At 41.8% G+C, this 72,089-nt stretch overlaps 1 protein-coding gene across 2 annotated transcripts; it reads right to left on the minus strand.

Moving 5' to 3' along the window:
• Positions 1 to 516: 516 nt before the first annotated feature.
• PAH (phenylalanine hydroxylase) lies at positions 517 to 29,464 on the minus strand. Of its 2 annotated transcripts, XM_069973502.1 has the most exons (14): positions 29,346 to 29,464; positions 25,285 to 25,389; positions 21,703 to 21,886; positions 16,588 to 16,665; positions 14,909 to 14,997; positions 8,797 to 8,864; positions 7,727 to 7,923; positions 6,188 to 6,323; positions 5,656 to 5,725; positions 5,508 to 5,564; positions 5,092 to 5,187; positions 2,934 to 3,067; positions 2,163 to 2,278; positions 517 to 1,259 (listed from the first exon to the last, which is right to left on the minus strand). In XM_069973502.1, exons 1-14 carry the CDS (start codon positions 29,364 to 29,366, stop codon positions 1,216 to 1,218), a joined length of 1,395 nt encoding a protein of 464 aa, XP_069829603.1. In that variant the 5' UTR covers positions 29,367 to 29,464; the 3' UTR covers positions 517 to 1,215. The 2 variants fall into 2 exon arrangements, with proteins under 2 accessions (XP_069829603.1, XP_069829612.1); XM_069973511.1 differs by lacking the exon at positions 16,588 to 16,665 and having other exon boundaries at positions 29,346 to 29,462.
• Positions 29,465 to 72,089: the final 42,625 nt, after the last annotated feature.

Consider the following 72,089-nt stretch of genomic DNA (forward strand, 5'->3'; position numbering starts at 1 on the left):
ACTTTACAGCATAAGGAACGGTACCTGTATTAACTTGATTCGCCACTTCATTGTTCGGTTTAACTACTTTTAACCAATATGCAAACTACCAGTTAGGTTAACCCTTGATGCACCCTATAACCTCCAACTCCTCTTCCATCTCTCCTTTAGCAATGCCTAAAAGAGAAGACTGAGCCAGCCCCCAGCTGTGACATAAGCAGCAGCCACAAATATATCTTCTGCTTGCACGGGACAGGACAGACATAACAGCTCTAGCATGAAATTTGGGTCCGCCAACTGCATAGTGTGAGGAACAGCTCAGTTCTCTCTGTTAGGTGTGGCTATAGCAGAGGAGGCAAGCGGTGCACTGTTAATGTTTTCAGTGCCGCTAATTGTTAATTTGTACATTGGTTAAAAGAGGTTATACTGCAAAGCAAATTAGTATAAAGTAATAAAGCTACCTTCTTTATTTGTGCTCTATGGATCCAAACCAACTGTATTTTATAGTCACACCTGGTGCTACCCTGTAAAGGGTATTCTGGAGATTTAGTTTTTTCTATTTAACTGTGTTCAGAGGAACCCATGATTTATCCCATCCTCCTCCACCACTATCTCTGTGCTGGTCCTCCACAGCCAGGGGCAGATTAACTTTACCATAGGCCCCCGGGCTGATCACCAAACCCAGGCCCCCCACCCCACTGTAACTATGGCAACACTAGGGTGGTGTTCATAGTACAGGATAGATAATGTCATGATGAATTGATTTTTGTTTTTTAAAAAAATTGCGGTAAAAAAGCAGAGATTTTTTTCAAATTATGGCAGAAATGTAGCCAGGAGACAAAACACCACTGAAAGTATGTCTTTTTGGGTGACCATGGGCCCCCCAGGAGCTCAGGGCCCCGGGCTACCGCCCGTTAAGGACCTATTATAATCTGCTACTATCCACAGCAGTGAACATTTTTGTGTCTATGTAGCACAAGGACCGTCCTGCTCAGCCAACCAGTGCCACCACTGAGGCCAATGATTGGCAAAGTGGAAAGGTCCTTGTGCATCCTTGACATGGAGATAATTGAGATAGCAGTCATGGAGGGTGAGCGACAGGGTTAAGTATATGGCTTAAATAGAAAAACAAAGTCTCTGGAAGACCCCTTTAACCTCCCAGTCTAATTTTATCTTTTCACCGATGTAACATTTTACGATCATTCGGTTTATGGCAGTTGCAGGCAAAGAATGTCATCACTCAAGTTTCCGAAGAGCAGAGCAAAGAATCCCGATTTCACCTGCACAGAAAGCATTATGCATCATTAGAAGCATATAATGTGTGTACAATATCACATTCTGCAATGTTTGAATAGAGTTGTATTTTTGTAGCAGATACTTTTTAGCTCCCATCTAAACTAATGGAACACTGTTGACAAACTGACAGGCACTGGCTATGTTCCTATCATCCTAATAATCTTTATTAGTGGCCGTCTACTGTATATGACAAGACAGTTGCCTTTGCCCGATAATTTCCTGAAGTGGGAACATAGCCATTAAGTGATCTCATCTATCTAACAGGGACATGTAAAAAGTCTCAATTGGTCAGGGTCTCTCTGCTGAGGAGCACACACCAGGAGAAAAGCATTTTACTGACACTTCATTACAAGTCTATGGGGCAGCAGGACTGAAGTGATGTCCTAAAATCAGACCCTCCTCCTCCAGGCTGTGCTGACCTGCTCTGTGGTGATTCTGTCCATAAGATGGAGGAGCATGTGATCATGCCCACCCCAGTGTCCTCTATAAGCATATACAGGCTCAGTGGTGGACACCGAGGGCAGGGCATGGCCATTTGCGCCCCCATGCATGCGATCTTATGGACATAATCACCACAGAGCAGGACAGCACAGCACAGCAAGTCTGATTTTAGCTCCATAATCAACGGAGCGGGTGGGCAGTGCTCCTTACAGTGCTCCTTGCCTAAGTTTACGCCAACTAACAGCACAGGACCGGCGAAGAGGAGGAAGGTAAGATACATACCTTCCTCCTTAGCATCCCAGGCACTATAGGGGGCTATCAGCAGGTTAGAGTTTTCTAACCTGCTGAGAGTTCCTTTTTAATTACAAAAACATGAAAGTCAGAAAGACTGGTATGACTACATTGATAAATCTACTAGTATTGTAATATAGTAATTAAGTACTTACTGTTAATGCAGTCAGCTAGATTCTTCAGCTGCTGTACATTATCTAATACTTCAATGCTTTGTGTGTATGGATTATAACGCACAGAGAACGGGCGAGGAATTGTGGCAGCAAATTTCCTGTAAAATGTCAGAACATTACAACTTATACATAAGATTGCATTCTATACACATTTTATAAAATTATACAATATACATGGGTGACTTAACTGAATATAGACATGGCACAATGGCTCTGAATGACCAGACAATACGATATCTTATGCTTTTAAAGGAGAAAAAAGGTTTTTTGTTTTTTTTTTTGTGGGAAAATATTCAGTATAAATTGAATCATTTTATCTATTATATATCTGTAGGCTCAGGACTCCACAGGAAAATCTTAGTCAGTGTCTGACATCTGTATAGTCACTGCCATTTTGTATATACAGTATATGCTCATCAAGTGCAGGTTGGCAATCAATAAGTGAGACCGCCCACTAGATTTCTAAGCCCAGAATAAACAGGGATTTTAATCAATAACTCTATGTATCCAGTTTTACTCTTCTGGATGGTAATTCCAGCTTCTCCTCGCCTGTATAGGTATATAAATTAACTCGAACATCTTCTCCCATTGACTTTAATAGAGTTCGAGTTCGAATCAAACCTCAAACCGAACACCACTACTGTTCAAAGTTTGACTCGGACATTTTTCTGTTCGATCATCGCTAATGGCGAGATGCATTTTTTGTACTGTGACTCTAAATATAATGCTAAAAAATTCCTGCTGGAACCTCACCTCACTTTTTCCTTTGCATCTTCGAAACTTTCAGCAATAAAATAAACCGGCTGGAACTCAGTTATTGGATATTTCTGCAGAGCCGTCTTCTCAGGTTCAAATGACTTTAGGACTGGTTTGTCTGTCAGACAATACTGTAAAAATAATATACCAAAATATAGCTATTATTTCCACAAAAATATGATTTTGTAATTGTTTATCATGTAATTATTTATCTTGCATTAATAGATGTGTTACTAGAGCTGCATTTACAATTCTGTTAGTTGTTACAGTTAGATTCATTACTTGTGAATCTACATAGCTACAGATTTTATTCTGCACTGCAATTAATGAAATATATGGTGAATCCACAGTATTTAAAGAGGTTTGTGCAGGTCTTTCTAAAGGTAGCATAAACCTGTGAAAGAGAAGCTAAACAGATTGATGTATAACTTGTTCTGTGCAGCTGATTCAGAGATATCCTTCTGAATAACCAGGAGTCTGAGCACTGTACATTAGTCTACTCCATTATATGTGTGTGCTCAGTGGTCCTTGATATTAATGAACATCAGCTTCCTTTGCCCACCGGCTGCTGATTGGCAGTTGTCTATCTATACTATGTACTGTATATACATTGTGTATAGGCAGACAGCTGTCAATCAGCAGCTGGAGGGTGGAGGAGCGTCACGACTGGATGCCCATTCTCCTGCATATCAGGGAAACAGCTGAACAGAATAAGTCAGATAACAACAGATAAGCATGCCATTAATCCAGGGGTGTAGTTGCACCCTAAGGTGGGAAGGAGGGGGGGGGACTTTCATTATTAGATGATCAGTACAGTACTACAAATGAAACAAATCTATATACATGTTTAACTTGTACATTATCTGTACATTTTAAACATATATGTTTGTTACACTTGCCCCTCAGCAATACATAGCATAGGGATCAATGCAGCTTAGGCAGGGGCGTAGCTAATGGCTCATAGACCCCGATGCAAAAGGTCAGCTTGGGGCCCCCCTCCCTAAAGTGATGGCAGGTCATGGGTCAGGATGCCTAGGATTCATAAATCTGGACTCTACAATAGAAGTAAAAAAAGTATCGTCATGAATTAAAAATACACTCAAGTAGCTGTATGCAGTTTAGTCCCAAGCAACTTAGAATTGTAAGGGTATGTTTACACAGGATGAAGATGCAGATTCCCTGCAGGGGATTTGAATGCAGAAAATCTATACCATAATACAGTACCAGCAAAGTGAATGGAATGTATAGAAATCTCACACACATGCTATGTAAAAAAAAAAAAAAAAAATAGAAGAAAATCAGCACCTAAATTGACCTGGAGTGTTAATTTTAAATCCCCAGTCTATCAATTTCTGTTGTGGAAATGCAGTTGATCTACTATGGATCTTAGGGCCCTATTACAAGGGTCGATTATCGTGCATAAAATCGTTAAATCGTTTGAATTTAAATGATTATCGTTCTGTGTAATTGCAGGCAACGATCGGAAAATCGTTCATATGTCGGTGATCGTTGATTTAGATCTGAACCTAAAATTATCGTTAATCGTTTGCTAATCGTTCGCTGTAATTTCACGTTCGTTTGCTCAAGTTCTGTGTTTTTTCACTAATCGTTCAGTGTAATTGCACATTGTTCATTGTTTTTCTGGGATCAGAAGGAATAAACGGTCATAGTAAAGATCGTAATAACGATCATAGTAACGATCGTAACTAACAATTATCGCTCTGTGTAATATGGTGAACCATTCAGGTTAACGATAAACAATCTCGTTTCCGATTGTTTATCTGTAGTCGTTATTCATTAAAAATCACTCAGTGTAATAGGACCCTTACCCATTGACATCAATGGGGAAGTCAAAATCTATTGTGAACCTGTTGTCGCGGCAGAAATTCTGCATAATCAAAGCCTGCAACTGTGGATTTTAAAAGCATTCATTTTTGTTTCTTCTACTACATTAACATAATCACAAAAATCTACAACAGTAAATCTGCAACAAATCCACACTAGAATCTGCAATGCAGACATTCCAGTGCAGAAAAGCTGCAGCCTTTCTGCTGCAAAAAAAATCTGCAGCTTATCTGCAGTAATGGGAAGTTTATTATTACAGTTTAGCAAACTGACAGTAATAAATTATAAATAACAAAAAGCTTATTTAAACCTGTAATTCTCCAAATGACGACAGCAGTCCAGCCCCATAAGCCTTCACTTTGTCACCTTGTTTGCAAAGTCCAAATTCAGCAGTAAACCAGTACACCTTTTGATTAAAATGAGAAGAAAAAGCATTTTAGGGTATGTTGACATCTCGTTTTTGGCCGCCCGTCGGGCTACATGTCAGGAATCAGTGAAAAAAGGATGTTGGTGTGCAGCTCCGGCGTGCGGTGCCACATTGACTTAAATGAGCAGGACAGAGTCATTATGTGACTACGTTCTGCTCATTTGCCAGACGTATACTGCTTTTGTGCCGGTCTCAAAAGCGTGGTCGACCACAGAGGTCACAGTCTGATGGCAAATGGGTTGTGTTTGGATCCATCCTGTTTCTGCCCCCAAATGTTTTAAGAAGAAAAGTGTTTTTACCGTGGCCAACATTTCAATATATGTATCTGGTGCCCCGAGGGATGCCAATCCGATCTCCTAAAAAAACATACTCAGTATAAGATTATTTTGAATTGTGTACTTTGTTCTAAACTATCTACTGCATACTACTGTAGTTTGTAATTCTTACTTGTGAAAACTGGGCAAAGCTTGGATCCGCAAAGAGGGGTGCATGTCCTAAAAGCTCATGACAAATATCCCTGTAGAGCAAAAACAGACTATTATGTGCCAGGTCTCATAAAATGCTCTTCAAAAAGAAAAACAAGTCCCAGCAGTACAAGAAAAAATAGAAATAACTGGGTGCTAGTCTTACCGAACCTGACCCAGGAACGTATATCAATCCAAAGAAGCAATGTGGAGGCAGCACATAAAAAAACCCCTTCGCTTTAATCACACCAGTGCAACATTTCGGCTCATAATGTAGCCTTTCTCAAGTAGTGAGAAGCTACACTACACTATGACCCGAAACATTGCACTGGTGTGATTAAAGCGTGCTTCCTCCACATTGCTTCTTTGGATAAAACTTCTTCCATCTCACAGAAGTCATGTTCTGATAAATTGTGCATTGTAGCCTTGTGAGGGTGTGTCTAAAAACAAATGGATTTTTAAGCATGTGAAAGTAAGTGCCCGAATGAACATAAGACTGAAAACAATGTACTCACGGCTCAGGTGTATACATGGGTTTAGACCAATGGCGAATATACTGAGTTGAGTGAAATACTCTGAATGCCAAGCCAGCCAGAAAATCGCGTGATGACAGCAAACCAGCGACAGGACGTAAACGGAAACCAGTGCAAGCTTTATGAAAAATACATAATGATAAATGGCTGTGTTAATATTTTTAATAAATTACACATAATCTAACTACAGTACATGAAAACAAAATTACTAACCTAACCTGATACAAAATCAGCTGATCATGTCTTTTGGTCCTCACCTAAAATTGTTGGCTGCCGATCGCGCATAGCTACATGTAATAGTAATGCACGGCTGACGATTGTGTAATAAAAAAAAAAACTGTATGCGTTAACTCTCCATGCTCTCAATCTTCTTCTTCCCTCTGCTCACTTCCTGGAGACACCACTGTAGCTTCAGAGCAGGTTTCTGAAACTGACTGGCCGTTCAGCCAATCGCTGGCTGCAGCTACATCAGCGGCACCGGAAAGCGAGCAGAGGGCAGGGGAAGACCGGGAGCGTGGAGAGGTAATGTATGAACAGTTTAGGGCAAGGGCTACACAGACATCGCTAACAATGTCAGTGCAGCCCTTGCTAAAGAATTGTCATGTTATAGGCTCAGGCTCAAGAGTTGTGTTATAGGCTCAGTAAACATTGTAAAAGGCTCATTTACATTCTGGATCAGGCCATCATTAGCCCATCTAATAGGACCCTAAGGCCTTATTCACAATCCGTATTGTAAATTGCAGATCCATAATCACGGTTCAACTTAGAGCACATTGGCTTATATTGGGCTATTTACACAGTCTGTTTTAATTATGATCCGTAATCCGTTCAATAAAAAAAAAGACATGTCCTGGTGTGGATTGTGATTGCGGTGCGGACTACCAATAGAAATCTATAGGATCCATATTTTTTTCGAATGTCAAGGATGTCACATCTGTGACATCTATAAAAAAAAAAGCAAATCTAAGCAAACCAGTACTGTTCACATTTTACTGTTACTGAATCAGATGCAATTATGGATGAAAATAAGGATGATTTTCTATGGATCACGGAGAAAAAATAGTGGGAGTTTTTGAGGCCCAGAAAAATCAATAAACATGTGAACATGCCCTTTTACACAGCCCTGTCTAAACAGGTTATAATTTATATGGCTGCACAGAAGATTTAATCGGCCCATCAAGCTCTCTTGGCTCTCTTGCACAGGGCGGTCATTGGGTAAATGAGCGTTCCCTAGGAACCGATAATAAGCATGTGTGAAAGGGCCCTAATATCTGACCTAAGATATTTTTTTTTAACATTCACTACTTCTAAAGCTTCAAAGGTGAGTTAACACAAAGAAGAAAATAACATGAATAAATCAATGTTATACATACACACATACATTTTTGTCAAGGAGGCTGGGACAGTATGTGCCCTCAAATGCTACATATCCAAGGTAAGCTTCTCCTCTAAAGCGAGGTGAACAACATCTAGCTCCGATTTCCCACAGCTTTAGAGCAATTTACATATTTCAGTACATACTTTGAAGAAAATTGGAGACGTCTTCAAGTTGAGGAATATTATTTTCATTATATCCACAATATTTTTCAAGCAGAGGAAACACATGGTTATGTTCGTAGCAAGCATGTGTGGGGTAGAGTGATTTAAGCTCTTTGAATACTGTTCCCCAGGTCTTCTTCTCCTGCTCTGTGTAAGTTACATGTGGAATAGGTTGACCACTAAAAAGAAGCAGAAAAAGGCAATCATTTCACGTTGTGTTAAAAACCTCTTACTTCAATCTGAATACACAAAGCAAGCTGCAGTCAGCAAGCATTTCTGTGTCTCTACTAAGTACTTTAAAGGGAACCAATCCTATGCGCTCCGGCCGGGATCCCATGCGGCGCCAGAAAAAACTGACATGTCAGTTTTCTGCGGCCGGAATTCAGTGAAAAGCCCTGTCAGTTTACACAGTGAAGCGATGATCCGGGCTGAGACCGGCCATTCCGTGACCCGGCCAGGGTCACGGAACGGCCGGTCTCTTACATTGTGTGAACATAGCCTCATACTGGAGAAAATGAAGTTTAATCCCCTGGCGTGCGGCAGGGAGAGGGGTCACAGGTAGTATCCTGGGAGGCTGCCCGCAGGTGTCTAGTCACCGATCTCTCTGTCAGCGCGCTCACTAGAGATGAGGCAGAGAGGCCATTACTGGCTTCTTGCGGAGAGGTGCAGAGCATATAACAGCGGTCTGCTTCCGCTGCTCCTATTCCACAGAGCGACGGCAGCAGATCGCTACTATATGAGTTGTTTGTCTTTTAACTTGTTAAAGGACAAACGACTACAACGATCAGCCGACGTCGTTCATGTCAGCTGATTGTTGTGTTCTATTACACAGGCCGATAATTGTTCCGTGTAATAGGGCCTTAAGCTTGGCTGTGAACAATTTCTAAGTACCTATAAATTTTTTTACACTGCATATTATACTAATAGCAGAAAAAAAGTATAATCAAATTGCATTGCATAAGGAAATACATCTCTGTTTACTTCTGTAGTAAACTCAAGCACCATAATGAGGGTCTATATTTCCAGACTAGGCACATACAAAGAGCACTCACTGCTTGTAGTTAAATGCAATGTCTGCAAACTCTTTACGTCTGGCTCGATAAACAGGATCAGTGAATCCCTAACAGGAAAAAAAAAACATATGTTAATTACATTTTCTTATTTTTATATTATGCATTTTATATATATATATATATATATATATATATCAGTTTACATTTTCACATACACTGTTAGGGAACTGCATACACAACAATTCCCTCAAATACAGAATTGTTATTATTGCAATCTATTTTGTTCAACGCAGACTAACACAACACACTTTGAGGCTATGTGCCCATTTTGGCACCAAAATGCATTCATTTTATGCAAATGATTGCTGTTATTTGCATAAACCAGCTACCAGACACAGAATGACAGCTGTGCAAAAAAAATAAAAAGATATTTTGGTAACATAGCCTTAGGTTAGAGATGTAGTGATCCAGTGTTGAGAAGCTGGGGGAAATTTCCCAGAAATGGACCCGGCTTTTTCTGACACCCGGGGTGGAGCATCAGGGAGAGGAACAGTTGATAAGTCGCTCGCCGATCAAATGAATCGTTCTGCTTTGTTTAGACGAGCAATTGACTCATCTCTACCTTATAGTGCGTTTACCCAGAGATTTACTGTATCTGTCAGATTTTTGAAGCCAAAGCCAGGAACAGACTATAAGCATAGAACAAGTCATAAAGGATAGACGGAGATTTCTCATCTTCTCAAATTCACTCCTGGCTTTGGCTTCAAAAATCTGTCAGATAAATCTGTCTGTGTAAACGCACCATTAGATGCCAGGGATGTTTTCTTGTATAGTTGCAAAAAGGCTGCAGCTGTGTTCACATGAGCACTACAATTGCTTAAAAAACAAAATATGAGAATGGGGCTTTACATTAGATATCCATAAAGTAGTTACAAATGTTCTAAGTAATGCTTATGTCCCTGATGGCGAACCTATGACACGCGTGTCAGCACTGACACGCGTAGCCATAGATGCTGACACGCGGCCGCCATGCGGCCGCATAGAGAAAAGTGTGCTGAACTGCCTTGGAGCTTGTATGCAGCCACATACAAGCTCCAAGGCAGTTCAGCGTCCTTACAGTGCACCCTGACCCCACGTACTCCCCGCCCCACGTACCGCCCGGACGCAGCTACTGTGACGTCACCCGGCACAATAGATGCGTACGGCCGGCCGGAACGGTGCCGTGCTCCAGCTCCGCCTGCTCCTGCTTCCAGCCCCGCCTGCTCCTGCCTGCAGTGTCGTCTCCTGGTGCCACAGCATGATCCTGGACGGCAGCAGGATTGTAAGTGTGTGTGGGGAGGGATGGGGGTCGGGGATGGGTCAGGTGATAAGTAAAGTTTGTGTTTGCGTGTGGGGGGGATGGGGACAGGTGGGGTATTGTGTGTGTGAGGGAGGGATGGGGCCAGGTGGGGTATTGTGTGTGTGTGGGAAGGGATGGAGCCAGGTGGGGTATTGTGTGTGGGAAGGGATGGAGCCAGGTGGGGTATTGTGTCTGGGAAGGGATGGAGCCAGGTGGGGTATTGTGTGTGGGAAGGGATGGAGCCAGGTGGGGTATTGTGTGTGGGGGGGGGGAGGGATGGGGCCAGGTGAGGTATTGTGTGTGTGTGGGGGGGGAGGGATGGGGCCAGGTGGGGTACTGTGTGTATGAGTGGGGAGGGATGGGGGTCAGGTAGGGTAGTGTATGGGGAGGAATGAGGGTCAGGTGGGGTATTGTGTGTGGGAAGGGATGGAGCCAGGTGGGATATTGTGTGTGTGGGGGGGGGGGAGGGATGGGGCCAGGTGGGGTAGTGTGTGTGTGTGGGGGGGAGGGATGGGGCCAGGTGGGGTACTGTGTGTATGAGTGGGGAGGGTAGGGTAGTGTATGGGGAGGAATGAGGGTCAGGTGGGGTAGTGTATGGCTAGGGATGAGGGTCAGGTGGGGTAGTGTATGGGGAGGAATTAGGGTCAGGTGGGGTATTGTGTGTGGGAAGGGATGGAGCCAGGTGGGGTATTGTGTGTGTGTGTGGGGGGGAGGGATGGGGACAGGTGGGGTATTGTGTGTGGGAAGGGATGGAGCCAGGTGGAATATTGTGTGTGGGAAGGGATGGAGCCAGGTAGGGTATTGTGTGTGTGGGGGAGGGATGGGGCCAGGTGGGGTATTGTGTGTGGGAAGGGATGGAGCCAGGTGGGGTATTGTGTGTGGGAAGGGATGGAGCCAGGTGGTGTATTGTGTGTGGGAAGGGATGGAGCCAGGTGGGGTATTGTGTGTGTGTGGGGGGGGGGGGAGGGATGGGGCCAGGTGGGGTACTGTGTGTATGAGTGGGGAGGGATGGGGGTCAGGTAGGGTAGTGTATGGGGAGGAATGAGGGTCAGGTGGGGTATTGTGTGTGGGAAGGGATGGAGCCAGGTGGGGTATTGTGTGTGTGGGGGGGGGGGGGGGGGAGGGATGGGGCCAGGTGGGGTATTGTGTGTGTGTGGGGGGGAGGGATGGGGCCAGGTGGGGTACTGTGTGTATGAGTGGGGAGGGATGGGGGTCAGGTAGGGTAGTGTATGGGGAGGAATGAGGGTCAGGTGGGGTAGTGTATGGGGAGGGATGAGGGTCAGGTGGGGTAGTGTATGGGGAGGGATGAGGGTCAGGTGGGGTAGTGTATGGGGAGGGATGAGGGTCAGGTGGGGTAGTGTATGGGGAGGGATGGGGGTCAGGTGGGGTAGTATGTGTTTGTGGTTTTTAGTTTACTTCACACAGTAATTATTTTAATAGTTATTAATTATTAATAATAATAGTTATTTAAACTACAAATAACACAAAATTATGGTGTTTTTCCGCGATGTGACACACCAACCGAGTTATACTCGTTTTTTTTGCCGAAAACTGACACACCAAGCTCAAAAGGTTGCCCATCACTGGCTTATGCAGTCCTTTTAAAAAAGACTTGTGAGAGCTTTTAAAGGGTGACTCTCTTGGTTAAGGTTGGATTAACGAAACGTGTTATGGTCCTTTTAGACGGAGCGATAATTCGCCCGATCGCACCATTAACCGATTTTGAATGAACAATGTGTTTTTTTATAACGATCATCGTTTAGACGAAACGATACATCGTACGGAAAAATCGTTTTGTGATCGCTTGAGCCTATCTCACATTTAGGTGAAATCGTTGAAAGACTGTTTACACTGAACGATCAACAACGCTTTGAGAACATATTGAAAGATCAAAATGAACGATTACTCGCTTGTCGCTTGATCGTTCGCTGTGTTAACACAGAACGAATATCGCTCAAATGCGATCGTTATTGTGCAAATTCGAACGATAATCGCTCCGTCTAAAAGGACCATTAGACACCTATGGTCGTCTCTGTGCTGTTGTATCTATCTATTTATCTATCTATCTATCCTGCAATATTTCTTACCTACTTAGAGACCTCATTGTACAAGGTCTATAAAAAAATATTCAAAACTATAAGTCTCTGTTATTGATATTTGTGATATCACCATAATAATAAATTTCAGAGGGAAATATTAATGGTGCTCTAAGCTGGATACAAGCTGAACTGCATGTAGTCATATGAAGGTCTATTAATATTCAGCATGGCAAAGGCTTAGTTCCTAGCACATGTCAATGAATTATAAAAGGCATTGTCAATAGGAGGAAATTACACTTTGGTGTAATAATGTTTATCTCTGCAGCTCTTTTATTTCTCTTTTGAAAATATTAGTCAGATCATCATGAATCAGGGAACACAATGCCTTATGCATATTGGATTTATCTAGAGCACAAGTGACCAATTAACTATAATTACACCTAATCATTTAACGCAATAGAAGCATTTTCAGCATTGAATGTACATGAAAACTTGCCCAAGCAATGAGTATATTGTATAAAGCACACCTGAACCTAGACTATAATAGTGGAGCAGATGAGAGCACTCTGATATATATGAATTGTAAATGGAGAATACTGGGACAGGTGTGTGATAACGTCTTACTTTGGGTTTCCACTGTGATGTACTGGGGGCCCATAGTGTACCTTCATGTATATTCAGTTTCATAGACTCTGTCATATCTTGTGTTTATTAATATATTTAAACCTACAGGTACTACAACTGTATAGCTTTTTTTAATAGTAATAAAAAACAGAGGATTGGACATGATTCCATTGGCTTTAGATGCTCCAGTGAGAACAGATAGAAATGCTTGAATCTCCAGTTGATTTCAGTGGGGTTCATTACTCGAGTTGAGCACTCAAGCATTTAAAAATACCTGACTCCAGTAAGGAGCATACAAGCACTCAAGTGCTAGTACAGTACTGACTCACAAAATACAAATAGTGTGTCCTTTTCTACTGTGAACACAATAAGGCTATTTTGACACTTTTACCTCACACTGTTTAACTACCGGCTGCTGGTTTGCATTCAGGACGTTCCTGAGCCAATACCTCTGTATCAGCAGCAGGAATGTTCTTTTTTTTTTTTTTACAATTGACTTGTGGGCACTGTTGGGTGCGCCGGCAAATCAATTAACTATTCACTTCCATGCAGAGTGCAGCAGTCGCCACACTTTACATTGTGTGAACAGCAATTATTTCCAGTTTGGTGTTTTGGTGCTGTTTGGTGAACAGTATCTGGAAATGATAGGCAGGTACATTATTTTAAAATAACAATGTGTGAACAGAGGACAGCATTGCATTGACTTCATATGGCAAATAATAAGCATGTTCAATATTTGGACGGTCATAATTAATAACAGAAGTTATTCTATACTGTGTGTACACTACCGACCAATTTCCTATTGATCTTAGTGGAGTGCAGTATTAGGCTATGTTCACACAATGTTGTTTCTCACTAAAGAAAAGATGCTGATTGCAATGGAATCATCATCTGTTCTTTACTACAGGAGCGGCATTACAGTGAAGTCAATGCAATGCCGCCCATTGTGTTCACACATCGTCATTTTAACGTCCGTTCTTTAGAACAGGCGTTAAAATAATGTACATGCCTATTATTTTCGGACACTGTCCACTAAACAGCGTCTGGAGGTAACAGCTATTCACACAGTGTAAGGTACGGCCGGAGGCTGCACATTACATTGAGGTAGATGGCTAATTCAATTGCGAGCACATTCAACGGTGTCGCAAGTCAATTGTAAAGACGGAACGTTCCTGCAGCCAATACAAAATTATTGCCATAATGTACCTTTATTTTACGAGTTTGAACCTTGAACTCCAGACTTGTTTTACACCTATTTTACTTTCACATTTTTTAACTGGGTGAACATAGCTGGGGGTGGGGGGGATACAGCTTAAGGCTATGTTCACACAACGTACAACTACGCCCGTAGTTCTCGCCGCAGAACAACGGCCGTAGTTTTGTGGGGTGGAACAATGCCTATTGATGAATGGGATCCCGGGCCGGAGCGTACACACATCGTATACCCTCCGGCCGGGAGCCCATGCAGGGCCGCAAAAAACTGACAAGTCCGTTTTCTGCGGCTGGAATTCAATTAATTCCGGCCACAGAAAGACCTGTCAGTTCACACAGTGAAGCTTCACTGTGTGCTATGGGAAGCTCTGATACGGGCGCACGCTGATGCTCCCGCATCAGAGTTCCGCGGCTGGACGGATCATCCAGCTGGCACTTAAGTACCGGCCGGGATGATTCGGGCAGAGAACGGCCATTTCGTGACCCGGCCAGGGTCACGGAAAGGCCGGTCTCTAACAGGTGTGAACATAGCCTAAAAAAACATGTGAGAAGGCAGCCTAAGAGTATGTTCACACACTGTCATTTTGAAGTCAGTTTCGGGTGAAAAGATGGTCTTATGATTGTAATTATCAAAATACAGCTGCATTTTTGCCCCTAAATGATAGCTTTCTGAAATATGGCCACAAATAAAAGTTGTGTGGACATACTTAAATTTTATTACAGGTAATTGTGCAACTGTTTTACTCATCTGAATGGGACATCCAGAAACCTTTTAGCTTGCCCTCAAAATTCAGATAAACTGAACTGGTTTCTGTCTCAATATTTCAAAAAAATCTGTTATGTGTAAATTCATCATAGCAAATGAAAGGCAAGGACAAAGGAACAAAAAAAAATTTAGCAAACTAATAAAGTAGTGAAGTATTAAACACTTTCTTACAGGATGATCTGCATCAAGTTCTGCTCCATAGCTCAGGATCTGATTTGCAAACTTGTCAAGTTCTTGAATGGTTCTTGGGAACCATGGGACTAAAAGGAAAGATGAAAAAATTAATCATAAAATGACATCATAGATATAGAGTTGTAGTCAGGGCCGGCGTCAGCAAAGCAATTACCCGGGCAAGTGCTGGGGCCCACAGCACCTCCAGGGGCCCAGAGAGGAAGAGGGCCTCTGTGGAGAGGAGTCTGACAGAGAGGAGGAGGGAGAAGACTGAGCTGTAAGCACTGTGTTAAAGGGGTTGTCTAGCGAAAATCTTTTTATTTCAAATCAACTGGTGTCAGAAAGTTATATAGATTTCTAATTTACTTCTATTAAAAAATCCCAAGTCCTCCCATACTTATTAGCTACTATATATATATATAAAAAAAAAAAGCGCTGCGGAATCTGTTGGCGCTATACAAATAAATATTATTATTATTATTATGCAGGAAATGTTTTATTTTCAGTCTGACACAGTGCTCTCTGCTGACATCTCTGGCCAAGACGGGAACTGTCCAGAGCAGGAGAGGTTTTCTATAGGGATTCTTAGAAAACCGAGAGTTCCTGTCTTGGCCAGAGATGTCAGCAGAGAGCACAGTGTCAGACTGAAAATAAAACAACACTTTCTGCATGACATATAGTAGCTAATAACTATGGGAAGACTTTAGATTTTTAATAGAAGTAAATTACAAATTTATATAACTTTCTGATATCAGTTGATTTGAAAGAAAAAGATTTTCGCTGTGCAACCCCTTTAAGGCCCTATTACACAAATGATTATCGGCCGTATTTGGCCAATATTGGCCGATATTGGCTGATACAGACAATAATCGTCTTGTGTAATAGAATAGAACATTCAGTCAACCTGAACAATGTCGGGTGATCAATGCCTTTTGTTGTCTTTCATGTTGATGTTGTGTTCATGTTGAAAGACAAATGACTTATGGCTGCTATCTTCTGTGGGCTGCCCGGACAATCTAGCGATTACCCGCCAGCTTACCAGCTCACTGCTGGCATGTGTAACAGCACCGGCCGCGAGCTGGGAGTGAGGAGTAAGCGAGCGCTTGTTTTCTCCTCTCCATCGCCACATATAATAGGGGCGTCAGTGTGTCAGTGTCAATGAGTCTGTGTCAGTCAGTCAGTGTCAGTCAGTGTCTTTGTCAGTCAGTCAGTGTCTGTGCCAGTCTGTGTCAGTTAGTCAGTCAGTGTCTGTGTCAATAATGTGTGTTTTGGTATGTTAGATTGTGCTTGGTGTGTGAATGATGGGTGCATAGTGGATGGATGTGGGGCCCGCTGAGGCTCTGTCGCCTGAGGGCCCGCAAAAACCTGGAGCCGACCCTGGTTGTAGTGTATTAGCTAAGTCCATGGTGTTTCTATTATCTGGTACATTGCTCTGCTTCACAACTCTTAGCTGTCTGTTGCCTGGATGAGGAGGCCAGTGTGTATACAGCTCTATATGAGGTCACACATGCAGACTGAGCCTCTAGTGGTCAGAAAAGGCAGGTCACATTTTAGCAAGTGTTTGTGTGAAAAGGAGAATTTTGCAATGCACAGAAGAAACAGCAAGAACCTATGGTGTTGGATTCCTAGAAAACAGTATTAGGAAGACTTAGAACAGTTCTTTCCTGTAGAACACTCACTTGAGATGGCATGTTTCTGTTGCAGCACAGATGCTTTGGTGGACAGACTGTCAAGAAGCAAAAAAGCAGAGCTGGCACCTGGAATCAAGTACAGGATGGAGACGAACGCAGACACACAGTGCAGCACAGGTAGAAAGGAAAGCAGAGACATATGATCAGTATCCCATCAATTACCAAATCACAATAAAGCATAAAATGCAAAGATATATGCAATGATATAAGGACAGTAATATATCATATGCATACTGACAAACACACATATATACATAAAACATGTAGGCAGCAATTACAAACAGAACAATGGCACATATAGCTTGTTTGAGAATTGATATACAAAGCTTATGATGCAAACTGGAATAATACTGGGATTCTCACTGGAGCTTTAAACTAACAAATGTCATTGAAAAAAAAATTGATCAACTAATAGTAGTCTGTGGATCCGTTGTAAAATTCTCAATCATTCACAAGTGCAGATCTGTATTATTTCCCTTTTTTTTCTGGAACATTGTTGTATGTTTATAACATATCTTAATTTGTTCTGTAAAATAGATCAAACACTATATATATTCACAAACACAGACCTTACTCCAGCATGGATTTAATTTATTTCTGTTACTTTTGTAACCTTAGCAGCACATATTTTCTGTAGCTGTTATTTCAAAGTAGCCCCACTAGATGGCACTGTGGGACTGTATGTTTACTGGAAAAAAATAACAACTATACTGAACAATCTTTTTTTAACTACTAAGGGGCACATTTATCAAGGTCTAAACCTAGCACAAACTTAAAAAAAATGCCTGAATATGGAGCCTCTGCTATTAACTCACATGTCCTTTGTATACTGTAGTATATTTAAAAATAAGTTACCTAAATCAGACAACATCTTGTATTGTTTAGCCAAAATTGCTGTTATGATAAATGTTGTGATATCATTGGGTTCCCCCTATTTTCTATTTTTGAAATATTTGCTTTTTTATACCATTTTTTATTGTGCAAATGTCTCAGAATATACTGTATATTACATGCTTTGCCATATTTGGCGCTATTATTATTATCCATCACATAATACTTATCATCTGTAATAAATCACTGCTGTTATTAATGTTTTTTAAATCAATATTATCCTACCTGCAAGAATTAGAAAAGCAAGTAACAATGAAAAGCAAGAGAAGAAGGCATGCAACAGCAGAACACACATGGGCAGATTAACTAATCAAAATGCACCAGAATTCTGGCACCCAGTGATTATTGGCTGTTTTAGACAGTCGTTTCACCTTGCTAAACAAGGATTGGGATTTAGAGGGAAGAAGTGTGGCTCAGCTTATGCCCCACATTGAAAACTATTGGCTTAAAAGTATGTTTTTCCCTACAATGCTTTCTGGTGCTCTCCTTAAAAACAAACTTTACCCCTTTAGGCTATGTTCACACAACGTAAGTTAAGTATTAATCATGGCTGTTGATACCGATTTGCAACATGGCCATGAATAATAATTAACTTACATTGTGCTGCAGCTAAAGGGAATCCCAACCAGAGTGTATATACATAGTATACACTCCGGCAGGAATCGCTAGTGGCCGCACAAAAAACTGACATGTCAGTTTCCTGCAGTCGCTATTCATTGAATAGTGGCCACAGAAGACGTGTCATTGCACAAAATGGAGCGTGCAGCTCTGGCCGCACGCTCCATTGTGTGCTATGGTAAATTGGGATGCGGGCACACACTGATGCGCCTGCATCCCAATTCATCAGAAATGAAAATCACCCGGGATGATCTTCTCAAACAGAACGGACAGTGTTTTACAAATTGTCAAGGTGCCTAAGGTGCGTTCACAGGTACAGGATCCACAACAGATCTGCAGCAGATTTGAAGTTGCATAGTTGCTTTGAATCTAATCTGGGCCATCAGATCTGCTGCTGATCCTGTACGTGTGAACAGACCCTTAATCTCATGGTAAAGGCCTGTCTTCTAGCCAGCCAGCGCCCTGCTATTGTTTCTAAAAAGACACCCCCCCCCCCCCCAAAAAAAAACAAAAAAAAAACAGCTGTCTACAGATAACCTTTTGGAGAATTCTGTGTGAATTGACTTTATTTAACAGTGAATTGGCTGTTAAATCTCCACTTATATTTTAAGGCTTTTAGGCAATTGACTTAAAAAGAAACCCTCCCTTTCTGCTTCCCAGGATTTTTAACTTGCAATGATACATCTCCCTTTGTGATTTGCCATTAAAAGTTACAAACTCTTGCTCAAGATTTTTGTGGACATTTGTGATTTTGTTTTATTTTAAAGGCCAGCTAAATCAGTTGTTTAAAAGTTGGCAGGGATTGGCACGTAGGGGACATGACAACCACTACTCTCCAGATTTCCCACAACTTATGCCAGAGAACTGATGTAAGTTGCAGATGAAATCTACATAGCTCCTATCTGGTGTAGGTTTCACTGAGATGCATGGACAGTCATGGATGTGCCTAATTTAATAATACATTTGGAAAAGAAATGTTGCAGATTCTCAGGTAAGCCCCCTTTTTAAGGAGTGGATGAGAGATACCTCCCTGTATATTCTAATCCTCCTAAGAGTAACATGACATAGTTACTTCTTTAGACAAGTTCTAAGCATCTTATCTTCCTATTATTTCCCCCAATTTTTATGACAAAATCCAATTAGCTTTCAGTTGCTATTTCTGTTGCCAGATCCTGCCATTAAACATTATCTCAGTTAATACAATGAAGCCTTTCTCTTTTGTTTCTAAAAACAGCCTGACCTGTAGCTCCAGCATAAAATGAGACATACAGGCCGCTGTGTACTCCCTATATCGTCACTAATTGAATTCCCCAATAAGTTACATTCTGTCAGAGTTTGGCTACATCCTGGATTAACTCTAGACAGACGGGATGTCTTCCTGCTTAAACATAAATCAAGGGCGGGAGCTGGTTTAACACTGACCCCTAGTGAAAACTAAGGACATTTTGTTGTCTCTTGACCAATAAATATTGATTTGATGTTTCAGAATAATAGAGTATTTTATAAGTCATGCTGAACACCCAAGTGGAAACCAAGTTAATGTAGGGGGTCAAAAAAGTATATAATTGGTCATTTGGCTATTCATAAGAAATGTTTAACTACACAAAGGTCCTTGTCATTGGTCAGAGACTCTAAAAAGGTCACAGTTAACCATTACTAAAGTGTCTCTGAGGCGCCTCCAATGTATACCCTCAATACACAGAGAAGTTATTTTGGCCAGCATGGTGATATCACAATGTCTTATTTGTGGTGTTACATCTTAACTTATGATATGATAAGTTATGATATTGTACAAACATTGTAGCTTAGCTAAAAATATACATGTATAGGCTATGTTCCCACATGTGCATCCATCTGCCGGTCTTGATAAATTCCCCTCTATGGGTTTATGCCAGATAGCCCCTTTAAGAAAAAGCCAAAATGCCATTGTAAAATAATAAAAATGTACTTTGAGTTTAATGAACAGGAATGGTAAAGAATTAAAGGGAATATTTTAAATTAAAAAAAATGTAGAAGTGTTTCCTGTGTAACCTAACTTGTAATATATGTATGATAGTTTGCAAACTGAATTATTTTAGCAGGATGAATTATGGGTTCTATCAGTTACTGCCATTGTTAACAGGAGGTAGTAGGTCTTGCCACATAAGTGTAATTTAAAGCATGAAGCACAGTATAACTGATGGGTTTTTTTCCAATTTTTTTATTAGGCAAACCCTTGCCAGCCTTCTGGTACTATTACAGATCATATAGTCAAATGGAATTGACAGCACTCTGTCTTAAGTGTCTTGGTGACACAATAAAGATTATAAATTTAAGAGGAGCCATGCCAACATATGAAGGTAATTATGAAGGTAAGTTTTGGAGTAGTCTTAACCCTTAACGTTTATGGTTTAGACCAATGACCTGCAGATGTGTGGCTTTAAACAGGAGACCTGAGTTAACGACCAGCAGCATACTACAATTACTATTATTGTAGGAAGAGAGAGAAAAGCACACCCATGGTGGGGAATTAATAGAGAAAGGCAAACAAGTTATAGTCACATGTCTATTTTGTAATATGTTAACATACAAGGATTTACCCTTACTTGTTTTACTGTTAACAGCTCTACCATTGGGTATGGTATGTAAAATGCAACTTAACTTTCTAAATGTTCTAAAAATTGAGGTCTCAAAATGGGTCATGGGTAATGGCACCACTTTTCACTCATCAAGTTATAAGGGGCAGTTAAACTTCTTTTGAGTCTGTAGCCCTATTTTGGTGCTGCTTGTTTTCCACTGCCAATTTGGATGGTGTCATGTTGAAAGGGGAATAGTGAGCCCTGTATGGAAACCAGCCCACTTTTCCGGCATACACTATGTTAAGTCTGTTGAAGGTAATGGATCAGGTTGTGCAGTGATATAGCAGGCATACCATAAAATATGCACCGAGCCTAAACAATAATGGGCACATGCTATGTGGTTGCAATGGTGTTTATCCATTACCATATAGACCATTTTATGGTGACTGTGTAGTGGTAGCTCACGCATGGTTTTCCTGAGCACTCTCCCTGCAGCAGTGGAATATGTAAAGTGAGTACAGAATGTTGCACTAAGAAGCTCTGTGCACCATTACATACTGTACATCGTCCAGACACTAGGCAGTGTCCGCACAGCATGTGTGGTAGCTCTGCAGCTTAGAGAGAGAATAACGTATGGTATCAGCCAGGCTATTATACCAATAGGTAATAGCTGAATAAAAAACAATACTGCCAGGCGGTGGCACATCATGGGTTCTTAGCACCCTGAGCAAATCAGTGCACAGAGCTTCTTAGTGCAACGTTCTGTAGCACACAAGCTGAATCTGGTAACATTAGAAAATCACTGGATCTGAACCCATTTCTTTTGCCCACATGAAGAACCTGTTATGTGTCATTTCCCTATACTTCTTAGCCAGGTACCAGCCATCTCCCTTGGGCAGCACTGAAGGGTAGCTTCCAGACATATCAAGTAGCAGGAGATTATGTCCCAATGAACAAAAAGGATGTATATATCTTCAGATACTGCTTGTAAATTTGATCAGTAGCAAATAAAAGAGAAGTAAAACTAAGATCTTACCAGCATCTTTCTTCTTGTCTCGGGATAGTTCATGCACAGTAGCACCAATGTCTTGCCTCAGACCTCTCATAATCTCATCCAGAACTGGAGTACTCTTGTTGTCCAAGTTAATGAAGAATTGGTATTCATCTTTGTTGAGTCGGGAAGGTCTGGACTCTATGTGGGTCAGATTAACACCCCTCTCCTAACACATGAAACATTGGATTCATGTTATTGAATGGAAAGTTCCATATTCTGGCAATTAAATTGTACAAAATACAAGGGGGGTCAAAACTACAAAAACTTGTATGAGCCCATAGTATCTTTCCAATCAGATTTCAACTTATTTTTTAGAATTCCTTTGGAATATATTATTAGTAATCTGAGTCTTCATTATACGCTTGAATTATTACAGATATAAAGACACAGACACCATGAACCAAGCCAGGGAACAGATTGAGGCCAATCTTTCTGGCTACTCTCTGCTTGGACTCATGTATTACATGGTTGCCTGTGACTTCAGTGAGTGCCATGTTATTTTACTCTTCAACAGAAAACATAAATTGTTGTCCGGAGCTTGCCATGGTTTGCTGACTGTTAGGGTAGATTAAATATGATAGTCTCTTTACAATATTGGCTTACCTGATATATAATCATTTATTCCATCTAGGATTATTTTTAATTCATAATTAGTTTAATACTAATCTAAAATATTATACAAATCTCACCCTAGATTACTTTAAAGTATGTTTGGTGATAATGAAACTAGAATGTTAACAGAAGTAAATATTGAATTGAAAAGATCAGGACATGCCTTATCTCTCTATCCAAACAGCAAACACGGATCGCCATGTTGACAAACGTTCAGCTGAGTTTAGGGGGTGGAGAAAGTAAATGACATTTGGAGTTCTTCATTTTACAAAAAAGTGAATTAGGGTGGATAGCCATTCTACACCCTCATAGGCTGCTGTGCAGTGTTTTGTCAGCCTTCATACTAGCATTTTTGGTAAACTAGATGCCTCCCCCTTATGAATTGCCTAAGCTATGGACTGTGTTCAAGAACATCTGAATTGTATTAGCTAAATACATGCTGTATTTTATTCTTCCTATTGATTATAACATCTGGGAAGCACACTTATTACCATGTTGCAATAGCCATGAAAAATCCCAGTTGTTACAAACAAATTAAAAGTCTCATATTGGTCAGTTAATATGGACACATGAAGTCATAACTTACTTAAAGCAAGATAGCAGAGGTGCTGTAATAGCAATCAGTTTCCAACATAGTAAATATGGATTGTTATACATGTATGTGGAACCTTATGATACTTGAATGTTTGACACTGTTCACAGTTCACTGTTCATGATCATTTTCAGTTTAAATATTTTTTAATAAAGTACCATAGTATTTTTTTATTAATTTTATTTCAAATTTCTTTGGACTTTGGTATAAAATGTATTTTTGGATTAATTTTTTTCTGCCATTATGTAATTATAAGAGAATATAAGGCAAAAAGGTTAGTACTAATAGTCATATTGTCTGGTGGGACTTCTAATTCTAAAATCAGCATTCAGCAATTTTAGGGTACCTTCACATGTACCGTATCGCGGCAGATTTCATGTTGTGAGTTCCGCAGAGAAATCTGCTGCGATACTCAGTACTATTAGGGTCTTATTACATGGGACGATTATTGTACAAAAAATCGTTATAATGTTCGGATTTGAACGATAATCGTTATGTGTAATAGCAGGCAACGATTAAACGACCAACGAGAAATCGTTGATCGTTTGATAGAATCTGGACCTATTTTCATTGTTAATCGTTCACAAATCATTCGAACATCGTTCGGTGTAATAACGCGTTGTTTGCTTGTTCCCTATTCTATCAGCCAGGAAAGGACAAGCACAAAAACGACCATAAGTAACGATCATCGTCCAGTGTAATAGTGGAAACGATTAAGATCGTTCCTCACAGCGGTCGTTTGAGATCGTTTATAGTTAATTACCGAAAAATCGTCCTGTGTAATACCACCCTTAGCCATAGCCTACTTAACTCAGCATCTGCTGTGCTAACAAGCAAATACATTAGCTGTCCACACCCCAGCCTGCTTCTTTGGCTCCCTGGTCACTGCTGGGATAGTGCATTGATTGGCCTAGTGGGACACCAGGGAGCCGGGAGCTGGTGAAGCAAGCAGGAGTGCGGGCAGGTAATGTATTTGCTTGTTTGCCCGGCAGATGCTGAGTTTAGTAAGCTTGGGCTACATTCTCGCAGTGAAATAAAAATCTGCTGTGAGAATGTAGAGCCCATAGGCCATAACAGTACACAGTATTGCAGCGGATTTCCCTGCGGAGCCTGAAGCGTGAAATCAGCTGCAATGCGGTACACGCGAAGGGACCTTCAAGCATATTTTCTTTCTGCAACTGAGGCAGAATATTTTCTGGACCTGATTTCCAGTGTGATAGAATCTGCTTTGAAGTTTCCATTTACCATGTACTCAGTAGACTGGAGAGCAGATAGTGAATCACAGCAACTTTTTTTTATATATGCCCTTGAGTTAGAACACAAACATCTACTGAACAGTTTGCCAACAAAATCCAAAGTAGCATATCACTTGTACTGATAAATGTGATCAAAACAATAATATCTTGTCTTATTAATGTATGTATATAGTATTCAGAAATCCTAAATATGATAGCATATTATGCTTAGAGGTGTGATTAGTGTTAGGGTCCCATCCAAACTGGGGCCCATCTCCTTGTGGTGGATGGGGGGGGGGGGGGTGTCACTATTTGATCAACTATGTGTGCTAAGTGCTAAGTTATAGTGGTGTGATAATGTTCTATATTTCTAGTATGTGAGTATGGACCAGAGCTGTTTGCATGTGTATATGTAGCAGAACAGTGTATACATATCATTACTGTGTGTATATGTGCATATGTAGCAGAGCTATGTGTGAGTATATACTGTAAGTGGTAGATCTGTGTGTGTGTGTGTGTGTGTGTGTGTACGTGTACAAGAGCTGTGTGTGAGTAAATTAAGTCCCTGCTGAGTAATGGGCACTGTCTACAAAATGGTTCTGTCTCCAACTTTATTGAAATAAAAACAGCTCTGCTAAATATACCCGCATACACACAGACACACTGCTCTGCTACACTCACACAGCTCTACTACATGAACACAGCTCTGCTACATGTGTGGTTAAAACCTGTTTATCACCACACAGTGATTACTAACATAAGACACAGTTCAGACTTGTGCAAAGGAAACATACAATTCAGACACTGAATTGTGGCTAAAAGTGTAGTCTCAGACATACTTTACTAGCAGAGGAATACACTGAGGTCTGAATAGGCACGGTCATAACAATATGGCTTTATATTTGGCACAGTGGCAAAACACATTTTTCAAGATTTCTACATCTTTCCCAAATTGAATAAACTGGAAAGGAATGAAAACTTTCTCCTATAGTCTGGGAGTGTACAAATCACCCACAATTACTTACCACAGAAGCCAGTAAATCTATGTCAGCTTGCAGCTTGTGGCATTACATAGTAATAGAAACAATATGGACAAGATCAGCAGCATATGTATCTATTCTATACCTCAAATATGCGTAGGACCTTGGCCAATGCTCCTACTTCTTCTTTGAGGGTAAAGATCAAAGAGATCCTGTTGTCTTTAGTGTTTTCTTCAATGTAATTGGACTCCTGTGGAAACAAGACACTTTTTTGAATTACTGGGAAAACCCTGCATAAGGATAGGCTGCTAACATTGTCATCTACAGATGCATTTAATGTTATCAATAAGTCATATGTGCATGCAATTCCCAACCACTGGAGGTAAAAAAAAATATTAACAAGGATAATAATAATCAGATGGTAATGGCTAGTAATTACCTACATTTCTTCAGTGTTTGATGACACAAGATAACCCTATATTTATCCTATGTACTATCCCAACTGTCTATAACTGTTTATACTGTTCCATCACTTACTTATCACAATATCTGACAGCTGCTGTACCAGTAAGGTTTCTGAGTGCACTGATTGGCTGATTGCAGATGAAGGATCTGAAGATAGAAGACACTTTCAGGAGACCAGGAGGGTAAGTATACCCCCTCTCCTAACAAAACGGCACACTCTGGCCCTCAGGGGATGACTGGCAATGCACTTAACCCCCTGGGAGCCAGACTGTAACTTTCTAAGGTGTTCAGGTGAATTAGACACCCTCCCCTTTGTTGAGCAGGAGGAACCTGGTTAAATGCTCAAGTCTCCCATTGACTTTAATGGGGTTCGTTACTCAAGTCAAGCACTTAAGCATTGAAAGAGCACTCAATCATTTTAGTGCTTGCTCAACACTAAAAAACACATCCAAACTGTGGTGCTTTTTCTGGAAGAAAACCTCTTTAACCCCTTAAGGACAGAGCCAACTTGCATTTTTGCACTTCCGTTTTTTTCCTCCTTGTGCTTAAAAGGCCATAGCACTTGCATTTTTTCACCTAGAGACCCACATGAGTCCTTATTTTTTGCGCCACTAATTGTACTTTGCAATGACAGTCTGAATTTTTTCATAAAGTACACTGCAAAACAAAAAAAAAATTCAATGTGTGGAGAAATTGAAAAAAAAAAAACGCATTTTGTTTATTTGGGGGGTATGTGTTTTTACGCCGTTCGCCCTGGGGTAAAACTGACTTGTTATATACCGTATGGTCCTCAAGTCGTTACGATTAAAATGATATATAACATGTATAACATTTATATTATGTGATGGCTTGTAAAAAATTCAAACCATTGTTAACAAAAATATGTTCCTTAAAATTTCTCCATTCCTAGGCTTATAGCCCTTTTATCCTTTGATCTATGGGGCTGTGTGAGGTGTCATTTTTTTGCGCCATGATGTGTTCTTTCTATTGGTACCTTAATTGCGCATATGCAACTTTTTGACCGCTTTTTTTTACAATTTTTCTGGATTTGATGCGACCAAAAAATGCGCAAATTTGCACTTTGGGATTATTTTGCTCTTACGCCGTTTACTGTGCAAGATCAGGAGTGTGATAAATTAATAGTTCCGGCGATTACGCACGTGTCGATACCAAACATTTTTATTTATTTATTTTTATTTATAACATGGGAAAAGGGGGGTGATTCAAACTTTTATTAGGGGAGGTTTGTTTTTTTTACTAATATTAACACTTTTTTACTTTTACACATATACTAGAAGCCCCCCTGATCTCACATTGATCTATGCTGTATATAGTTATACAGCATAGATCAATGAGATAGGCACTCGATTGCTTTCGGCTGCTGCAGCCGGAAGCAACCGAGTGCCGAGCTGGGATCAGCGCCATTATGGCGCAGACCCCGGCCGACAGCAGACAGGGAGATCACTTCTCCGGGACAACGTCCCGGGGGGGGCGATCTCGGCCACTAGACCACCAGGGATCAGGCTGCATAAGTAATCAGATGCAGCTGTCAACTTTGACAGCTGCATCTGATTACTTTATTAGCGGGCACAGCTATCGGACCGTGCCCGCTAATAGCCGCAGTCCTGGGCTACATGCGGCACCCGGGACTGCGGCGGTTCAGAGCGGGGTCGCCGCACGGCCCCCCTCTGAACTCCCTGGGGCGGCCACAGGGCGTAAATATACGCCCTGTGTCGTTAAGGGGTTAAGGGCCTTATTATACCAACAGATTATCTAAAAGATTTTTTTTTAGTAAAAGCTAGGAATAGATTTGAAAAGAGACGAAATCTCAGTCTTTCCTTTTTTACCTGTTCTCTACTTAATGTCCATTCCTGGCTTTGGCTTAAAAAATCTGTCAGATAATCTGTTGGTTTAATAGGGCCCTAAGGGCCTCACAATCTATTCAGTGATTAATCAAGCTGTTTCTAGGCTCAGTAAATGAGCACCATGAGATCATCATTAGAGATGAGCGAACCTCGAGCATGCTCGAGTCGATTCGAACCAGAACTTTCGGCATTTGATTAGCGGTGGCTGCTGAGGTTAGATAATGCCCTAAGGCTATGTGGAAATCATGGATATAGTCATTGGCTGTATCGATGTTTTCCAGACAACCTTAGAGCGTTATCCAAGTTCAGCAGCCGCCACTAATCAAATACCGAACGTTCGGTTCGGATCGACTCGAACCTGAACCCGGTTCACTAATCTCTAATGATTATTTATTATCTTCCCCCATCAGCCTGTCTAAAATAACCTTATCTATGAGGTGAGCTCCAGAAGCAAATCACCACCCTAGTTTTAAGGCCCTATTACAGAGGCTGAATATCATTAACAAACATTCCCAGGAACTCTTCAGGGCTTTCACATGGGCCAATTATAGTGCGAAAAAATGTTAAATCATTTGACTTTAAACAATAATCTGGTGTAATGAACATGTTATGAACAAAAAATCATTTGTATGTCCTTGATTGAATCTTTTGAGCTCAAAATCATTGTTAATTGTTGTGAGGTCTTTCAGTGTATACACTCATCCTTCACAGTGTATAGCTACGAATGCAATTATGAATATTTACAAAATATATACTAGCGCAATTATGATTGCATTAACGACTTTTGTGTGAGTCCATCTGCATTGACAAGGCAGCCTCTTGTCCAGCAAATATACAGAATAAAATCAAATGTTTACATGTATAACAAGTCAATGTATTGATTTTCTTACTGAGTGTTAATGCTCTAATACAAACTTTAGGAGAGTACCCATTGGTGTACCTATCTTTTAGGGCTATAGCAAAATGTGTTTATATGTTTGTGACTGGGCATTCTCCTACACCATATGCAGATACCATGAATTCTCCTCAGAATACCACCTCTTTAAGAAGACTTCTCCCTTATGTAGCCCAAATTTAGCATGACAGAATTTCAGTCCAAAATACACCTTTTTGAGAAGACAACCCTATTGAAGACCACTTTTCAGCACAACTTCAGGTGGTCTTCCCAAATAGTTTTCACTGTATACTGATTGCATAACTTGCTGAAGAAAATAAAGAACATCACAGCATCAGTTCAGAAAGAAACCAGCCTCATATTTAGTACATTATAGATTATCATCCACAATTTTGTCTACCAAATATAACACTATGTAAAAATTACGGCTATCTTTCATAACAATGGATTCCATTGTGAAAAAAAGTTTGGACGTTATTTGTGCAATAACAGCTGTTATTATGAAAGACAGCTGTCATTTTTACATAGTGTGAGCCTAGCCAAAATATGCTGCCTCTTTTAGCAGACAAAATTCAATCTGGCTGTAATGTACAGAGCTTAGTCCAATGTGCATCTCTTCTGTATATATCTTTAGCTAAAATGAACTGACACTATTAGGCAATGTTCAAACAAAGTATTTTGGTCAGTGTTTTTTCAATCAAAACCAAGAGTGGGTTAAATACACAGAAGCTGTGTAAATCTCTATTATAATTTTTCTCTGTCAATGTTAATCCTGTTTTTAGCTACAAATACTGACCAAATTATTGACAGAAATACTGGCCAAAATACTGACATAACCTAAATATTGATATAGATCTGGGTAATTATTAACACATACATAGTTATTCACTTGTAATCAAAAAAATATAACGTAAACACTTCCTACATGCAAACAACATCCATTTATAAACATCACTTAGGTCTTTAGTTGCTCTAACTTACATATGCATGTCCCCCGTTCATGTTGCCGGTATCTTGTTTGAGGTATGTCAGCAGAACAGAGGTCACTAAGTCACCTATGTACAAGCTGAGATGCCAAAGCCAAGCGGAGAGTATTTAAAGCCCTCCTCCTCTCCCCATATACCAGTTCTTTAAACACCCATCATCTATGTCACTAAAACCACAGCTTTTCCATCATGTGAGTGGCTGGATCCAGCCATCGCCTCCTTAGTTATCTGGTCTCATGGAAATTTACAGGTGGTTTTCATCATCAACAAACAGCAGACATTTCAGCCTGGTTTTCATCCAAGACATATGTGGTCAGTGTGGCAACTTGCTTTAGTGTTTTCTGTCTGCATTAGGCTAGTATTATTCATGTTGGATTTGGAGAACTATGATCCACACTGCTACAGGGTGGTAAGGGGGTTGGTAATTTCATAGTCTACCTCCCTTCCCTTCTACTCTTATTTCTCAGTCTTTTTTACCTGAATGCATTTGCTTTGATTGGAACCAAACCACACAAGTATATAAAATATATTTATTAACTGACACATCTACATTAAACATGGTACATTATAAGGCTATGTTCACACAACGTGCAAGACCGGCCGTTCCGTGACCCTGGCCGGGTCACGGAATGGCCGGTCTCTGCACAGATCATCCCGGCCGCTACTGCAGTACCGGCCGGATGATCTTTATGGCCGTAGTGTTCTGATGCAGAACTTCAGAACTTGCCACTGCACACAATGAAGCAAGCGGCCGGAGCTGCTTGCGTCATTGTGTGAACTGACAGGTCTTTTTACGGCCGCAATTCACTGAATGCGGTGCCGCATGAGATCCCGGCCGGAGCGTATACGATGTGTATACGCTCCGGCCGGGATCCAATAGAGGAATAGGCAATGTTCCACACTGCGTAAAGTACGGCCGTTGTTGCCGATGGCAACAACGGCTGTACTTTTATGTAGTGTGAACATAGCCTAATAATGTAAAAAGGTATAAAATCAATACATAATATACAAAAATACAATAACCAGCATAAAATCCATATGAAGACACGTAATTTTGTGCTAAAAATGACAAACAATTACAAACATATAATTTGGCCAGCACTCCAATGGCCAGCACTCCAATGCCACTGTTCACACTGTGCAGGTTGCATGCTGGTTTGGCTAAAATACAAAAACAGAAGGATGCAACAGCAACCTGCAAGTCATAGGACTTACCATATAGATTCCCCGCTTTCATATACATGATATAGATATTTGAAATGGAAAAACTGCTTTAGGGTAGCTTCACACGTACCGGTTTCGCAGCAGATTTCACTCTGCGTGTATGGAACTCATTCAGCTTCACAGTACAGGATCCGCAGCAGATTTTGCTGCAAACTCCCAGCTGAAATCCGCTGCGGATCCGGTACGTGTGAAGCTACCCTTAAAATGGTTTGAAAATAAATAAATAGAGTGTACCATCTTACCATGTTAATGTGAACTTCAGAGGGATGGTCCTACGCTTGCGCTAATACAAAACTGGGCATGCGAGACCCAACTAATCTTTATTTAAAACACCCACAGGAGATGGGTGGAGTGCAAGCCAAAATGAGGTAGTCACCCACCAAGTCCTAGAACTTGCAGGTTGCAGTTGCAACTTTTTGTTTTTGTCTGTACTTTAGCCATAGCAGCGTGTAACCTACACAGTGTGAACAGTGGTGTTGAAGTGCTGGCCTCTTTTTTTTGTGTGTTATATGTGGGGGGTGGGGCTACTGTCTTTTGGCTTGCACTCCACCCATCTCCTGTGGGTGTTTTAAATAGAGATTAGTAGGGTCCTGTGTGCCCAGTTTTACAGGCTTTGTATTAGCCAAAGAGAGGCCATTGTTAACGTAGGACATCCTCTTTCTGATGTCATGTTAAAATGTACCTGTCATTATAACTTTCAAAGTCTAAACAGTAAATGTGAAGTAAAGCAAGTTTGCAAGTTTTGTTAACATGCTGTAAAACAAAGTTATACTTACCAGAAATCCAGGTCCAGTCTCCTGAAGGCTCAATCTGTCTGTCAGTCACATGACTGCTTTCTCTGTGAGCAAGCGGTTGACCCGAGAGACACATAGTGTGTGGTCCCAGCTCACCATGTTTCCTGCTCGTGCTTCCTGCTCGTGCTTCCTGCTCTTGTTTCCTGCCTGTGTTTCCTGTCCTATCGTTCCAGCCATTCCTGATTCCAGCTACCTGTCTGCAGTTCTGATTCCTGCCTGAAAGTTCCTGCTGAGCCGCAGCCTGCCTGTCCCTTGCTGCACCTCGCCTGCCGCCACTAGCAGCTAAGCCAGGGGTAGCGACCTGGGGGTCACCTGCCGCAGCAAGTCCATCCTGGTGAGGACCAGCGGCCCCTTACAATCTGCTCCCTTAATGACCTAATTCATCTGGCCACCCGGATAGACGTCCGGTTCTTCGAGCAAGAGCAAGAGGTTCGTCAAGAATGCGAGTCACATCGTCCTCGCCACACGTATCGTCTGGCACCGAGTTTCCAGAAGCCGCCCGCTCCTGAGTCCTCGCCAAAGTCTGAGGAACCACCGTCTAAACTGCCCTCAGCGTCCAGAACAGCCAGGAAACTCCCGCACCTAGGTCCGGTAGGAGAGGCCTCCCTAGGTGTTTGTACTTCCTTTCCACGGATATCCTTCCCAGTAACGGTCATCTCTACTGCCGGTCAGCCATTTATGTCTACTGCTTTTCTAGACTCTGGCTTTGCAGGTAGTTTCATTGCTGGTGAAAGAGTGGCAGCTATCGGGTTTCTCTGGTCAACCTGCTGACTATACCCTCCATCCTTGCAGGTAGGGGACTACACTCAGAGAAGATGGCACTCTATGTCTTGCCCCATTCTTCCTCGTTCATCTTGTTGGGTCTACCCTGGCTGCAGCTTCACGCCCCCAACCTTAACTGGAAGACTCGGGAAATCTTGTCTTGGAGCCTAAATTGCCGCAGCCACTGTCTGAAGTCTCTTCAGATCTGGCCTCCTTCGTCTTTGCCAGACTCCTCCAAACATCTGCCTGGCCTACTGGCCGAATATCAGGACCTGACAGATGTATTCCCGAGAAATACCACCTCATCGGTCATACGATTGTTTTTTTTATCTCCTTCCAGGCCCCACACCTTCTCGCGGTAGAGTGTACCCCCTTTTGGTCCCAGAGACTGAGACCATGGCCGTTTACATCAAGGAGAACCTGCACAAGGGCTTCATCCGTAAGTTCACCTCTCCTGCCGGCGGCTGGTTCTTCTTTGTCCAGAAGAAGGATGGCTCACTCCGCCCTTGTATTGATTACAGGGAGCTCAACAAGGTGACAGTGAAGAATCGCTACCACTTGGAGGTATTCGATTGTCTCCTGGGAGCTCGAGTCTTCACGAAGCTCGATTTCAGGTTTCAGGAGGGCCTACAATTTAATCAGGATACGTGAGGGCGACGAGTGGAAGACTGCCTTTAACACCAGAGATGGGCACTTCGAGTCATGCCCTTTGGTCCTTGCAATGCCCCAGCAGTCTTCCAAGAATTTGTTAATGATATTTACCGGGATCTCCTCTACGTAAGTGTCATCATGTAACTGAATGACATCCTGATCTCCTCTCCTAATCTGTAGACCCATGTAATTCAAGTGCGCCAAGTACTACGACGGCTAAGGGACAATCATCTGTATGCCAAATTGGAGAAGTGCGTATTCCATCAGTCTAGCCTTCCCTTCTTTGGGTACCTAGTCTCAAACTGTGGTCTTCAGATGGATCCAGTCAAACTCTCAGCAGTCCTTCACTGACCACGTCCTGTCGGACTAATAGCGATATGTTTCCTGGGATTCGCCAATTATTATCGGTAGTTCATTCCACATTTTTCCACCCTGGTCGCACCGATTGTGGCTATTACAAAGAAGAATGCTGACCTTAGACGATGGCCACCCAAAGCTGAACGAGCCTTTGCCAGATTAAAATTGGCCTTCACTTCTGCTGTAGTCTTGTCTCACCCAGATCCCGGAGGCCATTTTGGAGGTGGATGCTTCTTCTGTGGGAGCAGGAGCCGTTCTCACTCAAATAGACTCTGCGGGCAGAACTAAGACCTGCGGCTTCTTCTCTAAGACCTTTTAACTGGCCCAAAGAAACTACACCATAGAGGATCCTGAGCTGTTGGCCTAAGAAGAATGGCGACATCTCCTAGAAGGAGTTAAGCATCCGATCAATATTTTAACGGACCACAAAAATCTCCTCTACCTCCAGTCAGCCCAATGACTTAACCCCAGGCAAGCCAGGTGGTCCCTCTTCTTCTCCCGTTTAAATTTTGTCATTCATTTCCTTCCAGCGGACACGGCACGTACCTCTTCCTGCAGCCTCCTTGTCTTCTTTGGCGGAAGCCAGGCTCGTTCCCCCAGCTGCACATGGTCCCGGGCGTCCCCAGTCTTCTCCTCCCGCATGGTCCCGCGTGTGCATCCCCATCTCCTTGGAAGCTGCACCTGTCCTCACATTCCCTGTTGAAGCCTCTGCATGCTTTCCATAGTGTGTGGTCCCAGCTCACCATGTTTCCTGCTCGTGTTTCCTGCCCACGTTTCCTGCCTGTGTTTCCTGCCTTTTGGTTGCAGCCATTCCTAAATTCCAGCTACCTGTCTGCTGTTCTGATTCCTGCCGAGAGTTCCTGCTGAGCCCCAGCCTGCTTACAGCAACTCCAGTCGTTACATTTGTGCTCCAATCTGTAGTTAGGCCCCCTGGAAAAAGAACTGTGCCACTTTGCCTTTATGAACTGTGCCAAAGCCCCGCTCATAAAGTGTCCCACTGCCCCGCTAATAAACTGTGTTACTGTCCCGTAGATAAATTGTGCCACTGCCCCCCTAAATCATTGTTTCCCAACCAGTGGCTCTTTAGCTGTTTCCAAAATATAACTCCCATCATGTCCTTCTAGAAGTGCATGATGAAAGTTGTAGTTTTGCGGCAACTGGAGAGTTAGTCACTTGTTGGAAAACATTTTGGTACCCTTACAGCTTAGGGGTTAACATTGCACTAAATAAACGGTCCCCAAAATCAATGTTTCCCAACAAGTGACTCTTCAGCTGTTGTCAAACTCCAACTCTGCTGACAGGACATGACGGCGGTTGTAGATTTTGCAGCAATTAGACCAGGTGGTTGTTAGGACTAGGGCTGTGTATGCGGCTGAAGCATACATAACAACCACTCAGGTCGGTTGCTGGGGCGCGACGAGGGCGTCCATAGCTTTTCATGTTTTTCTCTAACTCTGCTCTGCTATTCCTTGTTGTAGCAGTGGCCAGGGTTCACTCCCCTGCCCGATCAGCATTATGTGTAGTGTGTTTCACTGATTGTTGATTGACAGCTGACACAACAGTCAGCTGTCGGTACCTGGGCAGGACCTGGAGCCTCAGCCCCTATCATGCCTAGGCCTGAGATTACAAGTTTCATAAGTACCTTCCCCTGTTTTCCATCCCTTGCCTGCGATAGAGCCTAGCTTGCTAGTTTATCTTGACCAAATGTTAATCCTGCAAAGTATGTCTGGTTATCTGACTTCTGGCTTCTGACTATTTGACTACCCTCTTGGACACGTTTTTGTACTGCACACCGCTCGGCTGTTATTGACTCGGATTTCTGACCTTGATCCCATTGTGTTGTGCTTTTCTTTTTTTTGTTCTGTGTTGCACTTTGGAAAGATAAGGGACTGCCGTCCAGCAAGTAGGCAGGTAGGTAGGGACAGAAAGGCGAGTGCCAGTGTCAGGGCTCACCTGTCCTTATGTTTCCCTGTCCCTATCCTAACAGTGGTCTTTTTCTGCTGACAATCTTTAATGTTTCTATGTTTCTAATTGCAGAGTCATATGTTCTCTGAACACTACACAGAACATTGCACTAAAATGTTCCACTTAGCATACTCACCAGTCCTGGGTCCTGTGTAGCTCTGACCTCTTCTAGTTAGGCTTGGCCAGACCAGACCAGAGTGATACAGGCAGTACTGATCATGCTGTATGCATCACAAAGGAGACAGTGTGTGGCTGTGCAGGGAAGTGAGTGTTCCTTTTCTCCAACCAGTCCTCAGATATTGCATTGTATCTGTGTTTTAACCCCTAGACGACCTAGTGGTAAGACACAGCTGCCTGTCACCAGACAATCCTGGGCTATCAGCAGTCGGGCCCTCACTGATAATGACAGGCTGCAGTGATCACACTGCAGCCTGTGATTAACCCCTTAAACGCAGAAATTGCAACTAGCGCAATCACAACTAGCGCAATCACAGCATGTAAGTGTAAGCCACAGGAGCAGCTCCTGTCACTTGCCCATCAGGACCCCCGCAGTGTGATTGCGGTGGTCCCAATCGCTTTACCAGACCGCCAGAGAGGTTATTCTTACTTCTATGTGGTTAAGCCTGTGTTCTGCTCATAGAGTCTGCCACAGGCAGTTCGCCCTTTGGTAAACAAATAACATGTTATCTATGTTCCTCAAGTCGGTACAACTACAACGATATGCAATTTGCATAACTATTGTTTTATTTGACAGCTTTTTTAAAAAAATTACACTTTTTAATACAACTATATGTTCCTTAAAATTGCTCTATGACCATCCTTATACCACTTTTATTTTTTGGTCTATGGGGCTATGTGAGAAGTCATTTTTTGCTCCATGCTCAGTACTTTCTATCGGTACCTTGCTTGCGTATATGCATCTTCTTGATCGCTTTTTAGAAAATCTGTGTAAAATTGCAAATCGTTGTGTTTGGACCGACCTATAGAATAACGGTATTATGTCACTTTTACTGTATAGTGCATTACTTAGATATGGGAATCCCTCAGAAGCGACCTGATTACTTTTTTTTCCCAGTTTCACCAATTTTTTTCATAAATAATATTTTTGGGGTTCCGTCATACATGTTATGGTGGATTGAAAGGCGTCATTACAGAGTACATTTGTTCGGGGGAAAAACAAGCCCTTACATGGCCCTGTAGATGTAAAAATAGAAGCGCTAGAGCTCTTAGAAGGAGGAAAAAACTAAAATACAAAAAAGAAAATCAGCATTGTCATTTTCGCCCTTTTAGGCTGGGTCATGAAGGGGTTGAAGACATCAATACAAAGCAATGCAGTAGGACTGGATGTCTCCTCTTGTTGAGTCTCTGCAATTTCCAGACAGGCACCTCTTTCTTTCACTGGGCCCCGAGGTGGATCAGTCTAGATCAGTGCTTCTCAATTCCAATCCTCAGGCCTCACCAACAGGTCATGTTTTGAGTATTTCCTTAGTATTTCACAGGTGATATAATTATACTCAGTACATCAGGTATTATCACAGCTGTCCTTTGTATGGGATATCCTCAAAACCTGACCTGTTGGTGAGGCCTGAGGCCTAAAATTGAGAAGCACTGGTCTTGACAGTCTGTGTCTTGGCCTACCGGAGATTACCCAACTATTCTGTGTTGAAGGCTTAGTTAGGCTTTTTTACTTGGACTAAGTTGTATACCTACTTTTGTATGTGTCACAATAGTAATAATCACCAATATCCTTGTGAATGTTGTTCTAGACCACGGGTGGCGAACCTCCGGCCCCCGAGATCTCCTGATGCAGCCCGCGGACTTGTGGGCCCTGCGCACAGCATCCTCCTGTGTCCGGTGGTGTCATGCCCATTATAACTAAGTGAAGCGGCTGCCAGACACAGAGTAGGATGCTGTGCCTGCCAGCTCCTTTCAGCCAAAGCGTCGCACGTCTTCCTTCTCCTGCGGGCCATGCGTTATGACGTCTTATCATTTTGTGCCACCTGCAGGAGAAGATGTGCGCTGCTCTGGCACAGACTGCTGGAGATGGCAGAGGACCCAGCCAGTGCTGGAGCGAGGAAAGGTGAGTGGAATGTTTATTGTTTTTATTTGGCACTGAATACCAGGGCATCACAAGAGGGGGTTAACTACAGCTATCAGGACATAACAGGAGGGGGAAACTACAGCTATCAGGGCATCACAGGAGGGGGTTAACTACAGCTATCAGGGCATCACAGGAGGGGGTTAACTACAGCTATCAGGGCATAACAAGAGGGGGTAACTACAGCTATCAGGGCATCACAGGAGGGGGTAACTACAGCTATCAGGGCATCACAGGAAGGGGTAACTACAGCTATCAGGGCATAACAAGAGGGGGTAACTACAGCTATGAGGGCATCACAAGAGGGGGTAACTACAGCTATCAGGGCATCACAGGAGGGGGTTAACTACAGCTATCAGGGCATAACAGGAGGGGGAAACTACAGCTATCAGGGCATCACAGGAGGGGGTTAACTACACCTATCAGGGCATCACAGGAGAGGGTAACTACAACTATTAGGGCATCACAGGAGGGAGTTAACTACAGCTATCAGGGCATTATAGGAGGGGGTAACTACAGCTGTCAGGGCATCACTGGAGGGAGTAAGTACAGCTATCAGGGCATCACAGGAGGGGGTAACTACAGCTAACAGGTCATCTTGAAAAGTATTTCCCCAGATTGCTATGGCCTCCCCTATGCTCTGCAGGCTGTGGTATCTGCTGAGGTTTATTTAGTGATGACACCAGCCTTGACCCTAAAATCAATACAAGATAAGTTATGTATTTTGTATAATGTATTTTCAGAGTTGCTCAACTGTTGATTATATATATATATATGTATATATATATATATATATATATATATATATATATATATATATATATATATATGTCCTTAAATGGCATTAAAAATTTAATTTACAATTTCAGCAAAGCTTCCCAGCATGCTCAGGGTATGATATTTTTTTTCAAAAGGTAGTGGCGTTTTTTTTTTTCTGATGTTTTTCTCCCAGTTCTTCAATATAAATCCTTGAGTCACATGATTAAAAAATTAGATGATTAGAAAAGAACGCAGGGGAAAAATCGCCAAATTAAAAAAAATATATATACTAGTACACATTAAATTTAAATAAATAACCAGAAAAATTGCCAGAAAAAAAACACCAGGAAAAACTGCGGACAGTTTTCTACACTGTTCGGGTGGGCTCAAAAAATCATGTAGGATTCTAAGGTATACTGAAGATTTTCAATTTGGCATCATGTGGATTGTCTTTTAGCAGCAAATCTGCCGCAGGATTTATGCATCCTTCAGATACAAATTTTGCACCAAATGGGTGGGTTCAGACTTCGGAATTCTCGCGGATAAGTTCTGCGGAATTCCGTCGCCTGTACACGCTCACGGCCGCGCGCCTTTCTGCCAGCTTCATAGACACCATTCCATGGGAAAGGCGTGCGGCCGTGAGCGCGTACAGGCGACGGAATTCCGCAGACCTTATCTGCGAGAATTCCGAAGTCTGAACCCACCCATTTGGTGCAAAATTTGTATCTGAAGGATGCATGTGTAATCGCCTGAACTTTTAAGTTATCCAATTTCTGATCTCGCATGGTAAATGGCGTAATCGCAAAACCCCACCAAAGTGCAAAATTGCACATTTTTGGTCACATCAAATCCAGAGAAATTGTAATTAAAAGCGATCAAAAAGTTGCATATAGGCAATCAAGGCACCAATGGAAAGTACAGATCATGGCTTTATAAGCATAGTAATAGAGCTATTTTAAGGAGCATTTCTTTTCTTTAAAAGGTTTTATTTTTTTAAAAGCCATCAAATAATGTAAAAGTTATGCAAGTTGCATATCGTTTTAATCGTACCGACTTGAGGAACATATGTAACAAGTCAGTTTTACTGTAGGACGAACAGTGTAAAAACGGAAAAAAAAAAAAATATATGCATGTTTTTTCCAATTTCAATGCGCCTATAATTTTTTCTAGTTTTGCAGTGTATTTTATGCAAAAGGTCTGCCATTGCAAAGTGAAATTAGCAGCGTAAAAAGTAAGGGCATATGGGGGTCTGTAGAGGAAAGAATACAAGTGCTATGGCCTTTTAAACACGAGGAAGAAAAAACAAACGCAAAAATGAAAATTGGCTTTGTCATTAAGGGGTTAATGCTTTAATAACCAAATTGTCTGTTTTGGATTGTGGAACAGGCTATGAAAAACGTACCTACTGAATCAGACACTGTGTCCCATTAAAAAAAATATTACCCCAGCCTTTTCGAAACACAAAAAGACAGAACTCATTTTTAAAGATTTCCATAGTTCTTATGAAAAAAATCTGACAAAATGAATTTACATAAGCAAAGAGACAGACGTCTACAGGACCAGCCACAAGTCACTTTACTCCTAGAAAGTTGAGCAATCTTAAGACAAACAAAGTAATTATTCTGAAGGAAAACATGTCTTGAATGTCACAATTAAATATAGGGACAAATTAAACCTACTTTGGTTGTGCAGATTGCTTCCTTTTCATGCAGGCTCATCATATATTGTATAAATGTTCCTTTCTCATGGTATGTTTCAGTGGTGGCCATAATATATAGTATGAATAATTTAGTTCTATATTTACATCCATCGCCTAAGATCTTTTTTTTATTTCTTTTCTTTAAGGAACTAATAAAAAAGTATTGTGTTTTATGTAATGATCGAGCATGCTCGTCCGAGCTTGGTAATCGTTCGAGTATTAGGGTACACGATGGTACTCGTTACTTGGACGAGCTTTTCGTCATACTCAAGAAAATTGCATCATCCTTTTCTTGTAAGTTTGGGCGCAATTTCTCAGCCAATCAACATGCAGGAGACTCTTTGGTATAAGTAGTAATTTTTGGGAAGTTGAACGCCTGCCTTATCTACCTTGTTAACTGAGTTCTCACCGCAATGCTGTGTGAGGCCTAATTTTTGGGAGGTTGAACGCCTGCCTTATCTACCTTGTTCACTGAGTTTTCACCGCAATGCTGTGTCAGACCTAATTTTTGGGAGGTTGAACACTTGCCTTATCTACCTTGTTCACTGAGTTCTCAACGCAATGCTATGTCAGGCCTAATTTTTGGGAGGTTCCATGCCTGCCTCATCTAAAGGCCGGTAAAGGCCACTTTATGGTCTTTTTTTTAATGTTCAATATAAATTTTCAAATCAAACCAACTTCAATTCAAGTGCTATTTTGCAGGGCTGTCAGGTCATTAATTGTATCTCCAAGATACACGCCACAGTTAAAAGGAACAGACAGTAAAAATAGTGGATCCAAATTTAGGATCCTTGTGTTGTCAACTTGCGGGTGTCCTCTGCCGTCCTTTCATTTTGTAGCTGTTTCAAAGGCAGTAGTCAGCTGCTCGTTAAAGGCCACTTTATGGCCTTTTTTTAATCTTCTATTTCAATTTTCAAATCAAATCAACTTCAATTCGACTAATAGTCTAATTCAAATTCGACTATTTTGCTGGGCTCTCTGGTCATCTATTGTATCTCCAAGATACACGCCACAGTTAAAAGGAACCGTGAAAATGGTAAATCCTAATTAAGGATCCTTGTGTTGTCAACTTGCGGGTGTCCTCTGCAGTCTTTTCATTTTGTAGCTGTTTCAACGGCAGTAATCAGCTACTGGTCAATCTAGTAATTTAAAAAACACATTAAGGGGGGGAGGAGGGGAGCAGTCAGCTTGTCAGGCACAGTTAAAAGGAGATTGTGTATCCACGGCTTCATACAATCCAATAGCTTTTATTCAAATGTCACAAAATAAAATAACAAAACTGATTAAAAACACGCCGACGCGTTGCAGGGTGAGAACCCCTTAATCATGGCAGTAATCTCATAGTTACATCTTGTTTAAATAAGGATAGGATGTGACGTTAGACTGGATAGGAACGCCCTCCAAAAATCTGGAACACCTAAGCACCTGATCCAGGTAAGTCAAATGACTATTCACATCACCAGAAAAAGAAAAAAGTGTACCAAACAACATAAACCAAATAATAATACATATAAATGATAACTCTTTACCAAACAAAGTGAATATATAATTAACTCAATAAATATAATACAAATCGGATTTATAATTTAACCCTTTAGGGAACCTAGTATTTAGATTAAGAATCCATAGCGCCTCCCTCTTCCTAACCATATGGGTCCAGTCACCCCCTCGTTTGGGTTTATATACCCTTTCAATGGCGGAGACTTTTAATCTACTCATATCACCTGCATGGCACTCGGCATAATGCCTGGCCAAGCCGGAAAGCGAGTGAGTACTCCAGGATGAAACTGACATCTTAACATCGGACAAGTGTTCTCCTATACGGGTTTTGAGCCTCCTGATACTCGATCCCACGTACTGCAAATCGCACACCGTGCAGTGGGCAACATACACGGTGTGAGAAGAGTTGCAGTTAAGGAAGGATCGGATCCTGAACTCTCGACCCGTACTGGACGACACGACCGTAGATTTTTTGGATACATAACGGCACATACCACAGCGCGGTACCGCACAAGGGAAAAAACCTGAGATGTTTAACCAGTTCTGTGTATTTAGATGTACATTCTTGCCAATGTCACTCGGTGACAGCAAGTTGCCCAAGGTCTGACCCCTACGTGATACATATCTTACCCCGCTATCAAGAATCTGTTCACACTTGGGATCTGAAAAAAGTAACGGTATGTATTTCTTTATTATTTACAGATATCATTAAATTGTGGACTGTAGTCAGTTGAAAAAGTAATACCAGTTTTGTCACCAGACTTCTTATTTGAATCTGCCAATATATCACAAGCTCTATCTTGTAGATGATAAATTCTATCTTTCTGCACTGCTATACATCGAGCCCTCTTAATGACATGGGTTTTATACCCTCTAACCTGAAGCCTCTGTTCCAGGTCGTGCGCACCCTTCAGGTAAACCGCACGATCTGAACAAGTGTGAATAAGGCGGATAAATTCCCTGATTGGAAGATTCCTGGTGACATGGGGAGGGTGACTGCTTTTAGCATGTAACAACCCTTTACCCGCAGTGGGTTTACGGTACAGGCTGGTGGCAATTTTGAAATCCTTAAACTGTAATACCACGTCCAAAAAGGAAATGGTCGTGGGTTCAAATTGTGAAGTGAATTTTAAATTCAGGGTATTAGCATTAAGGTAGCGCACTAGATCTGCAGCCTGACTTTCAGACCCCTGCCACACCAGGAGGAGGTCGTCTATATAGCATCCATACCAGGTGATGGCACCTAGATATGGGTTATGGACGCTATACAGAATGACCTCCTCCCAGTAGGCCATATAAATATTGGCCAGAGAAGGTGAAAAACTGGCGCCCATGGGGCAGCCAAGTATCTGGAGATAGAAGTCATCAAGAAATTGGAAAAAATTATTAGACAGAAGAAAACGTGTTACAGTAAGGATATAGTCCGACAGCTTCTCACTGTAATTGCTATACTTGCCAATGTGGAAAGCCAAAGCCTGTATGGCCATATCATCAGGAATATTAGAATAAAGGGCAACAACGTCACAGGATAACCATGTCGCATTCTCCATTACTGGTAATTTTTCCATACTGTCAAGTAAGCTCTTACTATCCCTAACATATCCCATTGTCCTCACCGCAAGAGGCTGGAGCAGGTCATCCAACCAAATACAAAGTCTCTCAAGGAGAGAGCCAATCCAGGAGACAATGGGACGTAGAGGTGATGGGAACTGATCCTTATGGGTTTTTGGTAAAGCATGAAAAATTGGTACTACAGGAGAAATAGGCAACAGATATTGCCATTGTTTCTCACTCAGGACCCCCATCTCTACGCCAGTGTCCAGGATATTAACGAGACGCAGTCTCACTGTGTTAGTGGGGTCAGTCGGTAATCGCCTGTATGTGGTGGGATCGTCCAGTATACACTGAACCTCCCTGATATATAGGTCTTTATCCAGGACAATCACCGATCCCCCTTTATCCGATTTTCTTATAACCAAATAGGGATTGTCAATAAGCTCTTTCAAGGCAACTCTTTCTTTTTTAGTTAAATTATCAGTATTGTGTGTAGGATTTAGATCAGATCTATTGCTCAACTCTGTGAGGGCTTCCTAAACCTTATGTTGAAACACGCCCATAACAGGTATTCTGGACTGAGCCGTTACGTATCCAAAAATCCACGGGCGTGTCGTCCAGTACGGGTCGAGAGGATCCGATCCTTCCTTAACTGCAACTCTTCTCACACCATGTATGTTGCCCACTGCATGGTGTGCGATTTGCAGTACGTGGGATCGAGTATCAGGAGGCTCAAAACCCGTATAGGAGAACACTTGTCCGATGTTAAGATGTCAGTTTCATCCCGGAGTACTCGCTCGCTTTCCGGTTTGGCCAGGCATTATGCCGAGTGCCATGCAGTAGATTAAAAGTCTCCGCCATTGAAAGGGTAAATAAACCCAAACGAGGGGGTGACTGGACCCGTATGGTTAGGAAGAGGGAGGCGCTATGGATTCTTAATCTAAATACTAGGTTCCCTAAAGGGTTAAATTATAAATCCGATTTGTATTATATTTATTGAGTTAATTATATATTCACTTTGTTTGGTAAAGAGTTATCATTTATATGTATTATTATTTGGTTTATGTTGTTTGGTACACTTTTTTCTTTTTCTGGTGATGTGAATAGTCATGTGACTTACCTGGATCAGGTGCTTAGGTGTTCCAGATTTTTGGAGGGCGTTCCTATCCAGTCACATCCTATCCTTATTTAAACAAGATGTAACTATGAGATTACTTCATTAGATCATTTTATTTTGTGTAGTTTGAATAAAAGCTATTGGATTTTATGAAGCCGTGGATACACAATCTTCTTTCAGTGGATGGATCGGGTTGCGGCCCACAATATTTATTCCACGAGCTTTGGAGTCACAGAGGTCCATGTAAATGGTGAAGCAAGGCTGAGTGGGTGAGCTGACTAAAGACTTTTTCTGTTTATACAGTTAAAAGGAACGAACAGTGAAAACGGTGGATCCTAATTTAGGATCCTTGTGTTGTTAATTTCGAACCAAACAATCGGTGGATGTCAACTTGCGGGTGTCCTCTGCCGTCCTTTCATTTTGTAGCTGTTTCAAAAGCAGCAGTCAGCTGCTCGTTAAAGGCCACTTTATGGCCTTTCTTTTAATCTTCAATTTCAAATTTTAAATCAAATTGACTTCAATTCGACTAATAGTCGAATTCAAATACCCTACACTAACAGCAGCATTTAAACATTAGAGGATCATATTATAAAGTTCTTTAGCCAGATCTAAAGATCTTTTTTCAGGTCCAAAATTCTTCCAATCCACCATTTCTTCCTTCTAACAAACTTGCAACCCATGATTTTCTCAAGGAATAGATATGGATGAAGTTGACTTGAAATATCTGTCACGAAACAGAGGATCAAACTGGTAACTAGGAACTTTTATTCGGAAATCTGTTGCCAGATTCGTAAAAAGTTCCTGATTGTGGAATTTGCCCCTGAAACTTTGGTGGAGACCAGGACATGAAGTGGTACATGCGGATGTTGTCCAAACACAATATAGGAAGAAAAAGATACAAGACTCACCAGGATGAGTATTGTATCAGAACTCTGCCCAGGGAAGGCGTTGAACAAAGTAATCAGGATAAGCAAAGACAAAGCAACATAAATAATTCCCCAGAGTCTAGTTCAGTCAATTTACTTGGCGTCGATCTAAAAAAGATAACCTGGACAAGCCAGAAGGCTATTGCAACAATGTTTTGTGTGTGGATGAGACCTGAATAGAGTCTTTTGGTTTTAAAAGATCACTAGAAAGATACTGTCCATTCATATATTTGTACACTGTGATCAGATCCTCATTTTTCTAAACTAAATAACCCCAAACTTGATACTCTATCTTGGTTTTGTAACTCACTCATTCCCTTAATGACCTTTTTTAAAAAAAATTCAAATCTTTATTTTTACAATTTTATAAAAAAAATGTACAAAAATATTTTACAAAAGGGATGCGAATATAAATACAGATTCAACAATATGTACATTCCAAGTCCCAAGTTCCCTTAATGACCTTGGTTACTCTCCTCAGCATCAGCTCCAGATCAATGATGTAACTGATGATTTCATTAGCATCTGTAATGTCATTGGTGATGTCAACAGATCGATAAAGTAATCAGTGATGTCTTCAAAGATGTCATCAGTGATGTCATGAATGATGTCATAAGATCAGGTTGTCATCAGTGATGTTGATGTAGTCATCAGATAGCTAAAGTAGTCAGGGGTGTTATTGATGATGTCATCAACAGATCAATGATGACATCATCGATGTCATTGACGATGTCATCAAATCAATAATGTCATTAGTGATGTTATCAGATTGATTATGTCATCTGTAATGTTGTCAATTATGTCATCAGATCGATGATGATATTATCTATGTCAGCGATGATCTCATCAAACCGATTATGTCTTCAGTGATGTCATCGATGAGGTGATCAGTGATGTTGTCAATTATATCATCAGATCAATGATGTTGTCAATAATGTATTTGACTATGTCACCAGATCAATGATGCCATCAGCGATGTTGTCGATGATATTATCATATCAATGATGACATCATTTATGTCATTAATGATGTTGTCAATTTGATGATGTCATCAATGAGGTCATTAGATCGATGTTGTTATCAATGATGTTGTCAATGCTGTTTTCAGTTTGATGATGTCATCAGTGATGCCATTGATGATATCATCAGATTGTTGTCATCAGTTATGTTGTTGATAATGTCATCAGATCAACAATGTCATCAGTGATGTCATTGAATTTGTCATGAGACCAATAATGTCATCAGTGATGTTGTCAATAATATGAACAGATTAAAGATGTTATTGATTATGTCATTAGCATTGGTGATGCCATTGATGAATGTCATCAATGATGTTGTGAGATCCATGATGTCATCAGTAATATTGTCGATGTCCTCAGATTGTTCACATTATTGATTACGACATCAGTGATGTCATTGATAATGTCATAAGACCAAAAATGTCATCAGTGACATTATCAATGATATCATCAGATCACTGATGTCATCATCAACATCGTTGCAGACATTACTAATGACTGGCAACATTATTGGCGACATCAGTAATTACATCATCGACATAATCAACGACATCACTGATGACATCATCGACATAAGACAACATCACTGATGACATCGACATCAAAGATGACATCAGACATCAACTACATCATCAACGACATCACTGATGACATCATTGACAACATCACAGATCATCATCGACAACTGGAGGCGCCCCTTTGCTGAGGCTACAGGCCTAGGTTTAAATGATAAGTAATATGTTTGGGAAAAAGAAAATACTGCATTCTAGCATGAAAACCTCATGTGAGCTGTAAATCATTGTGGTTGTGTTATCAAGGTTTAGGTTAAACCAGCAAATCTTTTAAGAGGACAAGCAGGACTAATCAATAATTACTGTAAAGGTTTAGATGTAGTTATTGTTGCACATATCAGATACTTAAGCCATATATATATATATATATATATACATATATATATATATCTACATATATATATATATAATATTGGATCATTTATTTTAATAAATAAATGACCAAGTCTAATATTTTTGACTTTTTTTTGCCTTGTATTTCACTTGTGTGAAAATCTGATGTATTTTCAGATTCAATTTATTCAGAAATGTAGTACATTAAGAAGGGCTGACAAACTTTTTGGCACAACTGTATTCCCTTGTGCATAATAATACCTATGTTATGGAATGATCCCTTGTGTGCATAGAAGAATGCTTAATGGCACAGACAAGCTCTTGTATTGCTTCCCACCATTTGTTACAAAGTTCACCCTGTCTTGATTAATTTCAGTCACTGATGATTTTACAAGATATTGAACACAAATGTGAGAACTCATGAAGTTTCTTATTGTTCTGTATTTAAGACAAAGAAGTAGCTTCAAGTTCAGATGAAAAAAGAAGACACTAAGCACACTATATGCAAAATGCAGCCATGCAGTCCCCATTAACCTGTGCCCTCATGGGTTGCCTCCTAGAATACAGGAAACATCTTGGGTTTGGTTTGAACCCTGCCAGACAGAACAGATTAGAGAGCTCTTTCTTTTTGTGGTCTGACATGTGTGTCCATGTTTATTGCTCCAATAACTTTGTCCTATTCAATATGCGAGACTTGTGGACCAGATTCCTAGTCTGCAGTATTATGTGCTAATCTCAGGGTAATGAAATTAAAAGATATACTCTACGATTGCCGAAAATTAGATGCAAATGAAATGTAAATGAAGCGTTGGCAGTAACATCCCCTATTTATCCCTTCTTCATTATATAAACCTAGAATGAGTATTCAGCATTATTATGTTCAGTGAGTCCGAGTTAAATCCACCATTATGAAAAGATGCCTACTGCCAGATCCTAAATGGCACAAATAAATCATTCCCACAATAAATGATCTCTGCCTACTGTCTGCATTTCTGCCATCAGGCATATAAGCCCTGAGGGATGTCCTTGCTGCCATTGTGCCTAATCTAAAGGCGTCTCTGGAGCAAATGAGAAAGCTAGCCTTCTTGTTTACTGACTTTCCCATGTGTCCCGATTATGATAATCAGTAGAAGAAATTTCCCCGGCACATCAACTCCCAAGTAAGTGGCTGGGAAAAATAATTAAACATTTAATTACCATACACCGATTCCTGACAATAGTAACACATTAAGCCATGACTTGTGATTAAACATGCTGCATGCTTCATTAGTGCTATCCATGTGAATTTTCCAACAGGCATCACTCTAATGGCATGGGCAACACCTACTGACTGGGTGCCAGCTCCCTGGGTATAGCCTGGAACATTGTACATTCACATAGGCCTTTTCATCGCTGGCTGAAAGCAGAAGTTACAACTTGTTTAAAAGAAATCCAGGCATTCACACTGACAAGGATTTATTTAACAGTGACATCTTGTAGTGAGATCTAATTCTGCCATACCAACTTTCCAGGAGCTTTGAAACACTTTCAGATATATCAGGAAGCAACCTTTTTGTTCTCTAGATTATTGTATAAATGGAAATAGTATTTAGTATCATGTTCATGTAACCAGTTGTGTCAAAATCCTCAAAAGAGGAATCAATAGATAAATGCCTGTTCAGGAAACTAATACAGTATTTTCCCTTTCTTATTTTTTTTTTGTCCTAATACTTATTTTGATTATTTTGACCAGCAGTGTCAACTAGGTCTGAATTTTATCATTTCTGCCTATGGCTACATGAAGAACAGGAGGGGGGACACAACTATAAGCAACTGCTCGACTGGAAGATTAAAGCGAATGTAACATCAGTTTTTCACATGGATAGAACGGCACCAGCGTGGGGAAGCGTTCTATTCCCGGGAACCAGCCGGGGTAAGGCACTGAAGGCGGGCTGTGCTGCCCCAAGTGGGAGGAAACCCCTACCCCTCTATGATGCGGCGCCCTTCTATCTATGGGAAACACTTGTAGAGAATGATGTACTGATTGTATATTCCTTTTAAAGCACTAGCTATGAATACAAAAGTATTTTTAGTATATGCAACTGTAAACTTGGCCTTTCTTGGCCATTTGTGAATCTAAATGCCTTTTGCTTGACTACTATCCTATTGGAAGGTGCTATGTTAACTTAAAGGTTTGACATTGGTTGGTATCTAACTATGTCCAAAGTCCATATAGATCAATCATGTCAAACTTTGGCCTGCGGGCCAAATCTGGCCTGTGGGGCCATTATTTTTGGCCAGGCAATTCAGAGTTTGAATTACATCTGGCCCACCATGGCTACTATAAAAGAGACTATGGGGAGGGCTGTCTACTATATGAGATTACTGATGAGGGCTGTCTACTATATAAGAGACTATGGGGAAGGGCTGGCTACTATATAAGAGACTATGGGGGAGGGCTGGCTACTATATGAGATTACTGGGGAGGGCTGTCTACTATATAAGAGACTATGGGGGAGGGCTGGCTACTATATAAGAGACTATGGGGGAGGGCTGGCTACTATGAGATTACTGGGGAGGGCTGTCTACTATATAAGAGACTATGGAGGAGAGCTGGCTATTTTATAAGAGACTATAGGGGAGGGCTGGCTACTATATGAGATTACTGGGGTGGGCTGGATACTATAGAAGACTATGGAGGAGAGCTGGCTACTATATGAGACTATTGGGGAGGGCTGGCTACTATATAAGAGACTATAGGGGAGGGCTGGCTACTATATGAGATTACTGGGGTGGGCTGGATACTATATGAGATTACTGGGGAGGGCTGGCTACTATATAAGAGACTATGGGGGAGGGCTGGCTACTATATGAGACTATTGGGGAGGGCTGGCTACTATATAAGAGACTATTGGGGAGTGCTGACTACTATATAGGACACTTGGGGGGCTGGCTACTATTTGGGCGCTATTGGGAGGGCTGGCTACTATGTCAGGCAATTTTAGTTGAGTTGGCTACTACATTGGGTAATATTAGGGAGTTGGCTATTACATGGGTTGGGGTTTAATCTTATAATAGCAATTTATCATGTCATTTATCAGTGCACATCGCTGGGAGACGCACACCACTGACAGTGCCAGGAACACTGCATTCGCGCTTCAATAAATATCATGGTTGGAACGCAACTTTGTCCAATTTTCTTATTTTGGCCCACTGTGTATTTGAGTTTAACACCCCTGAAATAGATTGTAAGGTCCCCAAATTAGAGAATGCACATATAAAGGAAGTAACCACCCTCCTCGCCCACACACACTCACTATATGTAAAATAGTGTGTATGTAAGTTTATTACTGTTGTTCCTGTAATTCGGCCACTTGTTAGCCCTTGGATGTGCAGTGCTGCTGCCATACTCCTGTCTGGCAGACTTCAGAAGGAGTTGTCAGGAGCTGAGCCCTATGCTGAAGTAGCAATGTGCATGAGGTACTGATCTCCGCCTCATAATGTTGAAAGGAAGTGGCAGAGAGGAGCCCTTAAAAATGCAGCTTGCCCACCCAGCATTGCAGTTAAATTATGAGGTTACCAGTAAACATAATACATACCAGAGCTCATTTAAAACAGATGTTTGTTTCCTACAAGCTGTAAGCTTATTAGCTTGTTGTCTGTTTCAATGTACAATGTATATTTATATATTTGCTGTATGATATTTACTCCAGTCTCCATGGTAAAAAGAAAATGTACTGTTGCCATCTAGTGGTATCTCTATGAAATTACACTTGACTTGTCAGCTTTCTTCTTACTAGAGCTATGGGGGAAGTCTATTAAGCGTTTTGTGAATATTTTTATTTGAATTCAATTGGATTTTCGCCCATTTTTGTTCTAGTTGTATTTATAAACCAGTATTTACCGGGCAAATATTGTTAGATGCGACTATTTTTTAATCCACCTGTTTTGAGTATTCACCAAAAAGTTTGCATAATCCAGGATTAGCACCCAATTTATCATTTGCGACTTTTTAAAAAGTCGCACAAACAGGTTCAGGCTTACGTCTGGTCAGTGGCAGGTGAATATGCTTGCAAAATTATGGGGGGGTTTTGTGACTTTTTCTGTGACTTTTTACTTGGATACATTCACTATGGCAGTGCTACATTTTAATAAATCAGTCACAAGATACTGGAACTAAATATACACCAATCCTCATTAGAAGAGTCACACAAATTAGACTCCTTAGTAAATGTCCTCTATGTTCTTTTTTTCCAGCCTGGGAAAATCAGATGCGATAAACTGGCAGAAATTATCTCAGTCACATCTCTAGTCTCATGTCCCTGTTTATTAAATGGCTTTTTGAGGCAAAAATGCTGTAACCAGGTATGGCCACTAAGCAGTGAGCAGTGCCAACTGCTTCATTTCCTATCCACTGCGCAGATCCAGCCACAACAACCATGCTGAACAGCTGAACAGCAGAGATCCCAGGGGTTGGTATCTCACCATTCAGCTATTAATAGTCTACCTGACAACCCCTCACCCTTGCTGGACTGTGGGAGGCAGTGTAGATACACATCTTCAAATGTTGTGGGGGTATCCACAACTAAGATGAGGTTAGGTGCCTATTTTCCGAATGTGCAAGCTCTCCTTTTTCAGCATCCTGCTCTTTTACTATAAAACCAGTATGAAATTTCTGTTAAATAGACCAGTAATTTTCTATAGAGTTAGTGTAACTAAAGCATGAATTCCAGGGCAGCTATTGCTATTGCATTTCATTTACCCCTTTAAATTGAATCTCTTTTTAGAACTATATTATATTTAGGTTCAAATCTTGCCAGCTGCAACATTCTTGTTTTAACTGAATAAAAGTTATCAAACATAAAAAACAACTCAGTTCTCCCCATGCCTCTCCAGCATTGGATAGTCGCTCCAGGACCCCCGCTGGGCTCTGGGATCTCCATCAGAGCAGACGTCACGACCCGGCTGAGTGAGCCAGCCACTAGGTGTCACTCCCCCCCCCCCCACACACACTCTCTATTGCAGCCACTAGGTGTCACTCCCCCTGGCCACAGCTGCAGTGTATTCCAAGGTTAAGCTATGTTAGTATGCATTATATTTAACTATGTTTAACACTCTATACACTTCTTTTGTCTATCCTCTTCACTTCCTGTCACACGACCCTATATAAAGAAGGGATTTCCTGACAGAGGGGAGTCAGTAGGAATTCTTCCTAGTTAGTGTGAGAGACAGACACCAGCACAAGTTCCTGTCACAGTAGCCAAGCAGGCCTGGCGTAGGCCAGAGCCTTGACAGGAACTACACTTTTCTTCTCTAAGAAACTGATGCCAGCAGATATGCTCTGCTAGGACCTGACTACAGAGTAACCGGACAAGTATGACAAACCCTTGTCCACGCCTTGGACAACTTCCGGACAGTCACCCTCTAGAAGCACAGGAAGATAGAATGGACGACAGTAAAGCACAGTGCAAGTTAGCCGCTCTTTACTGATAACTCTTAACTATGTCTGAAAATTTCCACTAGTTAGCTCCACCCAGATACAGAGACCTGGGACTCGTACTGTCTATTAGGGTGATCACTGAGACTGAATAGGCAGAAGGTGGTCAAATGAGATAAATGAGATTTATCTAAATGTGAGAATGAAGATTCTTTCAAGAAATACCTAGCACACATCCCAGCAGAGTACTGATACTAATTAAGTGAGGACTCTTATCTGGCCTCTGTCTACTGTCTACTGTTCTTCTCAGCTTCCACGGTTCAACCTCAAGTTACCGCTATTCTTCTATTTGATATTTTTTTTGCACTAAGTACTCTCAGCACTGTTGATCTGAACTGTTTGCACTGAAAGTCTATTTTTCCTCAAGTAAAGTCCAAGTATCTGATTAAGTAGGATTTGCCTCTCCTTGTCGCTGCACCTACACCTGCACCCCACACTAGTCCTAACCAAAGGTTTGGTGTCCGTGTTTGGGGGTGGGTATTACCTCTCTTGGCCATTGTGACAAGTCGCCCCAAAACACCAGTCATCATAGTAGTGTGGTGTCCCACCACAGGTGTTACTAGTATGTTACACCCCTCACAAAAGTCTGTACTTTAAGTGAACTGTGGTAATGAAGTAGTAGCTAAGTTTTGCCACAAGATGTCACTATAGTATGTAACTGTACTTATGTTTTGCACAGCTGCAGGTAATCAAAGGGTTATTGTTTATTGTGATCTGTACACCAATGAGGACCTTCTCTTTTTCTCCACCCATCTCTTAACTCCTTTCTTTCTATGCTTTCTTCGCCACCACTCACAGTGGATATTACACCACCTGTGGGAAGTTGTCACATGGGGAGATGAAGCACACACCTACTCTTAGTCAGTCTTATTATGATTGTTGACCAGAGAATACGTAAAACAAGTTTGTTCCTACCGTGGTCTAGCTGGGCCCTGGCTTTGCCAGGTTCCCAATCCAGAACTAGTCTTAGTCAGGTTCCTGTACAGAGCAGGCGCACATAGGAGACACAGACACCAGTTTCTTGAAAGTAGCACTTCAACACACTATGCAGTGTTAAGCCAGGGAAAGGACAAGTCAGAGAAACCCCAACCCACACCAAGAACCAGTCTAAAAGTGCAGAACAGTATCCTGATAACAAGAGGAACTGATCCAGATAGAGCAAAGTTGCTAGAAACCTACGTACTCTATCTTGCAGCGTGGGTGTAACAAGGAAATTTTGGCCACTCTGCTCCACCCAGGTGACAAGGTCTAGGGCGTGTGTCACCCTCATAGGACGGGTCACCCGAAACTGGTGGGCAAAAGGTGGTATAGCAAAAAAGGTCGAAACACGGACAAAAGTAAACATCTATTTTCAAGTCTTCAGTATTCTGCTACTTCTTCTTCTACTACAATTCCGGCAGAGCACATTGCTACTTGGATTGGGGCTCTCAGCACACACTCCTCTCCTTTACTATGAACTTGAAGCACAAACTCCTCTCCAATGTTCTGGACTCTTAGTACAAGCTCCTCTCTACTGCTCACAGCTCTTCTACTCTAAAGGTCCTCAATGCAGCTCCTGTCTTGTCTGTCCGCTATCAGCTATTGTACAAAGTGTTTCCAAGAAAATGTATTTATGCTAACTGGACATAGTTATTATTGCTCAAGCACCTACACAGCAGATACCACATCCTTGGGTCAGCTCCCCTTTCTGTTGGTGGCAGTACCAATAGTCCAGGTGGGTCACAACTCCACTCCGGACCACCCTGATAAGTACCCAAGGGACCCCCTCACAGCCCGGCAAATCACTGACCACAGGGGAAAGGGTATAGCTCACCACTCTAAACTAAAAGCAGGTGTTCCTCCATATCTGTGTGCCCACCTGGCACTGGCATCACAACAGTATACCATTTGGTTGAGCTATACTTTGACCAACCACCTCAGAAGTGGCGTCACACAGTACCATCTAGCAAGTGACCGGTCGAGCGTACACCACAGTAGTGCGCGGGGTAGCTATTCCCCACCCCACCATGCTTGAGTGATAGGATTGGGGGACAAGCACAAGCCACCAAGGACTATCTGGATGACACATGGTTTAGGAAGCATGAATAGGATGACTAGTTCCCTTTAGAATGTTACCTTTTTTTTTTTAATTTGTACTCCGTCACTCAGATTTATCAAATGTGTAAAACAGAAACTGGAGTAAACTGCCCACAGCAACCAATCACAACTCCGCTTTCTGCTCTGGTACAATTAAAGCTGAGCTGTGATTAGTTACTGTGGGCTGTTTAGACCATTTTTCTTTTACACAGCTTGATAAATCTGGATCATATTTATTGTTAAAACTTCCTAGAAATTATTACAAATAAAAAATAAAATGAAAAGATATTGGTCGGAATTAAAGGGAACCAATGAGCCCAATCGGGCTGATATGGTTCCCTGAACTGCTGTATAGAGCTCCCGCAGCAGTCGTGGCACGTACCGACCAAGGCTGCAGCAGTAGATGTATACCTGAAAAAGGACTTTAATCCCCCTGGCGCGTGACAGGCAGCTTCGGGGAAGTAGTCATCTGGGTCCGTATCTAGTCATTGCGCTCTGCCTCTCAGCGCGCTTGCAGAGGATGAATGTCAATCATCCCTCCGAGCGTGCTGACAGGCAGAGGGTGGTGACTAGATATGGGCATTCAGCCCTGGTGGAAACACTGGATTTTGAAAAGCTGTCGAAGACTGTTTCCCAATCAGAGTTTGTCTTTCCAATCCTGTCCCAGACTGATGAAAATTCAGCCTATAGAAAAGAATATTCCAACCCCCTTGTCTTTCAGTGGGCATAATCCATAGTAGAAGATATAAATGAGGACGGGTTAGATGTAATTCAAAAAGGACCTATTGTTTTGTCTCTATGTAGAAGTGCCATTCAAAAAGACGAAGAAGAACATACGCCTCATGGTAAATTTCCATGACCCCCCGGAATTTGGAGCGGGTTGGAGTACAAAAATGTATTCTATTGCTTCGGTAATCCCATACAAAGAAAGAAAAAACAGATCTTTTATTTCTGGATGTTTTCTTTAGAAAGTTAATTGGTAACATAGTAACATAGTAACATAGTAAATAAGGTTAATAGAAGACAAGAGTCCGTCAGGTTCAACCTAGGGAAATCCTACCGTGTTGATCCAGGAAGGCAAAAACCCCCATGAGACAGACGACAATTGCCCCATCACAGGGAGAAAACTCCCTCCCGACTCCAATGGAAACCAGAACAATCCCTGGATCAATGTATCACCGGAAATCTAATGCCCATAACTTGTAATATTATATTGTTCAAGAAAAGCATCCAGGCCTCCCTTGAACTTATTTAATGAATCGGCCATGACAACATCATGTGGCAGAGAGTTCCACAGTCTTACCGCTCGTACAGTAAAGAACCCGCGTCGATGCTGATGATTAAATCTTCTTTCCTCTAGACGTAGAGGATGCCCGCTTGTCATGGTTACAGACCTAGGAGTAAAAAGATCACTACAAAGATCTCTGTACTGTCCATTCATATATTTGTACATTGTGATCAGATCGCCCCTAAGACGTCTTTTTTCTAGCGTAAATAACCCCAAGCTTGATAACCTGTAACCCACCCATTCCCTTAATGACCTTTGTTGCCCTCCTCTGCACCTGCTCCAGTTCAGCTGTGTCCTTCTTATATACCGGTGCCCAAAACTGTGCACAGTATTCCATGTGTGGTCTGACCAGTGATTTATAAAGAGGCAAAACTATGTTCTCATCTTTAGCATCTATACCACTTTTGATGCATCCCATTATTTTATTAGCCTTGGCAGCTGCTGCCTGGCACTGATCACTAAAGTTGAGTTTACTGTCGACCAATACCCCCAGGTCCTTTTCGGAAGTAGTTTTACCCAGTCTTTTATTATTTAGCACATAACTGTACTTATTATTTCTATGGCCCAAGTGCATAACCTTACATTTATCCACATTAAACTTCATTTGCCATTTCACCGCCCAAGCCTCTAGCTTCTCCAAATCTCTCTGTAATATGATAATATCCTTCTCTGTGCTGATTACTCTACCCAGTTTAGTATCATCTGCAAAAATGGAGATTCTACTCTGTAGCCCCTCAACAAGATCATTAATAAAAATATTAAAAAGAAGTGGACCCAACACAGACCCCTGTGGTACCCCACTAGTAACTAAAACCCAATCTGAATATGTTCCATCAATGACCACCCTCTGTTTTCTATCACACAACCAGTTACTTACCCATTTGCATACGTTTTCCCCGAGTCGCAGCATCCTCATTTTGTAGACCAACCTTTCATGCGGCACAGTATCAAATGCCTTTGAGAAGTCCAGATACACAACATCCACAGCCTCCCCCAGGTCCAGTCTATAACTTACCTCTTCATAGAAGCCGATCAGATTAGTCTGATAGGACCGATCCCTCATAAATCCATGCTGGTGCTGCGTCATAAGATTATTTTCATTAAGATACTCCAGTATAGCATCTCTTACAATCCCCTCAAATACTTTACCTACTATAGATGTTAGACTTACGGGCCTGTAGTTTCCAGGATCACTCTTTGACCCCTTTTTAAATATTGGTAACACATTAGCTATGCGCCAGTCCTGTGGAACAATCCCTGTCGTAATAGAATCTTTAAATATTAGGAATAACGGTCTGTCTAACACAGTATTTAAGTCTTGCAAAACTCTAGGATGGATACCTTCTGGGCCCGGTGACTTATGGATTTTAATGTTTTTAAGGCATCTCCCCACTTTTTGTTGCGTTAGGCAGGTGAGATTTATGGGAGGATTTATATTATCCCTAGTCATGTCCTCTGTTATAGGATTCTCCTATGTGAATACAGTAGAGAAGAATGTATTTAGTAGATTAGCCTTTTCCTCTTTCCCTCCACCATTACACCCAGATTATTTTTGAGGGGACCAACATTTTTGGTTTTAAGTCTTTTGTTGTTTATATAGGTGAAGAACATTTTGGGATTCGTTTTACTTTCTGTAGAGCCTGGAAAACATATAAAATGAGAGGCATAATATCCATTTTTAAAACGTTAGCCTTTCCTTTTAATAACCTTTAGAGATGAGCGAACTTCGAGCATGCTCGAGTCCATCCGAACCCGAGAGTTCGGCATTTGATTAGCGGTGGCTGCTGAAGTTGAAAAAAGCTCTAAGGTTGTCTAGAAAACATGGATACAGCCAATGACTATATCAATGTTTTCCACATAGCCTTAGGGCTTTATCCAACTTCAGCAGCCACCGTTAATCAAATGCCGAACCATCTGGTTCGGATGGACTCGAGCATGCTCGAGGTTTGCTCATCTCTAATAACTGTCAGCAACGGCAAACACAACCAGACAGTGGGCCCTGATCTAATCCCACCCACTGTCCCTGCCTAATTGCCTCAGTCGACCCTAGGCGGTCGCGGACAACCACGAAGACGTTCCCTGTACTGAATACGTGGAAAACAAAACACGACAGACGGACAAAACACAATAAAGAGTAGTCAACAAAGCCAGATCAAACCACACGGACAACGCAGTACAGAATCGGCAAGCAAAGAATAGTCACAGGTCAGGCGGAGGGTCAAGAACACGAGAAGACAAGCAGAAAGGGATATAGGGAAGGGAACGCTGGGACGGAGCAGGGGAGCTGGGACTAGAAGAACTAATAGCCAGCGATACCCTGCTGGCAATACAAACACTTTATACTGGACCAGGAGCCCGGACCAAAGGCTGATTGGTCCGGCCTCCTGAGTCCAGTCTCACTGCAGCTGGTGCACTGCAGGTTGAGTGGCCGGGCGACCTGTCACTCAGCCTGAGTGCAAGACACTTCAGCTGCGAGCCGGCCGGCCGGCTGACGATCACGTGACACCACGGCGTCCCCGGTTGCTAGGGACGCCGTCGGGTCTCCGTGACGTCACTCGGCTCCGGCGGGCGGAGCAGCGGCGCGCTCCTGAGCCGTCAGCCGGAGCCGAGCTAGAGGAAGACGCCGCTGGATCCGGACAAGGTAAGTTCCTGACAATAACATTTTATTTTAATAACTATGTCTATCACCGTCCTGTCTAGAAGTACTTGATGGCTAAGTTTATATCATTGTGTAAGACCTCTTGGAATATTCATGACCATTTACTTAATAAATTGTGACTTCTATTTAAAGGGGGCTGCCTGGGCCATATGACTTGCCTCACCTCTCGGTAATGAAACATCCAGGGTCTCTATTTATAACAGGTTAACTTTAAGGCTGGGTTCACACACAGTATATTTCAGCCAGTATTTGGTCCTCATGTCAGGTCCTCATGGCAACCAAAACCAGGAGTGGATTGAAAGCACAGAAAGGCTATGTCCACATAATGTTGTAATTGAGTGGATGGCCGCCATATAACGGTAAATATTTGCTGTTATTTTAAAACAATGGCTGTTATATTGAAATAATGGCAGTTATTTACCGTTAAAGGACGGCCATCCACTCAATTTCAACATTGTTTGAACAGAGTCTTTCTGTGTTTTTAATCCACTCCTGGTTTTGGTTGCTATGAGGACCTGACATGAGGACCAAATACTGCCTGAAATATACTGTGTGTGAACCCAGCCTAAAGTTGGATAAGGGACCAAATTGGGTAAGCTCTTTAAGAATGGCAGGGAGATTTGGGAATGCCAGTCTCTACAACCATTCTGGGGGGGGGGATCCAGGGCCTAGTGGCAGCAGTGTTGGGCCAGGTGGTGCCTCTCACCCCACTCACATATTTGCTTAATGTCCCGCCTAAGACTATGAAAAAACACTGGACTAGATTGTTCCTGTATATCCTGACTGCTGCGAAATGCCTTCTTGCTAAATATTGGAGACAACGCCTTATTCCATCGGTCGTGAAACTCATTAACCGCATTCATGATATCAAGAGACTGGAACATACTACAGCAACCCATGAGAACAGGATAGATAAATTCCTGAAGGTTTGGGAACCCCGGGACACCTACTATGATCTCTCCCGTCCTTCCTAGATGAGCAGTACTTACTTAAAATCCTTGTGTGTCTGTTAAGTCTTTGTCTAACCCTTGTTATGTGTTGGGTTACTTGTTTTAGATGGTTGAAAACGTTCATTACTTTAATCAGTTATAGAGCCCTGTTGGCTCTTTTGGTGTGTTTCCCCTTATTCTTACTTGCTGACTAGGGAGTGTTTAGTGACTACTGATAGCACTGTGTAGTCTCTTGCTGATATGCATATCCTTGTCATTATGGAGCACAGTCCCGACTGTTTGTGGTTCATGCATCCTTTCTTTTGCTCCCTTACTCTAGAGTTGTATAGCATTCAACGTCCCCTAATTTTGCAAAAGTTCTATGTAATGTGTTTATATTTTAAATCAAAAATAAACAATTTATAAAAAAAAAAAAAGAATGGCAGGGAGAGAAATTTGTGGCTGTGAAAAATATAACAAGTCGTCTGCATAGAGTGCTGTCTTAACTTGCAAAACCAGAAGTAGATCCAACAGGAAAGAGAAGTACAAGTTCTCCCTTTATATTTTCCTATCCATTTGAATCCACTTCTGGCTTTAGCACAAAAACTGCAGTGGTAGTTTTCCCAAAACCGCCATGTGTGAAACCAGCATAAGGCTATGTTCACACACCATTGCAATATCAGCTATTTTTATCAGACTGCCGCACTTTAATGGCAAAAAACGGATCTTGTTTTAAAAACAACAACCGCTGTTTAGAACGTTTTGACGTTTTTTTGCTGTTAAATGATTGCTGTCCAATATAAACGGCTATAATTTTGATGTGTGTGAACAAGTGAACGTAGTGTGTGAACATAGCCTTAAGGTAGTAAATGGCAGCTTGCTTTTTGAAATTGTTGCTCATTGCCCTGTATCTGGTGCCTTGTAAACCTTTGCCCTACCCAAAATCTTTTTTTTTTATTTTTTTTTTAGCAGTTCAAAAATGCTTATTGATGTGCCACTTTTACTCCAAAAATGTTTATTTAAAAAATAATCCCCAAGTAATTTAATTTTGTTTAGGTTTTAGGTTCTGTTTTTCTAGGGAAATGTTGGGTTTCCAATTTTTTGGTGCAAATTTTGGCAAAAGGCAAAAACCCAGCAAAAAGTACCAGGAACAGTCTTTTTTGTGTGTACACCAAACAGTCCTAAATAGTCCTGTCCTCAACTTAGAAAGTAATTTACAGCTTGACTGTTATATGTAAGGGCTGGCTCTGTCTGTTTTTAGTCTGTTTTTATCTACTTAATTTCTTGTATCCTCACTTTTTTTCTATTTTGTCTTGATATTTTGGTTAACAACCACGAGTTATGTTTCAACTTACAATAGTTGTTCCGTGACCAATTAATATTGTAACATGAAGGACCACAGTAGTTCCTCTATGGGAAAAAGGGAAGAACAATTAGTTAACATATGAAGCTTTGAAGTTATTCAACCTTCTATCTATAGTAATGTATGGCTGACAGTGATCATTCCATCATAGTATATTTGCATGTCAATAGACGACATGCCATGACATACAATATTATTATACAGGAAATTCTCATAAAGTTAATGTGCACTGTGTAAACAATCTATTTGAAATTCCTTAACAAAACAGGTGATGGTGGAATTAAAAGAAAACTGTCACAATGTCACAAAGGATTTAATAGCTCCAGATGGTCTTCTAAAAAAAACTGATTTGCCTTCAGATAATATATACAAATGCACCATGAAAGGCTACATGAAAGAAAGAAAAAAAACAATCATGATTGACAATATTAAATTGTTTGCCCCTTGCCTTGAGAATATTTTTACGTATGTCAAATTGACCACCTATTATTAACTTTGCCCCCCAAAAAAGAACTATATGAGGGGAATTTACTATTCCATGTCGGTCTTTAGTAAATTCCTGCTGCAGATTTAAAAAGAGGCATTAACCCCTTAATAAATCTATCACTGTTCAGCTGCTAACCATGTATGAGACATCAGCATGCAAAACAAGGGACCAGCACCAGCATCCAACACCCTAACTTCGCACGTAGCTAGCCAGGGAAAAACCCGGTTAAACTGCACACCACTTCTTCGGGCTACAGCGTAGAAGAAAGGTCAGAGGAAACTTTCCAGCGATGTTTATTAAGTCCACTCAATAAAAAATTACAGCAACATTTCAGTAGTAAAACCACCTTCTCCAAGCATAGGTACAACAAACACAATACATAGTTATATACCCCCTCCCAATATGAGATTGGTTCACACACAGGGATCTTGTATAAGCAATCAGTGCAAAAACACACCCCTAACAATCCCATAGGTAACAGGCTACGTAGATCAGGTTTCAGAGATCCACTGTGTCACCAGACAGGATGGCCAAAAAGGGGACAGCTGCAGTGCCACCAGGCATCTGTCCAGGGAGATGGCACAATGGGTCCCATAGGCCACCAACGCATCAATGTGATCTAAAAGTAATAAAAACAAAGGTTTAAAATCAATGTAAATATTGATCTTATCCTACATATACTTCACTATAAAGTGCAAGAGGAAGAAAAAGAGAAGAAAATAGGCAAAGAAAAGAGCAAGAGAGAACATGAAAAAAAAAGGGGGGGGGGAGATGAGAAAAGAAAAGAGGGGGGGTGGAGGGAAGGGGAAAAAAAGTAAAAAGGGGGAAAGGGAAGGAACAAGAAAAAAAAGGAATAAAAAGAGGGAGGAAAAGAGGGGAAAAGGCAGAAGGAAGGGGAAAAAGAAAAAGAAGAAACCAGGGGAAAAGGGGAGAAAAGGAAAAAAAGAAGAGAAAAAGGAGGAGAAAAAGAAAAGGAGAGAAAAAAGGGAAGCAAAATTGAAAAATGAAATGCTATATGGGAAAAAATTATTCCATAACCCATCTCACATAAACGGTTTCAGGGAAAAATCTGCATTCAAACCTCTAGGTTGTAGGGTCCCTAACCTATCACTTCAGTTCCTTTTCTTTTAGGAGTCTCTCTCTGTCTCCTCCCCTACGTTGAACAGGAACATGGTCTATTATTTTGAACCGAAGTTGGCTTACACTATGTCCCACCTCAACAAAATGGTGGGGGATATGTAAGTCAACCTTCTTAGTGCGGATTGTGGACTTGTGATTATTTAGGTGAACGCGACATTCATTTGTCGTCTCTCCCACATAGCATAGTCCACAGAGACACAAAAGCAAGTAAATTACAAAACTGGAGCGACACGTATATCTACCCCTAATTTTGAAGGTTTGTCCAGTGTGGGGATGATTAAATGTCTCCCCTCGTAACATGCTATTACAATGACTACGTCCCAAACAAGGGTAACAACCTCCCCTCAGGGTACCCCTTTGTTGTTTAAAGGAGCCTACATCAGATCTCACCAAAAAATCCTTAACATTTCTGCCCCATTTGTAGGCCATCACTGGTAATGGTGATACAGTGGATCTCTGAAACCTGTTCTACGCATGCGTGGATTTCCGACGCACGCGTGGTGGTGAAGATGAGTCTGAAACTGGTTTGGGCAATGTCGACCCTATTTATCAACTTATCTATCTACCTGTTGGAGATACCTTCAAGTAAAGTTGTTTAAAGGGACTCTGTCATCTCTGCCATCGCACTTGCACCTACACCTCGTACCTCACTGTAGTCCAAACCAAGGTTCACTTTCTATGTGTCCAGGGGTGGATATCAATGCTCCTGACCACCGTGACAAGTAGCCTCCACAACACCAGAACCCACCAGCAGGCCCAACATCAGCACCAGCAACCCGGGTCATGGCAGGTACTCCAGCCATGTAAAACATTTTATATATAGCCCCCTCAGCTAATTACTGACTGAGGCAAGGCAGCTTAGTGATTAGCAGAGTGGCCTGCTACCGCTGAGACAGGTCCATCTCGGAAGTGGCGGCAGAAACATTCAGTGGGGAATTTGAAGACACCGCAGAAGGACAGTGGGGGAGCATTGTGAGGTAAGAATAGCATGTTTATTATGTTCTCAGCAAGAGCAGCAATATATGAAATGTTTTACAGGGTTGGAGTTCCCCATGTTATCACTCTGCAGCACTTAGCAGTGCAGGAAATCCCTCTTACTTGTACCTCGAGATCATGCCTCTGCCCCCCAAACAGTTCTGTGCTGGCTCTTATGTGCTGACCTGCAGCTGTACACAAACCTCCCACAGGATATGCATGATTAATGATCTTGGGCAGTGGCAAGTCCTGGGCAGACAACAGGGCCAGTGGCATAGCATGGGTTATCAGCATCTTAGGCAAAGCAGAGCATTGCTTTCCATCCAAACCCAGCTTGTAAATAGAGTGGCAAGGAAGACAGTGTACACATTGCTATTCACCACAAGGGCACACAGGATCTGGGTTGGATGAGATATTACTACTGCAGTGACTAAATAATTGGTGGAAAGCGGGATTGGATGTGGGTCATTAGGTCACCAGTGGGTAGGTAATTCCCCACTCCTTAAAGGCAGGTAAATTTACCATTAGGTAGATTCCCCAATAGGTAGTTAATCCACCCCCATTAGGAGCTGCCCCAGTATGTAGAAAATCCCCTCATTAGATGGATTTCCCAGTAGTCAGGTAATCTCCCCATAAGGTATGTAATGTTTCCATTGAATAGATGCCTCCAGTAAGTAGGTTATCCCACCATAACTAGATGCCCTCAGTAGGTAGGTAATCTCACCTCTCATTCAGTGGATACCCCAGTGTCTAGTTAGTCCCCTCATCAGGTAAAAGCCCTTACCAGTTAATCCCCCAGTAGGTAGGTAATAAATTAAGCAGATGCCTCTAGTAGATACGTAAATCACTCCATTGGGAGGCCTTGCGCGCCTCTGCTCTCTGTGCCTCTCCGCTCAAAGAATTGACATGTCAATTCTTTGAGTGGAGAGGCGCGAAGAACGGAGACGCGCAAGGCCTCCTATTGAAAGAGATAGCAGACGGGATTCGGCACACAGGTGGGGTTCCAAGCGGAATTTTGGTGCCAATACCGTAGTGTGAACGGGTCCTTAAAATGGACCTGCAAGCAGCTTGGTGTTGACTTACTTAAACGTGGCCTACAACAGGGCTTCTTATCCTGAATCAGGCATATAACTTTTATTTCAGTCTGTTGCTCCAGCACCCAGATATAAGCTTTAGAATTATTATGCAAATTAGCCAATAAAACAGACAGGACATTCCCCACCCATGGGCGTGCAAGTAAACACCCACTATGTTAAGATGGACAGGTTGAACACTGCTGGGCTTTTTCAGCCCAGGGAAATGCCCAGTGGGCTTAATCTTCCAATTTTCAGCTTCTAAACTTCTAAAGCTTATATCATTACCATAAAACAATGGTCTAAAATATTCCCTGATGAAGGGTAAGAAGCCTTATTGTACACTTTCTTTTCTTGTCAGCAAATAGGGTGCTGACAGGTCCACTTTAATAGAGCTTTTGAGAGATTTCAAATTTTCATGTACTAAAAAAATTAATAAATAGGCCTGATGGAGTTGTCCATGACTTGTGTTCTTTAAATCGTAAATTATGTCCCAACCTCTGAGGCCCAGCACTGGGCATATTACAGAGGGGGGATTTCTTAAGAATAATTCACCTGAATTCTGGCACAAATTGCACAAAAATGGGAAGTACGTGTTTTGTTTTTGTTTTACACCTTCCTTGAGTAAGTAACCCAGTGAAGAGGTAAATTAGAAAGAGGCATGTCTAGCAAGATGTGCCAGATATATCCTATAGCATGCATCACATGCTAGTCTAAGTGAATGAGGTCACACTGTGACCCACAAATGGCAACAACTATAACACAACATTCGCATGACATTCATCTACAGTGAGACACAGTGTGACTGGTGTCATGAGCAAACTCGCCATGTAGACTCAGACCTAAAGCAGCAGCCACCCAGCAATCAGCTTTGTCTCTGTATCATCTCCACCACTTTGCTGAGAATGCAGCCACCAAGAGCAGTCACTTGTTGAAAGGCTAAAGCTGCATTCCCACGTTCCATGTTCCTCACGCAACACAGACGTGGAATGCCTGTAACGGACTCTCCCCCGCCCGGGCAGCATCTGTAATTAGATGCTGGGAACAGGGGAACTGTACAGATATGCTCCGTGCTGTAATGACAGCGCCACGCAGCTGATTTATTACAGCACGGCACATATCTGTAGATACAGTTCCCCCGCTCCCAGCATCTTATCACAGATGCTGCCCGGGCGGGGGAGAGTCCGTTACAGGCATTCCACGTCTGTTTTCTGTGAGGAACACGGAACATAGGAATGCAGCCTAAGTGGGTACATCATCCACTATAGATAGATTGATAGATAGATAGATAGATCGATAGATAGATAGATCAAACTGTTTTATTGTTTTGTTTTGTTTTTTCGTTTTCTTTTACAATTTTCAAACAAGCAAACAAGAGTTTATAGTAGTAGCCCATAACAAAAATTATAAAATTGTTAAAAAACAAGTGTAGTTGTATATTTATTGATTTGGACCATAATAAGTATTTTCAGAAAAATCGCTTGATCACTAGTCAAAATAAAGAGAAAACAAAGCAGAACTAACAGAACTTATCTTTAATATTGCTCTAGTTGTAGTGGGGTTTATGTGTGTGGGTATGACTAGGGGATATTTACTAGTCTTCTTTCATGAGGCCCATATCTTTGTGAAGGATTTAATAATTTCTCTCCCATATTGCCTATGGGAGAGGTATTATTACATCCTTCAAAAGGTGTGAGCAATATACAGTAACTCTGTGGTGTATACAAGTCGTACGGTGTCAAGGACCTTAGAGAAATTTGGAACATCCATTGTTTCTATTTCTTTGTTATAGATGTCCTGACTATTATGAGAATCTTAAATAAGAGTTGTCTGTGTTGGGCTGGGATTGCTTCTAGGCCACATCATGCACTATTATCATCCAAAGCAACAATATTTAGGACTCTCCTAATCCCTGTAACTGAAAACACCCCTTTTTTCTCTTTATAGTTACAATATAATACAATATACAGACATCCTTCTATATTAAGTTTTATTATAGCTTCTTGCATTGGAAAAAAAATGAACTTGACACCCCTGAATTGAAGAAAAAATAACTTTCATAGATAGAAATTGTGCACTGGTTATTTATTTTTGTCCTCTAGAGGGAGCCCTATGCCCATCAAACACACAGAAAGAATTGGAGGCAGCGCCTGTTCCTCTCATGTGCTACTGGTAAAGAGGTAAATGATAAAAGAATATGAACATGTTAGCCTGTCACAACTTGCTTGTATTCTGAGTTTGTTGCTCAAGCAGCTATTTCTGATGGCATCTGTCTAGTGGCCATAAAACAATAAATCCAAATCTTATTTTCATTCCAGCGACATGAATAATGTACAATGATATATGCAACAGTTAAAGGGAACCTGTCACCTAGACAATGTTCAGTGTCACTCAATGGACTGGACTATTTAGGGTGCATTCACATGTACAGTGTCCGCAGCAGATCTGCTGCAGATTTGATGGCGCTGATTTGAAGTTGTAAATTCAAAGCAAAGCAAATGTGGGCCATCATATCTGCTGCGGCTCTGTTGCAGATCTTCTGCAGATTCAAATCTGCACCATAAAATCTCCTGCAGATCCTTTATGAGTTAAGGCACCCTTTATATGGAATCATCATAGATTTCAATCAATAAATTACAAGTTAGGGTGTGTTCACACGTACAGGATCTGCAGCAGATCTGCAGCAGATTTGATGGCGCAGCTTTGAAGCTGCAGATTCAAAACAAATCAATTCTGGGCCATCAAATCTGCTGCAGATTTAAATCTACGCCATCAAATCTGCTGCAGATACTGTACGTGTGAACGCACCCTTATACCAAATCTTTTCCCATAAAGATATATATGAATCTGCTCAGCTCCTTCTGCTCTATAACCTGATGCTGATAGCTTATATAGTATTCTGATGGTGATGGGTTCCCTTTAAGTCATTTCTTTTTATACCGTTTTTATTTGCATAGATTTCCATAAACGAAAGGTCAAGTAGAGAAAGGGTTAACACTTGAAATCTGAAGGACCTCAGCCCTAAGTACAGAGGTTAAGCATTATTTCTATACAGTTCCTTTCCAGCTTTCAATGAGTCAATATTTATCCATTATTCGTTGACATACAGAGCTAAAAAAGCGTAGAGAAATGATTTATGGATCAGAAGTGGCTTTTTCCCTGTGTGCTCAGTACTTTGTGGAGAAGGGTGGATCTCTGTGAACTCAGGGAGATGATGGACAGGGAACATGTGACCACACAATGGAGACACACGACTGGCCTCAGCCACTGACTGCTGTGTCTAAATGCAATCTCTGGTGCTTAAGGAGGTGGAAGAACAAGCTAGTAAAAGAGTAAACAAACACCTGGGCTGTAATATCACTCCTTTAAGGAAGGCTATTGACATACCTGGCTTTCTGCCTGCTAGACTATACACACACATGACTGATAAACCCCAAACAGGAATGTCCAGACATCTCCTACAAGCTCCTTCCTAAATCTGCCCATAGACGTAACTCTAAACAGTAGATGAAGACAATGATTACATGGCTGCCTTTATGCTACCAAAACGATGAGATGCAATCATCTAAAATCCTTTCAATCATAATGAAAACCTTTGCACAGATTTGAACATTTTTTAATTGAGTGCTGGTTGTAGTCATGATTGGGGGAGCAAGGTTGTAAGTTGTACCTGGGCCCTGGCACCTGAGGGGTTGTAGAATTCTTCATTCTATTTCATCAACAGTAGAAGACATTTTCATCTGTAAGAATGCAACATCTATTGTATTAACAAGATTTACCTTAGAAATAAAATAAACAGGGAATTTTATGATTACAAATTTGCTTATCCAACCTGTACGCTGCATGAATAGATTTTGTTAACTTTACTAGACTTGTATTATTCATGCTGAAAGCCATGCCATATGCAAATCAATATCCAGGTGACCTTTACCTCTACAAACATTTTTATGTTAAAACTTCTGCCCTTCAGTTTATTTTTATCCTCAATACACCCAAGTGCAATATGTACAAGATCAATAAAAGAAAACGATTTAAAGGGAATCTGTCAGCACCTGGAGCCGACCTGAGGTGCTGACAGTGTGCATTAAGTGACAATTTTCTAGTTAGAAGGGTACCTTTGCCTTAGCTCTCAGGGGAGGGGATGCTGCACAATCTTAAAGGGAACCTGTTACCCTCGTGCCGGGGCAGAGCCCGGACGACCCCCAGTGCAGACCCATATACTTACCACTTCCAAGAAGTCCCGGTCCCGGAGCCTGTCTAGCCGCTGAGAAATCCCCGTCCGAAGCCGAGCGCGCGCTCATCAGAGATGGGTCTGACGCCCATAGAGAATGACGGCTCCAGTCATTCTCTGCGGACGTCGGACTCATCTACCGGGACTTCTTGGAAGTGGTAAGTATATGGGTCTTCACCGGGGGGGGGTCTGCCGGGCTCTGCCCCGGTACGGGGGGTGAAAGGTTCCCTTCCACTGTAATCAAGTGTCAAAGAGGAGTTGCACTCTGGCATGCCTCACCACTCCTTCTTCCTCCTCTTTCTCCATGAATATTCTGTGCTGGACGGCCTCCTGCAGTCCCCGCCAGTCACCATGTTGACAAATGCGCCGTTGTTGTCAAGGACCGTGCGCACCATCCTGACAGTTTGCCAATGAAATCGCAGGCCGCACACCTCCTCTCTTCATTGTTTCCACATGTGCCATTGACTGGAGGAGCAGTGCATGTGCGCAGAGGGACTGGAGCCCATGCCCACGGTCGGGACACTCTAATGCGAACATTCAGCATGCAGAAGGCTATCCAGTGCAGAATATTCATGGAGAAAGAAGAGGAAGGAGTGGTGAGGTGTGCCACAGTGTGGCACGAGCGCCTTACCACAACTCCTCTTTGACACTTGATTACAGTGGTAGATATGAAATTGTGCAGCATCCCCTCCCCAAAAGCTAAGGCAAAGGTACCCCTCTAACTAGTAAACTGTCACTTAATGCATCCCAGGTGCTGACAGATTCCCTTTAAGATAAAGTGTGATAACATATGAACTATGTAAAGGGGGCCATGACATTATTTGAAAACAGTATTTCCATATTAAAGTCCTCAAGTCTTTGTGGAAAATACACAAAGATTTGCATAGACTATAATAATGTGTAGTTTATTGCACTTTTCTGTTGGGCTATCTGGTTACAGGCTCGGCTGATGTAGACTTTGTTGCCACCCACTGCATCTCTTCTCCTGTAGCTGAGGTGTTTCTATACAAACGACAGCGTCCAGTTGTCATATTAATTATTACACAGGGTAATGACTGAAATAGTCAAAATAAGGAGGGGGTGGGGGGACTCAAGAGAGTCCTTTCTTGCTGCTCAAGGATTTAGAAAAGGAAGGCTTGCAACAAAGCATTAATTGGTCTGCAGAAATAGTCTGACAAGGCATGGAAGATAGGTTTCATACAGCCAGGCAATTGTGAAAGGGGGAAGAGGCCTGTGAATAGACCCCACGCTTCTTTTCTAAACTCTCTTGCTGAGCAAAAAATGGACTGCATCTTGAATACAGGCCTGATCTTGAATGCTATACCCAGCAGAGAAAGAAAAAAATGCACCATTTATTGGAAGTTTCTTCCAGCTATTCATGTGTTGTGTGGAGAGAATCAGCTGGATTTGTTTACCATGAAAGACTCTTATTTTATTTTCTCTCCTCCTAGTAGAAAAAAAAGACTCTGTCCTAGAACTCTATTCGGTTCTACTGTAACAAAGTGATGTGTAACAAATGTACAGACGTTCCTAATGGATTGTAGTTGTGTACAGATGAACAGCTTTATTCTGCTAGTTTAAGAAAAGGTATTTAATGTAAATGGCTCTTTAAGAAAGGAGAAAAAAAGACGCACAGCTTATCCGTCTATATGAGACATCAAAAGGACTACAGAGAGTGGCTGCTAAGGGGGGGGTTCTAAGCTAATAAAATGGTGACAATTCAGGATTAAACAGAAAAAAAGAAATCGTAAAAAAAAGGATTACCCTGGCTGGTAAAATGAGGTACACTTATTGCCGTTAGTCGTCCACGACTCCTAATTTTACAGGTTCCAAAAGCAAGACTTTCCATTGTGCTACACATGTTCTTGTTGTGATGGGGGAGAAAAGAATTATGGTAGCTGAGAAAAAGAACATGAAATAATATATTTAAGCTTTCTTTAAAAAAAGAATATACAATAAATATAACAATATTACATTTATTATTTGGTTATTCAGGAATAATGGAGCTTTCCAAAGAGAAGTTATTGCTAATAGGGTAGGTTATAATTTATCGATCTATCAGAATGCTCCATCTGGGACCCATAGTGATACATAGAACAAGTAAGGTGTAACTAGCTCTAGTAAGGGGCAGCCATCAGATTTTCTCCCTGTACAGCTCCCATCATAGGGTATGTGCCCCTGGTGCTAGATGCTAAAGAATATGCCAAAAAACCAGTTTATCTTCTCCAGGTTATTTAAATAGAGTGCTATGGCAGAAAACCTTTGCCTCAGGTGAAAGAAACATGGAATAACCTCAATAAAGGTACCAGCACAGTGCCATCCCATTAACACTGGCAGCAGAGTACCTTCTCATAAACAGTAAAAAATTATATGAAGCCAAAAGATTGCCAGCCCAAACTAAGCTCCAGCAGTGTGCCCTCCCATAAACAGCGGGGAAACGCTGCAATACCAGACACAGCCTGTAAACAGAAATAGTTTTATTTCTGATTTAAAAATGTTTCTAGGGCTGTTCACTTTACTTTTAATAAAGGGAATTAAATCAAGCGTGCGCCTGGGGTATATCTGTGAAAAGGCGACGATTTTTGCAACTGCGACTTTTCCCCAACATAAACCCTGCTTGTCTCTTGGGCAGTAGGCTAGTGCGACAAGGTGGGGAGGAGGCGTGTCCTCCTCCCATGTCTGATTTATTATTATTTAGGCCTCATTCACATGATTCTTGCCATGACCCCCTCCGCGATCTGAGCTGCGAAAAAATAGGTCATGTCCGGAGGAGGATTGCGGCACACATCCCCTAATAGAAGTGCAGCCCCCCACAGCCTGGCAGCAGAGATGACAGGAGCAAATAATCTGACAACTTCTCAACTACTTCCCCCTGTGCCGGCCGGCTTGTTCACTAGAAGTCGCTGGTTCTTGCTGGCGCCAGGAGAAGACGGAAACAAGGGACCATGTGACTTCTGGTAAACATGTGTAAGACAGCCAGCATGGAGGGAGTAGACGAGTAGATGTCAGATTATTTGCTCCTGTCATCTCTGCTGTCAGGCGGCATGCGGGTGGGGGCAGCACTTCTATTGGGGGATCCATGCCACGATCCCCCTCTGCACTAGGACATGTCCTATTTTTTGCTGTGGGGGTCGTGGCACGGATCGTGTGAATGAATTGATTTAAATGGATCCTAAATTTGTCAGTGGTCGCAGATCCGTGACAACTGACAATTTTATGGGACGTGTCAACACAGCCTTACACTGGCAGGAGAAAATCATGGCGAAAATCTACACCAGCTTAGAGATGATGTAAAAATGTGCTACTGCTGTATGGCAGCCCCTGATTCCCTGGAGTGTAAATCAGGAATGGGGCATGGGGGCAGGGCTTTATGTTAGACCATACTTGTATTGTTGAATTGTACAACCTATTCTATTTAACAACAGGACTGGGAAACATATACATGTATTAAAGGGAACCAACCAGCCCAATTGGGCTGATATGGTTCCCTGGAGCAATGTATAAAACTCCTGCAACAGATGCGGCACGTACCAGTTGCGGCTGCAGCAAGAGCTTTATACCATGGAAAAATGACTTTTATTCCCCCGGGTTGTGACAGACACGGGCGGAGAAGTAGTCATCTGGGCGGCTCCTCGTCCGTGTCTAGTCACAGCGCTCTGCCTGTCAGCGCGCTATGCGGGATCATTGACAGGCAAAGAGGCCAGTAACGGAC

Source organism: Dendropsophus ebraccatus, chromosome 1, assembly GCF_027789765.1.
Source record: "Dendropsophus ebraccatus isolate aDenEbr1 chromosome 1, aDenEbr1.pat, whole genome shotgun sequence".
Taxonomy (NCBI): Eukaryota; Metazoa; Chordata; class Amphibia; order Anura; family Hylidae; genus Dendropsophus; species Dendropsophus ebraccatus.

What these genes read in the sequence shown, in the direction of transcription:
- PAH (XM_069973502.1), bottom strand. Translation starts at nt 29,366, where the DNA reads ATGAACGGGGGACATGCATAT. An exon ending in GATGCAAAGGAAAAAGTGAG is followed by an intron (nt 2,279 to 2,933) that starts GTGAGGTTCCAG and finishes GACATTTTACAG; the next exon opens with GAAATTTGCTGCCACAATTC. An exon ending in TCTAGCTGACTGCATTAACA is followed by an intron (nt 1,260 to 2,162) that starts GTAAGTACTTAA and finishes CTTTCTGTGCAG; the next exon opens with GTGAAATCGGGATTCTTTGC.